The 72,089-nt window shown below is 47.4% G+C and overlaps 2 protein-coding genes across 3 annotated transcripts; one reads left to right on the top strand and one right to left on the bottom strand.

Annotated features, from left to right (window-relative positions):
- Positions 1 to 27,319: 27,319 nt before the first annotated feature.
- On the top strand, positions 27,320 to 30,164 carry LOC123062768 (5'-3' exonuclease). Of its 2 annotated transcripts, none has more exons than XR_006429863.1 (6): positions 27,320 to 27,720; positions 27,797 to 27,928; positions 28,037 to 28,271; positions 28,382 to 28,604; positions 29,008 to 29,246; positions 29,837 to 30,164. XR_006429863.1 is itself a non-coding variant. In XM_044486419.1 (6 exons), exons 1-5 carry the CDS (start codon positions 27,370 to 27,372, stop codon positions 29,102 to 29,104), a joined length of 1,038 nt encoding a protein of 345 aa, XP_044342354.1. In that variant the 5' UTR covers positions 27,320 to 27,369; the 3' UTR covers positions 29,105 to 29,124; positions 29,837 to 30,164. The 2 variants fall into 2 exon arrangements, 1 of the variants encoding a protein (XP_044342354.1); XM_044486419.1 differs by having other exon boundaries at positions 29,008 to 29,124.
- A 3,981-nt stretch (positions 30,165 to 34,145) lies between these two features.
- LOC123062767 (patellin-3) lies at positions 34,146 to 37,129 on the bottom strand. Its single transcript, XM_044486418.1, has 4 exons — positions 35,702 to 37,129; positions 35,131 to 35,255; positions 34,890 to 35,031; positions 34,146 to 34,792 (listed from the first exon to the last, which is right to left on the bottom strand). The coding sequence occupies exons 1-4, from the start codon at positions 36,905 to 36,907 to the stop codon at positions 34,529 to 34,531; spliced, it is 1,737 nt and encodes a 578-aa protein (XP_044342353.1). The 5' UTR covers positions 36,908 to 37,129; the 3' UTR covers positions 34,146 to 34,528.
- Positions 37,130 to 72,089: the final 34,960 nt, after the last annotated feature.

Here is a 72,089-nt window from a genome sequence, read left to right as displayed (position 1 = left end):
AGCCAGTGTCACGACTGGGATTGGAACGGCGAGAGCCACCACCTGAGACACAGAACGCAAAAACACCCACAACAGCCAAGAGAGATTAATGCAAAGACCACAACAACGCAAGTGAAACAAGCAGAAAGCACGCATGATACATACCTAGAGAGAGATTTGATCCCTACGGTAGTACTGCCAAGTGCTGCGGAGCTAAGATAGTAGTACGGCTCTTAGACGCGGTAGTACCGTGCGAGATCACGGTAGTACCGGGTGTAGGAGCGGTACTACGACCTTAGCGCCGCGACTGGCGCGGTAGTACCGCGACTGCAGAGCGGTAGTACCGCACCTGACGGGCGGTAGTACCGCACATTAGGCACGGTAGTACCGCACCGCGTCAGATCTGAACAAGTTCAAATCTGAAAAAGCCCGCGAAACCACGGCGGTACTACGGTTGGACAAAGCTACCACAAGACAGCATATCAAGTATGTTTCCTACGCATCACGACTCTCCTACATCCTACTCTTGCACAGATTTGGCCTAAAATCTCAAGAACGACAAGTTTCTCCCCAAAAACCTAGAAGCAAGAGAACAGTCAAGAAAAAGAGGGATTTGGGGAAAAACCTTGGTCCATGGCAAGAGGAAGTGGTGGGGAACGATCCCACCAGTCGAAATCCGAGGAGAGTGGCCGGAGACGGAGATCCGGCGAGGGCCTCCGGCACCGTTCTTGAGAGAGAGAGAGACGTGGAGAGAGAGACAAACGAATGGGTATGGGGAGTTGGAACTCCCCTGCCCGAGTCATAACCCCCACGCGCCCTCGACGGCGCGGTAGTACCGTGCCAAGACACGATAGTACTGCCCGGCGCGGTACTTCCAAAGTATCGCACCAGAGCGGTAGTACCGTGCTGTGGCGCGGTAGTACCGTGCCTCCCAAAGCGGTAGTACCGCGGCCAGACGCGGTAGTACCGTGAGCTCAAGAATATGCACGTTTCGAGCACACAAAAAATTGGATCTTTGCACAAAACACTCTGAGACAACACGACACCACAAGACCATGCAACACACAAAACTAGAAAGGGACACGACAAACGAACCAACCACGAGACACCACCTCTCCAAAAGAGAGGGCGGTGGCCGTAGCCACCTATGTTTGAGTCAATTGGTATGGCACCGTGAAGAATTATCCTTGGGTCCATGACCAAAACTCGTCTTTGAAGCATAAGTAGCATCAAACATGGCTAATGTGAAAGACTTGATTGATTTATGCATAATGGGGGAGGGAGAGTTCATTGAGAGAACATCACTCCCCCTATGTCCATGCCTACATCTAAATAGGACAACACGTTGAGTATGGTGGGGTGTGCAAGGGTTCAAGCAACATTGCTCGAATCGATGACATTTAGCTCATGCCTTAACTCATGAAATCTTGCTTCATCCAAGGGCTTCGTGAAGATATCTGCAAGGTTATCATGAGTGTTCACGTAGTTGAGCTTGATCTCTCCTCGCCTAATGTGATCCCGGATGAAGTGATACCGGATCTCAATATGCTTCGTCTTGAAGTGTTGCACCGGGTTGAGAGAGATCTTGATGGCACTTTCATTGTCACACCAAAGAGGCACTTTGTCACAAGTGACACCGTAATCCTTTAAAGTTTGCCTCATCCATAAGAGTTGTGCACAGCAACTACCGGCCGCCACATACTCCGCTTCGGTGGACGAGAGAGACACACAACTTTGCTTTTTGGAAGACCAACTTACCAAAGAGCAACCAAGGAATTGGCACCCTCCGAAAGTGGACTTCCTATCCACTTTGTCTCCCGCCCAATCGGAATCCGAGTACCCTACAAGCTTGAAGTTTGATCCTCTTGGGTACCATAAGCCAAAGTTTGGGGTATGAGCCAAATATCGAAAGATTTGTTTGACCACCACAAAGTGACTTTCCTTAGGTGCGGCTTGAAACCGTGCACAAATTCCCACACTCAACATGATGTCCAGTCTAGATGCACAAAGGTAAAGCAAGGATCCAATCATGGAACGATATACCTTTTGATCCACCACTTTACCATTGGGATCTAAGTCAAGTTGGCACTTGGTGGGCATTGGAGTGGAAGCTGGCTTGACGTCACTTAGCTTGAATCTCTTGAGCATGTCTTGAGTGTATTTTGATTGATTGATGAAGGTTCCTTCTCTTCTTTGCTTCACTTCGAACCCTAGAAAGAACTTCAACTCTCCCATGGAGGACATCTCGAACTTTGAGGTCATGAGAATGGCAAATTCCTCATTGAAAGCTTTGTTAGGAGAACCAAAGATAATATCATCAACATATAATTGGCACACAAACAACTCCCCTTTGACCTTCTTAGTAAAAAGAGTGGGGTCGATTAGCCCAACTTCAAAACCACGGTCTTGTAACAACTCGGTAAGGTGGTCATACCACGCACGTGGGGCTTGTTTAAGGCCATAGAGTGCCTTATCGAGTTGATACACATGATCGGGAAAGTAGGGATCCTCGAACCCAAGGGGTTGCTTGACATAAACCAATTCATTAATAGGACCATTAAGAAAAGAACTCTTCACATCCATTTGTTGTAACTTAAAGTTGTGATGAGAAGCATATGCAATCAACATGAGAACGGATTCAAGACGAGCAACGAGAGCAAAGGTTTCATCGTAGTCGATACCCTCGACTTGGGAGTAGCCTTGTGCTACCAGACGAGCCTTGTTGCGAATGATAATCCCATGGGCATCTTGCTTGTTCTTAAATATCCACTTGGTTCCTATGACATTGTGATTCCCGGTTGGTCTTGGCACCAATCTCCACACTTTGTTGCGCTCGAAGTTGTTGAGTTCTTCATGCATGGCATTGAGCCAATCCGGATCTTCTAGCGCCTCATAGACCTTGTGGGGTTCCACACAAGAGACAAACGCGTGATGCTCACAATAATTTGCCATTTGGTCTATGAGTGCTTACCCCCTTTCTTAAGCTTCCAAGCACATTCGTCATGAGATGATCCTTGGTGGAGAGCTTGGAAACAACCTTGGTGGCACGACGCTCTAATTCCTCCTCGGTGGTGAGTTGAGGAGCGGTTACTTGATAATCTTGAGCACCGTCATGAACTTGTTCTTGATCTTGAACTTGCTCGGGGGAGAGAACTTGACCTTGGGCATCACTTGGTGTGTCCACACCATCTTGAGTATGATCTTGCCCTTGGTCTTGTTCATGAGGTTGAGGGCCTTCACTTTGTTCTTCGGAAGCGTGTGGGCCTTGGGTTGGTGATGGCTCCACTTGAGTGGAGCATTGTCCTTCTCCTTCGGCCACAAGGGGTTCCTCAATGGGTAGGATAAAACCAACACCCATTCTTCTTATGGCTTGCGGAGGAATTTCATCACCTACATCACAAGTGCCACTTTGCTCCACTTGGGAGCCGTTATTCTCATCAGACTCCACGTTACACGTCTCCTCAATAAGTCCCGTGGATTTATTAAGGACACGGTAAGCATGAGAGTTTGTAGCATAACCAACAAGTATGCCCTCATAAGCTCTAGCCTCAAATTTAGACAACCGAACACCTTTCTTGAGAATGAAACACTTACACCCGAATACCCAGAAGTACTTGAGGTTGGGCTTGTTACCGGTGAGTATCTCATATGGAGTCTTGTTCAAGCCCTTGCGGAGGTAGAGCCGATTGGATGCATGACATGCGGTGTTGATGGCTTCGGCCCAAAAGTTGTACGGAGACTTGAACTCCGCCATCATGGTCCTTACCGCATCCATCAATGTCCGGTTCTTCCTCTCCGCAACACCGTTTTGTTGAGGGGTGTAGGGTGCAGAATATTGATGTTTGATTCCCTCATCACTAAGAAACTCATCCAAGGTGTAGTTCTTGAACTCGGTGTCGTTGTCACTTCTTATTGTCAAGATCTTTGCATTGTGTTAACGTTGAGCTTCATTTGCAAAGTCAATGACGGTTTGTTGGGTCTCGCTCTTCCTCTTGAAGAAATACACCCACGTGTACCTTGAGTAGTCATCCACAATCACCAAGCAATACTTCCTACCTCCAAGACTATCGAAGGATGGAGGCCCAAAGAGATCCATGTGAAGGAGCTCCAAAGGCCTCTTTGAATAAATGATAGTCGTGGGAGGGTGAGCCTTCTCATGTAGCTTTCCTTCGATACAGGCACTGCAAGCACGATCTTTAGCAAAACTAACATTCGTTAGTCCACGGACATGGTCCCCCTTGAGGAGACTTTGCAAAGATCTCATATTGACATGGGCTAAACGGCGATGCCAAAGCCATCCCACATCAACTTTAGCCATTAGGCATGTCGCGGTCTTAGTGGGTCGCTCCGAAAAGTTAATCACATAGAGACCATTCTCGACATGCCCAACAAAAGCTACTTTAAGAGTCTTGCTCCACAAGAGGGCCACGGTATCGATATCAAAGAAAGTGGCAAAGCCCATGATAGCAAGTTGACGAACGGAAAGTAAATTGTATGCAAGGGACTCAACAAGCATGACCTTCTCGATCGTGAGATCATGAGAGATGACCACCTTGCCAAGTCCCAATACCTTAGAAGATGAGGCGTCACCCCACTCGACATTGGTGGGCATAGATGGAACTTTGTGCACGTCCACCACCAAGTCCTTGCTTCCGGTCATATGATTTGTAGCTCCGCTATCGAGCAACCATGATCCACCACCGGAAGCAAACACCTACAAGAGATCAATGCTTGGTTTTAGGTACCCATTTTGTAATGGGTCCTTTTATGTTAGTAACAAGGGTCTTAGGAACCCAAATAGACCATTCAATGTACTCATGAAGAGAACCAACAAATTTGGCATAAACATGCCCATCACTAGCACGACATAACACATAAGAAGGGTTAAAATCGCCGGCTTTGTTGAGAGGGGTGGCATTGCCCTTCTTGACATTGTTCTTCTTCTTCTCCTCGGGGGCACTCTCTCCCTCCCTCACAAAGTTTTGCATGAGGGGAGGAGGTCATTTGGTCTTGTCATTCTTCTTCTTGTTCTTGGAGTCGGGCACGTACCCAACCCCTTCCTTGGCCACACCTCCCTTTTGGTTGATCAAGAGATCGTTGAGGTTCTTCTTGCCTTGTATGCAAGTCGCAAGACCTCTCTCAAGTTGCTCCTTCAACTTAGCATTTTCCTCAACAAGATGCATATGCTCACAACACGGGTTAGTAGCATTTGCATTATCAATTAAAACCATATGAGGAAAAGTTGCTTTCTCCTTAGTTAGCTTCACTTGGAGTTGATCACGAGACTCCTTGAGACTAGCGTGAATACCCTTCAAGGCCTTGTGGGCCTTGTCAAGTATATCAAACTCCTCTTTGAGTCTAGCAAGATCAACCCCGAGTTTGGCCTTCTCGGAATTTAGCACACGAGAAACAATGAGGACATGATCATAATCTTTCTTTAACTTAGCATGATCAACGTTGTGTGACTCCTCAAGAGCCAAACGAAGACCACGCTCTTCCTCAAGAGCATTGGAAAGATCTGAAATCTCATCGGCATAGTCACGACTATGCCCTTCCATCTTAGAGATGGTGTCTTCATGAGCCTCGATCATGTCATTGGCTTCACCAAGTTGTTCCAAGAGAGCAACAAAGTGCTTCTTGGATTTTCCCTTGAGTTTGCCCATAAAGGCCTCAAACTCGTTAGCCTCCACATTAGCTCCCTCAAGTTCATTAATGCTATCCGTCGGGGAAGGATGATTAATGATGGTAGTTTTGATATTGGAGGTTACCTTGTTGGTGGCTTTAGCCATGAGGCACTTGGCGGTAATGCTCTCATTGGGTGAGTCGAAGAGAGACACCCGTGACGTTGTTGCAATGGCAACGGAGGCCATGGCAACCGACTCACCATCTTCATCATCGTCATCATCCTCATTGTACTCTTCTTGCACAACCAAAGCCTTGGGAGGAGTCTTCTTGGTGAAGTTGTTCTTGTTGGGGAACGACTTGGCCTTGTCCTTTCGGATGAGCTTGCCACCATTGTATTCCCTCTTCTCATACGGGCATTCCACAACGAAATGACTCACGTTGCCGCAATTGTAGCAAGTCCTTACACGTTGCTTGCCCCTTGTGCCACTCGAGTTGCTTTTGCTAAAGTTTGGCCTCGAGTTTTTCTTGCTCCAAAATTGCCTTGAAGCAAGTGCCATGTGTTCATGATATGCATACTTTGTATCTTCGGGGTTGCTCTCCTCTTCTTCCTCTTCTTCTTCTTCCATGGTGAGCTTGGCCTTCAATGCAAGGTTAGGCTTCTTTGCTCGTTGAGAACGGAGCACCGCATTGTCGGCGGTCTTGTCCAAAATGTTCATGGCCACAAACTCATCCAACACTTCGCTTGAGGTCAAAGTGTGGAAGTCTGGTCTTTTACGAATGACGGAGGACATGGCCTTGTGATAGGGCATCATTACCTTGAGGAATTTGCGCTTGATCCAATTGTCATCCGTGTCCTTGCTCCCGTGATCTCGTAGTGAGACCGCGAGTTTGGTTACTCTCCGATAAAGCTCACGAGGTTCTTCATCTTCTTTCATTGCAAACTCATCGGCCTCATCTTGTACCACTTCATAGTTGGAGCGTTGAATGCTTGCACTTCCCCGGTAGAGAGAGACAACACAATGCCATGCGTCCTTGGCCAAGGCGAAGGGACGAAGATGAGGTAGGTCTTCGGGTGGAATTGCATCTTGAATGATGAAGAGAGCATTATCATTGAATTGATTATCCGCGACTTCTCGAGGAGTGAAGTTGCTTGGATCATGCAGATAAAAACCTTCTTCAATGATTCTCCAAAGGTTAGTGTTCACATGATTTAAATGACGTTTAAAGCGGTAAACCCAAGAATCAAAGTCCTCATTTTTCACAATCTTAGGAGGAGGACCGGCATGATTCAAATGAGTGGAAGGAATCGGTCCACCATAAACAAGTGGTGGTTCCACATGGGCAAAGATGCCGGTGCCATTCTTACCACTAGAAGAAGGAGCCTTTTCACTACTAGCTTCCCCCTTGTCGGGGATAGCATCCGTCACCTTGTTGGCGGGATCACCCACTTTCAACGGTGCGGTAGATAGTTTAAGCCCCTCAAGAAATTTAGTAAACATGCTCTCAACTTCGGTCGTCATGGAGGTTTTCAATGTCTCCAAGGCCACATTGAACTCCTCACGAGAGACCGAGGTTCCCCCATCACCCGTAGACGAGATAGGATTCACACCGGAGTGTTCCTTCACACCGTCTACAGTATCAACCATACTCTTTGGGCGGTAAAGTCCTTAATAAAGAGTCGAGGCTCTGATACCAATTGAAAGGATCGATATGGTTGACTAGAGGGGGGTGAATAGGCAACTAACAATTTTTAGCTTTTCTTTAGCAATTTAAACTTTGCATCAAAGTAGGTTGTCTAGATATGCAACTAGGTGAGCAACCTATATGATGCAATACGGATAGGAATGCAAGCAAGCAAGATATATGAAACAAATAAGCTTCCACAAGTAAAGGCATGAGATAACCAAGAGTGGAGACGGTGGAGACGAGGATGTGTTGCCGAAGTTCCTTCCCTTTGAGAGGAAGTACGTCTCCGTTGGAGTGGTGTGGAGGCACAATGCTCCCCAAGAAGCCACTGGGGCCACCGTAATCTCCTCACGCCCTCACACAATGCGAGATGTCGTGATTCCACTATTGGTGCCCTTGGAGGCAGCGACCGAACCTTTACAAACGAGGTTGGGGCAATCTCCACAACTCAATTGGAGGCTCCCAACGACACCACGAAGCTTCACCACAATGGACTATGGCTTCGCGGTGACCTCAACCATCTAGGATGCTCAAACACCCAAGAGTAACAAGATCCGCAAGGGATTAGTGGGGGAATCAAATATCTCTTGGTGGAAGTGTAGATCGGGGCCTTCTCAACCACTCCCGAGCAAATCAACAAGTTTGGTTGGCTAGGGAGTGAGATCGGAGGAAAATGGAGCTTGGAGCAATAATGGAGCTTAGTGGTGGAAGAGGTGAGTCAACGGGGAACAAGGGGACCCCTTATATAGTGTGTGGAAAAGATCCAACTGTTGCCCACCAACCAGCCCGCGGCCAACGGTACTACCGCGCCAGGCCAGCGGTACTACCGCAAGGCCGCGCGGTACTACTGCTTGCAACCAAGCGGTACTACCGCACGGCTGTGCGGTACTACCGCGCCCCCCATGCGGTACTACCGCGAGGCAAAAGTCCCAGCCAAGGGAGAAGGGGAACTTCCGTGCCTACTTCCGCAAAGAAACGGAAGTAGCAAAAACCCGACACAGTAGTACTGCCGAGGGGCGGTACTACTGCCTGACCGCATAGCGCGGTACTACCGCACGGCGAAAGCGGTACTACCGCGGTAGGTGCGGATGTAAAAAATTACATCCGCTCCTACTACCGCAAAGGGGCGGCACTAGCCTGGTGGACAGCGGTAGTGCGCTCCAGGGGAGCGGTACTACCGTGGGCACCTGCGGTACTACCGCGCCACCGCGCGGTACTACCGCAGATGCCTACGGTACTACCGTTGACCCAGGAGCAGTACTACTGCAACCAACAACGGCAGCCAAACAAGGGAGCCAAGAAAACGGAGGAAGCTCCAAGGAAGAAGGAGGGGATAAGAAGGAGATGTGTACATGATAATTCCATCCAAACCTTTCCAACGCGGACCCCCTCTTAATAGTATGGCTTTCCTATGACTCAAATCCACCAAAAAGAAACGTAGAAAAGACGCCGTCTTCGTCAGTCTTCGAGGGGCACCCAATCATCTTGTGCCTAGCAAAGAAGTGTCTGGAATACTCATGGCACACGATTAGTCCGCAAATGCGTTGTCATCAATCACCAAAACACTTAGGGATAAATATGTCCTTACAGCTAGTTTTTCTTGCCTTGATAATTTGTTTTCCTATAAGATGCCTATGCATAGGAAGTATGTTAGACTTAGATGTGTTTGTCACGTGTTTCATGATGCTCTCTTTGTGCTTCAATTCTTGTCTTTCATGTGAGCATCATTGAAATTATCAATGCCTAGGTAGGGGCCTTAAACGATAGCGCTTGTTGGGACGCAACCCAATTTTATTTTTGTTCTTTACTTTTGTTCATGCTTAGTAATAAATAATTTATCTAGCCTCTGTTATGACTGTTATTTTTATACTTTAATTAGTGTTGGTGCCAAATAAAGCCTTTAGGATCTTCTTCGATGATTGTTGTTTGATCTTGCTGAAAAAAACAGAAAGTATGCGCTCACGAGAATAATTTTCATTTTTTACCGGGGAGCGATCAAATACTGACTCCAATTGCAGTAGATTAATATACAAATTACCCTGGTCGTCCTAATTTGGTAGAATTTTTCAAGTTACAAAAGTATTCGAAACCTACAGATTACTACAGACTGTTCTGTTTTTGACAGATTCTGTTTTTCGTGTGTTGTTTGCTTATTTTGATGAATCTATGGCTAGTATCGGGTGGTATGAACCATAGAGAAGTTGGAATACAGTAGGTTTAACACCAATATAAATAAAGAATGAGTTCATAATAGTACCTTAAAGTGGTGATTTGTTTTCTTATACTAATGGAGCTCATGAGATTTTCTGTTGAGTTTTGTGTTGTGAAGTTTTCAAGTTTTGGGGTAAAGATTTGATGGATTTTGGAACAAGGAGTGGCAAGAGCCTAAGCTTGGGGATGCCCAAGGCACCCCAAGGTAAAATTCAAGGACAACCAAAATCCTAAGCTTGGGGATGCCCAAGGAACCCCAAGGTAAAATTCAAGGACAACCAAAAGCCTAAGCTTGGGGATGTCCCGGAAGGCATCCCCTCTTTCGTCTTCATCTATCGGTAACTTTACTTGAGGCTATATTTTTATTCACCACATGATATGTGTTTTGCATGGAGCGTCTTGTATGATTTGAGTCTTTGCTTTTTAGTTTACCACAATCATCCTTGTTGTACACACCTTTTGGGAGAGACACACATGAATCGGAATTTATTAGAATACTCTGTGTGCTTCACTTATATCTTTTGAGCTAGATAATTTTACTCTAGTGCTTCACTTATATTTTTTAGAGCATGGTGGTGGTTTTATTTTGTAGAAATTATTGATCTCTCATGCTTCACTTATATTATTTTGAGAGGCTTTTAGAATAGCATGGTAATTTGCTTTGGCTATAAAATTAGTTCTAATATGATAGACATTCAAGATGGGTACAATAAAAACTTTCATATAGAGTGCATTGAATACTATGTTTCTTAGATGTTTTGAGATATAAAGGTGGTAATGTTAGAGTTGTGCTAGTTGAGCAATTGGGAAATTGAGAAATACTTGTGTTAAAGTTGGCAAGTCCCATAGCATGCACGTATGGTAAACGTTGCATGACAAATTTGAAGCATGTGGTGTTCTTTGAGTGCTTTCCTTATGAGTGGCGGTCGGAGATGAGCGATGGTCTTTTCCTACCAATCTATCCCTCTAGGGGCATGCGTAGTACTACTTTGCTTCGAGGGCTAATAAACCTTTGCAATAAGTATATGAGTTCTTTATGACTAATGTGATTCCATGGATCATACGCACTCTCACCTTTCCGCAATTTGCTAGCCTTTACGGTACCCTGCATTGACCTTTCTCACCTTGAGAGTTGGTGCAAACTTCGCCGGTGCATCCAAACCCCGTGATACGACACGCTCTATCACACATAAGCCTCCTTATATCTTCCTCAAAACAGCCACCATACCTACCTATTATGGACATAGCCATTCCAAGATATATTGTCATGCAATTTTCCACCGTTCCATTTATTATGACACACTCCATCATTGTCATATTGCTTTGCATGATCATGTGGTTGACATCGTATTTGTGGCAAAGCCACTTTCATAACTATTTCATACATGTCACTCTTGATTCATCGCATATCCCAGTACACCGCCAGAGGCATTCACATAGAGTCATATTTTTGTTCTAGTATCGAGTTGTAACATTGAGTTATGAGTAAATAAAAGTGTGATGATCACCATTACTAGAGCATTGTCCCATGTGAGGAAAGTCAAATAAAAAAAGAGTCCAAAGAAGCCCAAATAAAAAAGAGGACAAAGAAGCCCAAATAAAAAAATGAGAGAAAAAGAGAGAAGGGACAATGTTACTATCCTTTTTCCACACTTGTGCTTCAAAATAGCACCATGGTCTTCATGATAGAGAGTTTCTTACTTTGTCACTTTCATATACTAGTGGGAATTTTTCATTATAGAACTTGGTTTGTATATTCCAACGATGGGCTTCCTCAAAATGCCCTAGGTCTTCGTGAGCAAGCAAGTTGGATGCACACCCACTTAGTTTCTTTTGATGAGCTTTCATATACTTGTAGCTCTAGTGCATCTGTTGCATGGCAATCCCCACTCCTCGCATTGACATCAATTGATGGGCATCTCCATAACCCGTTGATTAGCCGTGTCAATGTGAGACTTTCTCCTTTTTTGTCTTCTCACATAACCCCCATCATTATATACTATTCCACCTATAGTGCTATATCCATGGCTTGCGCTCATGTATTGCGTAAGGGTTGAAAAGGCTGAAGTGCATTAAAAAGTATGAACCTATTGCTCGGCTTGTCATCGGGGTTATGCATGAGGGGAGCATTTTGTGTGACGAAAATGAAGCATGGCCAAACTATATGATTTTGTAGGGATAAGCTTTTTTGGCTATGTTATTTTGATAAGACATAATTGCTTGGTTAGCATGCTTGAAGTATTACTATTTTTATGTCAATATTAAACTTTTATCTTGAATTTTTTGGATCTGAACATTCATGCCACAATAAAGAGAATTACATTGAAAATATTGTTAGAGAGCATTCCACATCAAAAATTCTGTTTTTATCATTTACCTACTCAAGGACGAGCATGAATTAAGCTTGTGGATGCTTGATACGTCTCCAACGTATCTATAATTTTTTATTGTTCCATGTTATTATATTATCTGTTTTGGATGTTTAATGGGCTTTACTATACCATTTTATATTATTTTTGGGACTAACCTATTAACCGAAAGCCCAGTGCAAATTGTTGTTTTTTTGCCTATTTTAGTGTTTCGCAGAAAAGGAATATCAAACGGAATGAAACCTTCGCGAGGATCCTTTTTGGAACAAACGTGATCCAGGAGACTTGGAGTGGACGTCAAGGAAGTAGCGAGGCGGTCACGAGGTAGGAGGGCGCGCCCAGGGGGCCAGGCGTGCCCCCACCCTCATGGGCCCCTCGTTGCTCCACCGACCTACTTCTTTCGCCTATATATACTCTTATACCCTGAAACCTTCGGGGAGAGCCACGAAACACCTTTTCCACCTCACAGCCTTCTGTACCCGTGAGATCCCATCTTGGGGCCTTTCTGGTGATCTACCGGAGGGGGATTCGATCACAGAGGGCTTCTACATCAACATCGTAGCCTCTCCGATGATGTGTGAGTAGTTTACCACAGACCTTCGGGTCCATACTTATTAGCTAGATGGCTTCTTCTCTCTCTTTGGATCTCATTACAAAGTTCTCCTCGATCTTCTTGGAGATCTATTCGACGTAACTCTTTTTGCGATGTGTTTGTCGAGATCCGATGAATTGTGGGTTTATAAACTTGATTATCTATGAATATTATTTGATTCTTCTCGGAATTCTTATATGCATGATTTGATATCTTTGCAAGTCTCTTCGAATTATCGGTTTATTTTGGCCTACTAGATTGATCTTTCTTGCAATGGGAGAAGTTCTTGGCTTTGGGTTCAATCTTGCGGTGTCCTTTCCCAGTGATAGCAGGGGCAGCAAGGCACGTATTGTATTGTTGCCATCGAGGATAAAAAGATGGGGTTTATATCATATTGCTTTTAGTTTATCCCTCTACATCATGTCATCTTGCCTAATGCGTTACTCCGTTCTTATGAACTTAATACTCTAGATGCATGCTGGATAGCGCTCGATGTGTGGAGTAATAGTAGTAGATGCAGAATCATTTCGGTCTACTTGTCACGAACATGATGCCTATATTCATGATCATTGCCTTAGATATCAACATAACTATGCGCTTTTCTATCAATTGCTCGGCAGTAATTTGTTCACCCACCGTAATACATACTATCTTGAGAGAAGCCACTAGTTAAACCTATGCCCCCAGGTCTACTTTACATCATATAAGTTTCCAATCTACAATTCTAGTTTACTATCTATTTTGCAATCTTTATTTTCCAATCTATACCACAAAAATACCAAAAATATTTATCTTATTATCTCTATCAGATCTCACTTTCGTAAGTGACCGTGAAGGGATTGACTACCCCTTTATCGTGTTGGTTGCAAGGTTCTTGTTTGTTTGTGCAGGTACTAGGGCACTTGCATGTAGTCTCTGTTGGGGAACGTTGCAGAAAATTAAAATTTTTCCTACGGTTTCACCAAGATCCATCTATGAGTTCATCTAAGCAACGAGTCAAGGGAGAGAGTTTGCATCTACATACCACTTGTAGATCGCGTGCGGAAGCTTGCAAGGTGATGATGTAGTCGTACTCGACGTGATTCGAATCACCGATGACCAAGTGCTGAACGGACAGCACCTCCGCGTTCAACACACATACGGGACGGGAGACGTCTCCTCCTTCTTGATCCAGCAAGGGGGAAGGAGAGGTTGAGGAAGACAGCTCCACCGGCAGCACGACGGCGTGGTGATGGTGGAGAGGCAGTACTCCGACAGGGCTTCGCCAAGCACACAACGGAGGAGGAGAGGTGTTGGGGAGGGGAGGGCTGCGCCTTGGAGGGTGGTGCGGCTGCCCTCCCCTCACCCCTCTATTTATAGGGGGAAGGGAGAAGGGGGCCGGCCCCCTAGAACCCATCTAGGGGGGGTGCGGCGGCCTAGGGGAGAGGGGAGAGGGTGGCTTGCCCCCCAAGCCAAGGGGGGCGCCCCCTCTAGGGTTCCCCCTCAACCCTAGGCGCATGGGCCCAAGGGAGGGGGTGCGGCCAGCCCACCAGGGGCTGGCTCCCTGCCCCACGCAGCCCATGTGGCCCCCCGGGAGGGGTGGCCCCTCCCGGTGGACCCCCGGAACCCTTCCGGTGGCCCCGGTACAATACCGGTATGACCCCGAAACTTCCCGGTGTCCGTTTGACAACTTCCCATATATAAATCTTTACCTCCGGACCCTTCCGGATCTCCTCGTGACGTCCAGGATCCCATCCGGGACTCCGAACAACATTCGGTAGTCACATACTAGTCTTCCTAATAACCCTAGCGTCACCGAACCTTAAGTGTGTAGACCCTACGGGTTCGGGAGACATGCAGACATGACCGAGACGCTCTCAGTCAATAACCAACAGCGGGATCTGGATACCCATGATGGCTCCCACATGCTCCTCGATGTTGTCATCGGATGAACCACGATGTCGAGGATTCGATCAAACCCTGTATGCAATTCCCTTTGTCAATCGGTACGTTACTTGCCCGAGACTCGATCGTCGGTATCCCAATACCTTGTTCAGTCTCGTTACCGGCAAGTCACTTTACTCGTACCGTAATGCATGATCCCGTGTCCAACACCTTGGTCACATTGAGCTCATTATGATGATGCATTACCGAGTGGGCCCAGAGATACCTCTCCGTCATACGGAGTGACAAATCCCAGTCTCGATCCGTGTCAACCCAACAGCTACTTTCGGAGATACCTGTAATGCACCTTTATAGTCACCCAGTTACGTTGTGACGTTTGATACACCCAAGGCACTCTTACGGTATCCGGGAGTTACACGATCTCATGGTCGAAGGAAGAGATACTTGACACTGGCAAAGCTCTAGCAAAACGAACTACACGATCTTTTATGCTATGCTTAGGATTGGGTCTTGTCCATCACATCATTCTCCTAATGATGTGATCCCGTTATCAACGACATCCAATGTCCATAGTCAGGAAACCATGACTATCTGTTGATCACAACGAGCTGGTCAACTAGAGGCTCACCAGGGACATATTGTGGTCTAAGTATTCACACGTGTATTACGATTTCCGGATAATACAGTTATAGCATGAATAAAAGACATTTATCATGAACATTGAAATATAATAATACTTTTATTATTGCCTCTAGGGCATATTTCCAACAGTCTCCCACTTGCACTAGAGTCACCAATCTAGTTACATTGTGATGAATCGAACACCCATAGAGTTCTGGTGTTGATCATGTTTTGCACGCGAGAGAGGTTTAGTCAGCGGATCTGCGACATTCAGATCCGTGTGCACTTTGCAAATCTCTATGTCTCCATCTTGAACATTTTCACGGATGGAGTTGAAACGACGCTTGATGTGCCTGGTCTTCTTGTGAAACCTGGGCTCCTTGGCGAGGGCAATAGCTCCAGTGTTGTCACAGAAGAGTTTGATCGGCCCCGACGCATTGGGTATGACTCCTAGGTCGGTGATGAACTCCTTCACCCAAATCGCTTCATGCGCTGCCTCCGAGGCTGCCATGTACTCCGCTTCACACGTAGATCCCGCCACGACGCTCTGCTTGCAGCTGCACCAGCTTACTGCTCCACCATTCAACATATACACGTATCCGGTTTGTGACTTAGAGTCATCCAGATCTGAGTCGAAGCTAGCGTCGACGTAACCCTTTACGACGAGCTCTTCGTCTCTTCCATAAACGAGAAACATGTCCTTCGTCCTTTTCAGGTACTTCAGGATATTCTTGACCGCTGTCCAGTGTTCCTTGCCGGGATTACTTTGGTATCTTGCTACCAAACTTACGGCAAGGTTTACATCGGGTCTGGTACACAGCATGGCATACATAATAGATCCTATGGCTGAAGCATAGGGGATGACACTCATCTCTTCTTTATCTTTTGCCGTGGTCGGTGACTGAGCCGAGCTCAATCTCACACCTTGTAACATAGGCAAGAACCCCTTCTTGGACTGATCCATTTTGAACCTCTTCAAAATCTTATCAAGGTATGTGCTTTGTGAAAGACCTATGAGGCGTCTCGATCTATCTCTATAGATCTTGATGCCTAATATATAAGCAGCTTCTCCAAGGTCCTTCATTGAAAAACACTTATTCAAGTAGGCCTTAATGCTGTCCAGAAATTCTATATTATTTCCCATCAAGAGTATGTCATCTACATATAATATGAGAAATGCTACAGAGCTCCCACTCACTTTCTTGTAAACGCAGGCTTCTCCATAAGTCTGCATAAACCCAAACGCTTTGATCATCTCATCAAAGCGAATGTTCCAACTCCGAGATGCTTGCACCAGTCCATAAATGGATCGCTGGAGCTTGCATACTTTGTTAGCGTTCCGAGGATCGACAAAACCTTCCGGCTGCATCATATACAGTTCTTCCTTAAGATGCCCGTTAAGGAATGCCGTTTTGACGTCCATTTGCCATATCTCATAATCATAGTATGCGGCAATTGCTAACATGATTCGGACGGACTTCAGCTTCGCTACGGGAGAGAAAGTCTCGTCGTAGTCAATCCCTTGAACTTGTCGATAACCCTTAGCGACAAGTCGAGCCTTATAGATGGTAACATTACCATCCGCGTCCGTCTTCTTCTTAAAGATCCATTTGTTTTCTATCGCTCGCCGATCATCGGGCAAGTCTGTCAAAGTCCATACTTTGTTTTCATACATGGATTCTATCTCGGATTTCATGGCTTCAAGCCATTTGTTGGAATCCGGGCCCGCCATCGCTTCTTCATAGTTCGAAGGTTCATTGTTGTCTAACAACATGATTTCCAGGACAGGGTTGCCGTACCACTCTGGTGCGGAACGTGTCCTTGTGGACCTACGAAGTTCAGCAGTAACTTGATCCGAAGTACCTTGATCATCATCATTGTTTTCCTCTTCAGTTGGTGTGGGCATCACAGGAACGGTTTCCTGCGCTGCGCCACTTTCCCGCTCAAGAGGTAGTACTTCATCGAGTTCTACTTTCCTCCCACTTACTTCTTTCGAGAGAAACTCTTTTTCCAGAAAGCATCCGTTCTTGGCAACAAAGATCTTGCCTTCGGATCTTAAGTAGAAGGTATACCCGACAGTTTCCTTAGGGTATCCTATGAATACGCATTTTTCCGACTTGGGTTCGAGCTTTTCAGGTTGAAGTTTCTTGACATAAGCATCGCATCCCCAAACTTTTAGAAACGACAGCTTAGGTTTCTTTCCAAACCATAATTCATACGGTGTCGTCTCAACGGATTTAGACGGTGCCCTATTTAAAGTGAATGTAGCTGTCTCTAGAGCGTATCCCCAAAATGATAGCGGTAAATCGGTAAGAGACATCATAGACCGCACCATATCCAATAGGGTGCGATTACGACGTTCGGACACACCGTTTCGCTGAGGTGTTCCAGGCGGCGTGAGCTGTGAAACGATTCCACATTTCCTTAAGTGTGTACCAAATTCGTGACTTAAGTATTCTCCTCCACGATCTGATCGTAAGAATTTTATCTTTCGGTCACGTTGATTCTCTACCTCATTCTGAAATTCCTTGAACTTTTCAAAGGTCTCAGACTTGTGTTTCATTAAGTAGACATACCCATATCTACTCAAGTCATCAGTGAGAGTGAGAACATAACGATATCCTCCGCGAGCCTCAACGCTCATTGGACCGCACACATCGGTATGTATGATTTCCAACAAGTTGGTTGCTCGCTCCATTGTTCCGGAGAACGGAGTCTTGGTCATTTTGCCCAAGAGGCATGGTTCGCACGTGTCAAACGATTCATAATCAAGAGACTCTAAAAGTCCATCGGCATGGAGCTTCTTCATGCGCTTGACACCAATGTGACCAAGGCGGCAGTGCCACAAGTATGTGGGACTATCGTTATCAACTTTAAATCTTTTGGCATCTACACTATGAACATGTGTAATATTACGCTCGAGATTCATTAAGAATAAACCATTGACCATCGGAGCATGACCATAAAACATATCTCTCATATAAATCGAACAACCATTATTCTCAGACTTAAATGAGTAGCCATCTCGTATTAAACGAGATCCAGATACAATGTTCATGCTCAAACTTGGCACTAAATAACAATTATTAAGGTTCAAAACTAATCCCGTAGGTAAATGTAGAGGCAGCGTGCCGACGGCGATCACATCGACTCTGGAACCATTCCCGACGCGCATCGTCACCTCGTCCTTCGCCAGTCTCCGTTTATTCCGCAGCTCCTGCTGTGAGTTACAAATATGAGCAACGGCACCGGTATCAAATACCCAGGAGTTACTACGAGTACTGGTAAGGTACACATCAATCACATGTATATCAAATATACCTTTGGTGTTGCCGGCCTTCTTATCCGCTAAGTATTTGGGGCAGTTCCGCTTCCAGTGACCCTTCCCCTTGCAATAAAAGCACTCAGTCTCAGGCTTGGGTCCATTCTTTGACTTCTTCCCGGTAACTGGCTTACCAGGCGCGGCAACATCTTTGCCGTCCTTCTTGAAGTTCTTCTTACCCTTGCCCTTCTTGAACTTAGTGGTCTTATTGACCATCAACACTTGATGTTCTTTCTTGATTTCAGCCTCTGCTGACTTCAGCATCGAGAACACTTCAGGAATGGTCTTTTCCATCCCCTGCATGTTGTAGTTCATCACAAAGCTCTTGTAGCTTGGTGGGAGCGACTGGAGGATTCTGTCAATGACCGCCTCATCTGGGAGGTTAATGTTCAGCTGGGTCATACGGTTGTGCAACCCAGACATCTTCAGGATGTGCTCACTGACAGAACTGTTTTCCTCCATCTTACAACTGTAGAACTTGTCGGAGACATCATATCTCTCGACCCGGGCATGAGCTTGAAAAACTAGTTTCAGCTCTTCGAACATCTCATATGCTCCGTGGTGCTCAAAACGCTTTTGGAGCCCCGGTTCTAAGCTGTAAAGCATGCCGCACTGAACGAGGGAGTAATCATCAGCACGAGACTGCCAAGCATTCATAATGTCTTGGTTCTCTGGGACGGGAGCGTCACCTAGCGGTCCTTCTAGGACATATTGTTTCCTGGCAGCTATGAGGATGATCCTCAGGTTCCGGACCCAGTCCGTATAGTTGCTGCCATCATCTTTCAGCTTGGTTTTCTCTAGGAACGCGTTGAAGTTCATGTTGACATTAGCGTTGGCCATTGATCTACAAGACATATTTGCAAAGGTTTTAGACTAAGTTCATGATAATAAAGTTCTAATCAAATTATGAACTCCCACTTAGATTAGACATCCCTCTAGTCATCTAAGTGTTACACGATCCGAGTCGACTAGCCCGTGTCCGATCATCACGTGAGACGGACTAGTCATCGTCGGTGAACATTCTCATGTTGATCGTATCTTCCATACGATTCGTGTTCGACCTTTCGGTCTCCGTGTTCCGAGGCCATGTCTGCACATGCTAGGCTCGTCAAGTTAACCCTAAGTGTTTTCGCTGTGTAAAACTGTCTTACACCCGTTGTATGTGAACGTAAGAATCCATCACACCCGATCATCACGTGGTGCTTAGAAGCGACGAACTGTAGCAACGGTGCACAGTTAGGGGAGAACACTTCTTGAAATTTTATAAGGGATCATCTTATTTACTACCGTCGTCCTAAGTAAACAAGATGCATAATACATAATAAACATCACATGCAATTATATAGTTGTGACATGATATGGCCAATATCATATAGCTCCATTGATCTTCATCTTCGGGGCTCCATGATCATCTTGTCACCGGCTTGACACCATGATCTCCATCATCATGATCTCCATCATCGTGTCTTCATGAAGTTGTCACGCCAACGACTACTTCTACTTCTATGACTAACGTTTAGCAATAAAGTAAAGTAGTTTACATGGCGTTATTCAATGACACGCAGGTCATACAAAAAATAAAGACAACTCCTATGGCTCCTGCCGGTTGTCATACTCATCGACATGCAAGTCGTGAATCCTATTACAAAGAACATGATCTCATACATCACAATTCATCATTCATCACAACTTCTGGCCATATCACATCACATGATCAATCGCTGCAAAAACAAGTTAGACGTCCTCTAATTGTTGTTGCATCTTTTACGTGGCTGCAATTGGGTTCTAGCAAGAACGTTTTCTTACCTACGAATCACCACAACGTGATTTTGTCAACTTCTATTTACCCTTCATAAGGGCCCTGTTCATCGATTCCGCTCCAACTAAAGTGGGAGAGACAGACACCCGCCAGCCACCTTATGCAACTAGTGCATGTCAGTCGGTGGAACCGGTCTCACGTAAGCGTACGTGTAAGGTTGGTCCGGGCCGCTTCATCCCACAATACCGTTGAGCAAGAAAAGACTAGTAGAGGCAAGTAAGATGACAAAATCCACGCCCACAACAAAATTGTGTTCTACTCGTGCAAAGAGAACTACGCATAGACCTAGCTCATGATGCCACTGTTGGGGAACGTTGCAGAAAATTAAAATTTTCCTACGGTTTCACCAAGATCCATCTATGAGTTCATCTAAGCAACGAGTCAAGGGAGAGAGTTTGCATCTACATACCACTTGTAGATCGCGTGCGGAAGCTTGCAAGGTGATGATGTAGTCGTACTCGACGTGATTCGAATCACCGATGACCAAGTGCTGAACGGACAGCACCTCCGCGTTCAACACACGTACGGGACGGGAGACGTCTCCTCCTTCTTGATCCAGCAAGGGGGAAGGAGAGGTTGAGGAAGACAGCTCCACCGGCAGCACGACGGCGTGGTGATGGTGGAGAGGCAGTACTCCGACAGGGCTTCGCCAAGCACACAACGGAGGAGGAGAGGTGTTGGGGAGGGGAGGGCTGCGCCTTGGAGGGTGGTGCGGCTGCCCTCCCCTCACCCCTCTATTTATAGGGGGAAGGGAGAAGGGGGCCGGCCCCCTAGAACCCATCTAGGGGGGGGTGCGGCGGCCTAGGGGAGAGGGGAGAGGGTGGCTTGCCCCCCAAGCCAAGGGGGGCGCCCCCTCTAGGGTTCCCCCTCAACCCTAGGCGCATGGGCCCAAGGGAGGGGGTGCGGCCAGCCCACCAGGGGCTGGCTCCCTGCCCCACGCAGCCCATGTGGCCCCCCGGGAGGGGTGGCCCCTCCCGGTGGACCCCCGGAACCCTTCCGGTGGCCCCGGTACAATACCGGTATGACCCCGAAACTTCCCGGTGTCCGTTTGACAACTTCCCATATATAAATCTTTACCTCCGGACCCTTCCGGATCTCCTCGTGACGTCCAGGATCCCATCCGGGACTCCGAACAACATTCGGTAGTCACATACTAGTCTTCCTAATAACCCTAGCGTCACCGAACCTTAAGTGTGTAGACCCTACGGGTTCGGGAGACATGCAGACATGACCGAGACGCTCTCAGTCAATAACCAACAGCGGGATCTGGATACCCATGATGGCTCCCACATGCTCCTCGATGTTGTCATCGGATGAACCACGATGTCGAGGATTCGATCAAACCCTGTATGCAATTCCCTTTGTCAATCGGTACGTTACTTGCCCGAGACTCGATCGTCGGTATCCCAATACCTTGTTCAGTCTCGTTACCGGCAAGTCACTTTACTCGTACCGTAATGCATAATCCCGTGTCCAACACCTTGGTCACATTGAGCTCATTATGATGATGCATTACCGAGTGGGCCCAGAGATACCTCTCCGTCATACGGAGTGACAAATCCCAGTCTCGATCCGTGTCAACCCAAGAGCTACTTTCGGAGATACCTGTAATGCACCTTTATAGTCACCCAGTTACGTTGTGACGTTTGATACACCCAAGGCACTCTTACGGTATCCGGGAGTTACATGATCTCATGGTCGAAGGAAGAGATACTTGACACTGGCAAAGCTCTAGCAAAACGAACTACACGATCTTTTATGCTAAGCTTAGGATTGGGTCTTGTCCATCACATCATTCTCCTAATGATGTGATCCCGTTATCAACGACATCCAATGTCCATAGTCAGGAAACCATGACTATCTGTTGATCACAACGAGCTGGTCAACTAGAGGCTCACCAGGGACATATTGTGGTCTAAGTATTCACACGTGTATTACGATTTCCGGATAATACAGTTATAGCATGAATAAAAGACATTTATCATGAACATTGAAATATAATAATACTTTTATTATTGCCTCTAGGGCATATTTCCAACAGTCTCCTACTGGATTGATACCTTGGTTCTCAAAAACTGAGGGAAATACTTATGCTACTTTGCTGCATCACCCTTTCCTCTTCAAGGGAAACCAATGCATGCTCAAGAGGTAGCAGACATCAATACGCAGTCATCCCAACAAACAATCATGCCTTTTGGAATAAAAATGCTAAAGAAAACTATCCCTACAAAATCATATAGCCTTGTCATGCTCCAGCGTCTTAACACAAAATATAAATCATGTACTACCCCGGTGTTAGCCAAGTCATGGATATAGCACTATGGGTTCATACTTTTAACGCACTTCAGCTTTTTCAACCCACACGCAATACATGAGCGCAATCCATGGATATAGCACTATGGGTGGAATAGAGTATGGTGGTAGAGATAATTTGGAGAAGACAAAAAAGGACAAAGTCTCACAACGACGTGGCTAATCAATGGGCTATGGAGATGCCAATTAATTGATGTCAATGCGAGGAGTATGGATTGCCATGCACAGCTATAAGTGTATGAAAGCTCAAACTAAAAACTAAGTGGGTGTGCATTTAACTTGCCCACTCATGAAGACCTCGGGCATTTGAGCAAGCCCATCATCGGAATATACAAGTCAAGTTCTATAATGAAAAATTCCCACAAGTATATGAAAGTGACAATATAGGAGACTCTCTATATGAAAAACATGGTGCTACTCCGAAGCACAAGTGTGGTAAAGGATAGTAACATTGCCCCTTTTCTCTTTTTCTCTTATTTTTTTGTTTTCTCTTCCCCACCCCCCCTCCCTTTTTTCTTTTTTTGTTGGGCTCCTTTTAGCCTATTTTTTATTTTTTTTATTTTCGTCCGGAGTCTCATCCTGACGTGTGAGGAAATCACGGTCTCCATCATCCTTTTCTCACTGGGACAATGATCCAATAATGATGATCATCACACTTCTATTTACTTACAACTCAATATTACAACTTGATATCTAAAACAATATGACTCTATATGAATGCTCCTAGCAGTGTACCAGGATGTGCAATGATGCTAGCATAACATGTATCATAATGATGAACGGTGACTGAGCCACAAATACTGTGTCAGCTATATGATCATGCAAAGCAATATGATAAGGAATGTTCAAGTCATGTATATGATGATGATGGAAGTTGTATGGCAATATATCTCGGAATGTCTATGGAAATATTATAATAGGTAGGTATGGCGACTGTTTTGAGGAGGATATAAGGAGGCATATGTGTGATAGAGTGTACCATATCACGAGGTTTGCAGCAACTCTCGAGGTGAGAAAGGGCAATGCACGGTACCTCTTAGGCTAGCAAATTGCGGAAAGGTGAGAGTGCGTATAATCCATGGACTCACATTAGTCATAAAGAACTCACATACTTACTGTGAAAGTTTATTAGACCTCAAAGTAAAGTACTACTACACATGCCCCTAGGGGGGCGAGGTTGGTAGGAGTTAACCATCGCGCGCCCCCGACCTCCACGCAAAGGAAGACAATCAATAATAAATTATGCTCCAACTTCTCAGCATAATGAGAGACTATACGTGCATGCTACGGGAATCACAAACCTTAACACTAATATTCTTACTAAACCACAATCATTCACTAGTACCTCCCACATATTACCATCTCTATATCGCAAAACTATTACAATGAATCAAACATATCATATTCAGTGATCTACAAGTTTTATATAGGATTGTATGACTAACCATGTGAATGACCAATTCCTATTGACTCTCTAAATATGTATAAGTGAAGCAAGAAAGTTTAATTATTTCTACAAAAGACCATGCTCTAATAAATATAACTGGAGCAAAAGAGCATTCTACAAATAACAGTTTTCTATATGTAAAGAAACAAGCATGTAAACTTCAAATGATATAAGTGAAGCACGTAAAGCATTTTATAAAGCCATACTCAAAAGATATAAATGAAGTGCATGAAGCATTATATAAATCAACCAAGGACTATCTCATATCAGCATGGTGCATCACTAAAAGAAAATTAAAAAAACACACGACGCTTCAAGAATTTACGCATATCATGTGAACAAAAACAAAAAACCGAAACATATCGATAATTGTTGAAGAAAGATGGGATGCCTTCCGGGGCATCCCAAGCTTAAACGCTTGAGTCTCCTTAAATATTTATTTGCCATCCCCAAGCTTGAACTCCTGCCTCTCCTTGTTCTTCTTATATCGATATCACCCCGATTTTCGAACACTTCATTCACACAAAACTTAACCAAACTTTTTATTAGCGGTGTTAGTACATATAACATCAAATCTCATCATGTCCTGCTATAACATTGATGTCCCACAAGTAGTCCTTTCGTTAAGTAAGAGTGTCGAAACCAACGAGGAGTAAAAGGAAAGGACAAGTGTCAGCAAGGTATTTTCTGCAAACACTGGAATTATCGGTAACGAGTAGTTTGTAACAAGTAGCACTAGTAACTAAGGTGCGGCAAGGTAGAGGCACCGAAAAATGGACGGCGGCGGCGACACAGCGGAGGCGGGCGAGTGTTTGCTGACGATATTGGGGTGGGAGAGAATGGCCAGTGTGCCACTGACTAGCGGACCAGGGGAGGAGTAGGCAGGCGCTACGCGCGTCCGTTTCTTATCCGCGCCGACGCAAATGAGGTTTAAAATTGGGCCTGGAATGGGTCGGCAGACGGACAAAAAGCGGACGCGTGTCCATTTGGATCGACGCGTTGGGCCGACTTTTCTATCCGCGCCGATCTAAACGGACGCGCGTGGACAAAATAAGTCAACGCGTTGGAGTTGCTCTAGTTATGTTAGTTTAGACTTGTTTTTGTTTGTGCGGTTTTTTCTAAGTCCACACGCAAAAAAATACCTCGGGCCAGCGTTGGGTGCTTGCGCTGATACAAACGAAAAAGTATACACTTTTGCTCGATCGACCCAACCATGCAAAACGAAGGACAAAGCGTTCGTCCGTGTAGGTTTGATCGTTCCGACGCACACTATCCAGACAGTAAATTAGAGCACGGCTGCACGGCGCAGCTTCTCTACCTAGACGGGACACGCTGCATGGACGCGGGAGCGGCGCGAATGAAACGACGGTGGCCGAGCCCCGGAAAAAGGGAGGGCGCCGGGCGCCGGGCTGGTCGCGACGCGGGCAGTGCCAGCGCCACATCCACACGCTCAGTGCAGAATCGCTGGCCGCGGCGGCCGCCCAGCACGACGATCGACAGGCTGCAGAATCTACATTCGTCCTTCTCTCCTCCCAGCTAGACTCACGACGCCACAGCTCAACGGGCGTGTCATCGCATACTGGCGTGACACCAAAATAACCGGCTGCCATGTGACGTGAGATCTAGTAGAAGCATAATTATATGATGATGTCTGTCTGCGTGGGGATCTGTCTTGCGCACACTCATTTGGAATCCTAGTACTGCACAGCTAGTAGAAAATGTTCGCCAGCGACATCGCGATGGTCGGGCGATTTGCGGCGCTCGACAGCGAGAACGAACACGATCGATGTCTGTCGATATTACTATTCGTCAGTTTAGGAGTTGGCACCTTTTTCTTTCCCGCCCCTCGTACGAGAGCGTCGACGAGTTGACCCTGCCGGTCCTTTTTTTGTCTTTTGAAAAAGGCAATGCCGGGAGATCGGCGATTTGGTGGCCCGGCTCACATGAGTCCGAGCATAAACAGTACCGCGATTTGAAATAGGAAGAAGGCTTTTAAAATCTATTTTTTTTGTGGTGCAAGACGCTTCTGACGTGAACTCCGTGCAAAATTTTGTGAAGTTTGGTCATCGAGGAGCTCATGGGAAAAAAAACAAATTTCGGATGTCTAAGAAATTTTTGAAAATCGCACTATTAACACTTGATTTTGTATTTTTTGCCATGAGCTTCTCGAATGTCCAAACTTCATAAAATTTTGCACGGACTTCACGCACAAAAGCATCTTGCATCATAAAAGAAATTGTTTTTTTTTCTATTTCAAATTAAGGTAATACTGTTCACCGGGCTCATCTGAGCCCGGGCTCATCTGAGCCCGGGCTCTAGGTTGAATTATCGCATTGCCGGTCCAAATTAAGACAGACGTGAAGCGATCAAGAAACTCACATGCGAAAAGAGGATCCCAAAGGCAAGCAGTGGTTAAGCGCGGCAAATTTTTTGGAATTTTTTCGAAATGGACATGAACTCGTATGTACTTCTAGCCAAAAGAACATTTTTTTTTTGCGAAACGGCCAAAAGAACAATATTACGTGCCATGTGTGGAGACGTACGTTCAGGGTCGATCTTCTACGACTGAGTTGTAGGCTCGTCGCGTCTCATAGTCTGATGGCAACTTTATTATGGTTAATTCGCAGTAATGAACTCGTCCAATACTTCAAGCTGTACAGCTTTTTTGTTTGTTTAATACTCCCTCCGTCCTAAAATTCTTATCGTAGATTTCTCTAGATACGGATGTATCTAACACTAAAACTTAACTACATACATCCGTATTTAGACAAATTTAAGATAAGAATTTTGGAATGGAGGGAGTGCTCCAGATGCGAAAGAGAAGTCAATTCGGGCGAGGGGATGAAGCAAAGTAACGTGCCATCATTCGCCGGCGAACGGAGATATTCCTTGGATTTCCTAAAAATAAAGGGAGATATTCGTTGATGTGCAAGCTCACGCGTCGTTGCCGAACTTCCGGTCGTTCTCACCACGGGACGACAATTGGCGAATGCTTTATAAATATAGTACATTGCTGTGACCCTTGCGAATCGTCGGGTTGAAGGAACGAATTTATACAGCACGGCGGTGAATCGGCCCCCAGGTGTTTGTAGTGGAGCTTCACTTTCTGAAACAACGGATTCATTACACACCGTGTCAAGAGTGAGCATTGTGCGATTCGGATTGTCTCGAAACACATTATGAAAGTTTCTAGAGTTGTGCTTCATCAGCAAGAGAATGTTATTTTTTCAGACCACTAGAAAAATATTACTCGCTCCAGTTTTTTTTTTTTTTGAGACAAATTACTCGCTCCAGATGTCCACTTTGTTTTTAAAAAAACGCCCACTTTGTTAAGATGGGACGGCCTAAGCCCACCACATCTCAAACTATAGCGGTACCATTTTAGCCCATTATGTCAGATGGGCTTTCGAAAAATCTGAGCACCTGTTTCTGTTTCTTTCGGCCCCTTATCCACATCCGCAACTCCCCCACACCCCCTCCCTTCCCACCAAACCCAGCGCCATGCCAATGCCGCTGCCCGCCGTGGGCACGGGCCCCGCGTCGGCGATAGCTCCGGTCACCGCCGCGGCGCCCCTTAGATATCGTCCCATACGACTCCGCGCATCTCCGTCGACGGTTTCCTCCCCTTCAACCTCTGCGATCTCCAGCCCGCCGCCCCCGCCGTCTGCGAGGCATTCCCGCAAACACCTGGCGGGCAGAGGCCACGCCCCGGCGAGGCCCTCCAAGGACCGTGTCTTCTTCCTCGACGTCAACCCGATATGCTTCCGCGGCTCCCAGCGTAGCCTCGGCGCCTTCGCGCGCTGGCTCGCGCTCTTCTTCACGCACGTCAGCCTCCGGGACCCCGTTGTGGCCGTGAGTGTACACCCTCCCAGACTCTACAAAGGATTCATCTTCGCAGTGAATTACTAATTCTGTCTCTTTGTTCTAGGTCTTCGACGGGGCAGGTGGGAACGAGTACCGGAGGCGGCTGCTGCCGTCCTACAAAGCGCACCGGACTCGCGGCGTAGGCACCGGTGCCGATTCCCGCGTGGTTGACGTGCTCTGCGAGTGCAATGTTCCGGTGGGTGGACCAAAGATGGCAGACACAGTGTGTTAATTGCGCAATCCGCAATGCTCTCTTTGTCACAATTCTTTCTGATCCTAATGTTTTTGTTAACAACAAACTCAGATTGTGCAAGTCGATGGATACGAGGCAGATGATGTAGTGGCTACCTTGACAAAGCAAGTATTACAGAAAGGTTATAGAGTTGTCATTGCCTCGCCTGACAAGGACTTCAAGCAGTTGATATCTGAAGATGTTCAGTTAGTTATGCCCATTCCTGAGATTGGCCGATGGTCCTTTTATACGCTGAGGCATTATGTTGCACAATACAAGTGTGATCCAACTGTAGATTTGAGCCTCAGTGAGTATATATCTTGTAGGATAATCTGCAACTGTTCAGTTCTTTTTTGTTCATCAATTGCTGTCTGGTTCTATCTTTTCAACTGATGCATTAGAAGTTATGCTGTGTAGGATGCTTTATGGGTGATGAAGCAGATGGTGTTCCGGGAATCCAGCATCTGGCTCCTGGTTTTGGTCGCAAGACTGCGGTGAAACTACTGAACAAACATGGTTCATTAGAAAACCTACTTAATACAGCTGCAGTTAGAACTGTAGGCAAGGAGTATGCCCAGGATGTTTTAGTCAAGCATGCAGATTACTTGCGAAAAAACTATGAAATTCTCAGTTTGAGGAGGTATGAACTTTTTTGATATAATGAACATACATAACTTTCCCTTCGATCATATCCATATATTGGCATCTATATACATAAACTTTGCATTGTGGAGTCAATGTAAATAGCTTATTGTACTATTAAGGTACAAAACTTGCCATGTACTCCCTCCGGCCCAAATTACTTGTCTTAGATTTGTCTAGATCTGTATCTAGACACATTTTAGTGTTAGATATATCCGTATCTAGACAAATTTAAGACTAATAATTTGGGACGGAGGTAATACTATTTTTTTTTCTACCAAGCAAGTGTGCAAATGTAGTAGCATACTGGACGTATGGTTACAGATATGTCTTTGTAGTAAGGCTGAACTGAATTCTTGGTGGCGTATGAAAAAATGACTTATTTCTTTCTCCTGGAACAGGGATGTAAATGTTCAGCTTGATGACAGATGGTTATCCACAAGGGACACTTGTAATGACACCAGTGTGTTATCTGACTTCATCACTAAATTCAACTAAGGACAGAAGCTAAATAGCGGGTAAAAAGCAAATATGACCAATTTTGTTTCTTCCTCTTAAGCTCTACTTACCATCAGACCATCATCAGTGAAAAAAAGGCTTTCAATAGTTAGATGAGGCAGTCTCTTGGCAAGGTTACTTGGTAAGAGAATTTCTGTCACAGATCCTTTGTTTGTAATAATACTGAAACCGAAGTATTGTTAGACTGGTCATGTGTGGCTGAGGTGCTGGAATAAACTGAAAGTAGTACATTGTTCCTATCAGTTGAGTAGGAAGTTCTTGTTCTGGGAATTTTGCCAGCTGCCGGTTGCTGTCTACTCCCTCCGTTCACAAATATAAGATGTTCTAGAGTAACTTTTTTGCGAATCGGATGTATATAAACGTGGTTTAGTGTGTTGGTTCACTCATTTCAGTCCGTATATAGTCCATATTGAAACATCCGAAACATCCTATATTTGTGAACGGAGGGAGTATCATTTAACAGAAGGGCCTTCAATTTTTAGCAGAGTTTGTAGCATAGGTATGCAAACTACTCCTATTACTGTTAGTTTCCCGAGTCATTCATGGTCTGAACACGTCAGAAACAGTGTCCTTCTGGGACGAACTGTTGTGTGGTTTCGGTTACAGTAGCATCACTCAGTGCGTGTTTATGGCAATTCTAGGTTCAGAACTGGAACGAACAGCAGCTGTGTCTAACCAGCCCACGCTGTTTTCATCTCGTTGAGCGTGCAGGTGATGCCGGCTACAAGACGCAGAGGCGTGGTCCAGGAGCAGTGTAGTACTACTACGTGCAGCGTCACAGTGACGGAGCGACCCATGGTCTCGCCCGAAGACAGGCACCGGACATGCTATCTCAGCTATTTTGTCACGCTAGTATAGCATATCTTAAGGGAGCCAACACAGATTGCAGATCTGATCTCATGTAATGCGATCCTCGGATGCTATCACTCGCTGCTGCTAATTGGATACTGTGCTGGTCTCGGTTCGTGGGGCGCTGGCCAAATCTAGCGCGGCTTTGTTGTGGCATTGGATGATAAATCTGTGCTCTGGTTTGTTTTTAGCTTTTTTCTTTCGTTGATTGATTGATTGGGTTTGGTGATGGAGAGTTTCACGACGGGACCCCGGGCCGGGAATGGGAAGGTATGGAATGATTCGGGAAGAGCATCTTGCTGCCTCGAAAAGCATGGCCTGGGGCTGTGGATCTCCGGGACTTGATCGCTCCTGAGAGCATGCTTGGATACGTTTTAGTCCCATGACTAAAAGTAGTGGGACTAAAACTTGCTAGTCTCACCCATGCTTGGATCCAAGTACTAAAGAGACTAAAATCTAGTTATTGAGCATTTATTATCCTCCAAACCCTTCAATCCAGAACTAAGGAGAGGAATTAAATAAGGAGAGAGAGAGCTAATACATATTTTACTAGGTTTCCCATGACTAAAAGATTTTAGCCTCAAGACTAGTCCTAGCATCTTTTTAGTCAGGGGTGCTTGGAACTTTAGCCTCTAAAAAAGACTATTTTTAGTCAGACTAAAAATAGTTCCTTGTATCCAAGCACCCTCTGAGTCCTGACTTGTGCAAAGGCTCCAAAAAACGGCAGCGCGGACAGTGGCGCATCGGTCTTGCGACCGTTGCCGTCGAAATCCAAGGCCCGGACTAGGAACGGATTCAAATGCTAGTAGTTGTCCGTTCTGAAGAATCTAGCTGGGACTGAACGGGAGGCAGTAGGGTAAGACAGGATCTGTTTCAGAATGCTGTCTGTTTTTCCTCCTCATGTTTACTCATGGCGCTCCGGCACAAAATGGCCTACCAACACTAATGCTAGTACTGTTAGCCGAATAGGCAGTTTGTTAGGATTTGCAGCTTTTTTTCCGATAAAAGGTGGATTTTATTTACTTAAAATAAAGCATCAAGGGGACACAAGAATAATAAATATACACTCGGTCTCTGCATAGGATGCACATAGCTAATACGAACACACACAAATAAACACGCTGACGAATAGCAAAGTCATATGAGACCAAGAGTGCCTTTTCCGGTTCCGCGGATACCGGAGGAGTGGTGCACTTTGGATTTCATTCATACTCCGATCTTCACTGCATAGCTTTTTACACTTCCATTCATTTATCTTATCTGCGAGTGTCCTAGCTCTTTGGATCCTGACGGCACGGCAGAGATATGGCTAACCCCAAAACGTGCTCGAGCCAGTACTTAATAATTGGAAAGCTCGTACGCTCACCTTCATCTCAGCATGTTTCCATGTGCCGTGTTCTATTCTCTCTGCCCTACTACTACCTTGTTTTTTCACGTCGATATATATAAAGATCCAAAGATTGGACGGAGCGCTAAGCCCGAGTCACCCGAGCTACCCCCTCTCCCGCTTGATCAGTTCTTTCTCGCAGCAGTACCACGGGCGGGGCCGCTGTTGGGCTGGTCCCGATGGAAGGAATCCGATGGCGATGGGGTTCGCCGCGCTGAACCGAGCTGCGTCCGCACTCCCTCAAAAAAAAAAAAAAAAAGCTGCGTCCGCACATGCATGCGTGCCCGCCATGTTGCGCTCCTGTCCTGCCCGGCCGCGCGCCGCGCGTGATCTGCGGTGCCACGTCGGGGCATCGGCATTCGGCGCGCCGTGCGGGCGCAGGCTTTGGCCGGACATGCGGCGTCCGTCGTGGCCTACTCGGATTCCAAGGTTTGCCGCTGCCGATCCATCCAAGCGCGCGCAAGGCGTAGCCGGCGCCGAAACGCGCGTGGCTACCCCCACGCCTGGCCCTGCGTGTTGCATGCAGTGCGTCCCTGCCCTGCCCCGTCTCTCCGTCTCCGGTCACGCAGGCCTGCCGCCGGAGGGTGGGCAGAGCGCGGAGGGGTGCCGATCGCGCGACGGGAAGCCCTGCGGTGGGCTCGTTTGACGTTCCTCGCCACGATTCCCCTGCTGGCTGCTGCAGTGCAGTGCACGCTTGTGGAGCTACAGGCTACGGTCCCTCCCTCCCAACTCCCGCGCATCTACTACATCTACATCTACTCCCCGGCGGATACGGTGGAGGTGCGCCCATGCACGCGCGCACGGTGGCGTACGGGCGGCGTGCTCCATGGGCGTCGGCCCCGGGCACCCACCGGGAGGAGCCCAGTCCGGTCCGGACCGGTCCATTCCAACTACATGCACGAAATGCACGAATGATGCGCTCATGCACTTGCTCCGCAGCGCCTTGATCGGCCTCCTTCGCTCGCTCGTCCCAATTTAATAGCCCGCGCGTTCCGGCCGGCCGTCGGCGGGGACCCGAACGCGATGCACGGGGACAAATTAGTAGCGGTAGGGGCTAGCAAGGGAGTAGTAGTAATCAGTGTAACGCGTTCGTCCTCCCAACGTGATCGATCATCGCGGATCGCTTCCCTCGATCTCCCGCCCACTTGGAACCTGAAGATCGGGAGAAGCACAAATGCATCCACGGCCACGCCCCCACGCTCTCCGGAGAGACACGGCCGCCCAGACCCGGTGACAGGCATACCCCGCCGCCCTGGAGCTCGTCGTGCTCAGTCAGCCCTGCCGGCGGCTGCAGGGACCACCCACCTGACGCCATTCCATTTCTATATTTCTGGTTCGGCTGGTTCACGGCGGCCTCGCCCCGACAATGAAGCAAGGCCACGGTTCCGACAGGCGAGCACGCGTGCCCCTGTCCTCGTCGCCATGGGCAAGGCGGCAAGATGAAGGCCGGTGAATAGTTCCGGAGTTAAGGAGACCCCGCCCTGCGACCCAACCAGGCAGCACCGGACAACGCAGCACCGAGAGCACGAGGTCGAAATAAATTGCACGAGTAGCTCCCGAGCAGCGGCATTTAACCAGCCATCCCATCTCCGGCCATGGCCATGGCGAATCTGGCAGCGGCATATGGAGGGCGACACGTCCCGGTGCGGCGGCCCTGAATAAATGGGGCACGCGATCGTCAAACACGACAATGCTGCATGTCCGTCCGCCCGCCCGTCCGTCCGTCCATGACACCACCCACACTACACCTAGAGCTATTTAGTAGTACTAGAGAGAAGAGGATCATCGCCATTAAAAGCCGCAACCAAAACGGGCCCTCTGCCTTGCTCGCCTTTGCTTCCCAAAGCCCTTTGCTGGGCATGCAAAGAGCAGTAATCAGTGCCGAAAACGCACAAAGCCCTCCCGCCCCGTCCTTCGATGAAAGTTGCTACAGTCGGGAGAAAGAAAGAAAGAAAGAAAGAAATTCGTTTATACAAAGCGGCACATGCATGGCCTGCCCATGGTGAGGACGGAGGACGGACGGACATGACCTGACTACCTGAGGAGGAGGAGCTGGCTGCCCTTTTGGTCCTTGGCCTAGTATTTTGAGAGTTTTCCGGGGCGATGCCGCCGCGGTCAAAGGGAAAGGCGACTGCACGCACAGTGATCGCCGCGCCGCGCCATTGTTTATTCGGCGACACGGCTGGGGTTGGGCCTTCGGCGTCGCTTTTCCCTTCGGTTCCCGCGGGTTGTTTCGGGGCGCGACACCACACGACACGGTGACAGCCTTGGAACGGGGACGGCCGGGCCAGCGCCTCCTCCACCCCCCGCTGGATGGATGTTCTTCCCTTCCCACCCACGATTAGTTTACGCCCCCGTCATTTCGTGACAGTACAGTGGCAGGGGAGCACCCAAACACTTTCTTCTCCTTCTTAATTCCGCCTGCAGCCTCGTCCGGCCCTCTTGCCGCCGCTTGTTCTCTCCTCACCCCAGCCTGCCCAGGTACTACAAATGGAGTCCTTTTCATACCCGGAAATGCCGAGCAGTGAAAGAAAGCATAATTTTGGGTGCAAGCATGATCGCCACGGCGCCAGATTGTCTGGAGTTGTTGAGCCACACCAATAACTTCGCTACCGATCCTCGGCAGATCCTGCCTTGCTGGAAATGGGCCAAGCGGATCCGGGCATAGTACAAGGAGGGGGCGCAACTGCCTCCTCTAACGAACAAGAGGCAGCGGAAATGGGGGACGAGACGAACGTGATGAGAGTAACATGGGATTGATGAATGAATGATGACAACAGGTACTTCTAAATATAACATGTCCATGAGGATCCATCCAGCGATCGCAACAATGTACAGACAAATTTACAGAGCAGCAGCAGCAGCAGATTGTATCATCCATTTTTCTCCTCTGCCCTACCCTCAACACAACCATCAAACGATGCCATTATATCATCCATACCATACCCAACCTTCCTCTCCCAGCTACTGTACCGTCGCAAAATCAAGCTCACTTTGGGTTTTTAATTTTAATTTTAATTAAACAAATGCGGGAATGCGAACCAAAAACCACAAAACCAATGGAATTAAAGAACGAAAACCAAAAAGGCGGTTTATCTTCTTCTTCTTCTTCTTCTTCTATCATCATCGGGGACTGACTCCAATGGCGGTGTCATGGACTGTAGGCCTCAGAGGGACTCGCCGGCGCTGCTCTTCACCTTGGATCTGTAGAGGAGCTTCTTCTTCTTCGACGCCGCGTTGCTGACCGTCAGCACGATCTTGCCGGCCTCGCCGGCCTTGAAGCTGCCCTTCATGATGGGCTCCTCGTTCGCGGGGACCTTCCTCGTCTTCTGCACGATCACGGTGTACGCGCCCTCGGCGTCCGGGGTGAACTCCGCGCCGTGGCTCACCTCCCAGCCCAGCACCCGCAGCTCCCATACAATCGTTGAGTTCTACAACGGCAGATGGACAATTATGTAAGTTTTGAACGATCAATGCATTAGAGGAATTCATAAGCGATCACCAATTTATAATGCAAATGAGGCTAACCTCGGTGACAGGGATCTCGATGGCTTCTTTGGATGAAGCTTTGATAGTGAGCTCGGTGACAGAGTCGGAGGTGGTGAAATCAGGGTCATCTTCCTTGAAGAGGCCTCCGAATTGGACGGGGACTTGCTCGGGCGCGATGTATCTGAATTTTTGTTACAGAAGATGAACACTAGCTGAGAACATGATCCCTCGGCAATCCAACAATGAAAACTGAAACTTATAAGCATATCGTGCACAATACCTGAAGAGGGTCTCGGGTGACTTGGCCTGGCTGGCGAACACGAACTTGCTCTTGGTGCGCTGGGTGAGGAAAGGGCTCATCATTTTGTTGGCAGCCAGATACCACCATGGCACGTTGATGAACACCTGCATAGACACCATGATCCAGCCAAACTTATGATCCAATTCCACTTAAACTACTGCAATTAACTACGAATTGGTATAGTAAAAGAATGTTACAACTCAGAATTGGGAAAAGTACGAGCAAAAGGAAAAGATCCCCAATTCGCGCTATGATGATGACCAAAGCCCGCCCACGCCAAAAGACATGAGTCAACTCAATACAGGACTCAAATTTGAAAGCATAAAGGTCTGCCCTTTAGCGCAGTGCCCAAAGAACACGCTTTGGGCTCAATCATTCACTCCCAACGTTAAACTGTGAACGGATAGAAACTGAATCTTCGGCACAAACAGCTAGCCACAGCTAAATTTCGATGCACAATGTCACAATGTTGGATCACAGTTACTGCTGCAGCTGTGAAATTGGAAATACTACCAAGTAATTCGATGGCGGAGAGAAGAAGCGTTAGTACCTTCTTGGCGATGAACTCGGGGTAGTTGTCCTGGAGCAGGGCGACGGCCTGGCGGGTGACGGCGCGGTGCTTGCCGAGCATGGGCGGCGAGTTCTTGAGGTCGGTGACCTGCACCATGGAGCAGATGCCGCTGGGCGCGAAGTCCAGCTGCGACAGGATGCCGCGCTCCAGCAGCTGGATGCGCCACTTGAGGAACCGCTCCCGCTTCTCCTCGTCGCCGAACGCCTTCTCGTACACCTCCTTGTCCTGGAACTCGCCGTACACGTTGTAGCACACCGGGTGGCCCTCCCGGTCCGCGCCGCGGTAGAACACCACCTTCTCCAGCTCCGGGAACGCCAGGTCCGCCTCCAGGAGCGACTCGATGCCGAAGCGCTTCCGCCACAGCACGGCGGACCGGAGCATCGCCATCGCCTCCTTCACCTTGAACTCCCGCGCGCGCAGGAACTTGAGCAGCACCGCGTCCGTGCGCTCGTCGTCGCCCACCAGCGGCACGCCCCAGATGAACACCGGCTCGGGCGCGGCTGCCTCCGCCTCCGGTGCCTGCTCTGTGGTGGCGGCGGCGGCGGCGGCGGCTTCCTCGACCGCTTCCGCCGTCTTGGTGCCCTCCTCGGCGGCTACGACGGCTTCGTCCTCCGTCTTTGGCTCGGCCGGCTTGGCCTCCTCGGCCTTGGGTGCCTCCTTGGCCGGCTCCTCGGCTGCTGCCTCGGCAGCGACCTCAGCCTTGGCCTCCTCGGCTGCCGGCTCCGCCGCCGCCTCGGCCTTGGGCTCCTCCTTGGCCGGCTCCTCAGCCTTGGGCTCCTCCTTGGCTGGTTCTTCCGCCTTGGCCGGCTCCTCGGCCTTGGCCTCCTCCTTGGCCGGCGCCTCCGTCTTGGTCTCCTCTGCGGCGGCCTCAGTCTTGGCCTTGGGCGGCGGCGGGGGCGGGGGCAGATTGAACTCACCGGCGGCGAGCGCGGCGACGATCAGCTCCTTGAACTCATCAAGCGCCTTCTTCTCCGGGTCAGGCAGGTCGGCGACGAGGTTGCTCTCCTCCTTGAAGGAGCCGGTGGCCTCGACGGCGCCCCCGTCGTCGGCGACGGCGGCCGCCTCCTCGGCCTCCGCCTCCGCCGCGGGCTCCTCGGCCTTCTTCTCCACCTCCGCCGGCGCCTTCTCGGCGACGACCACCTCCGTGGCCGCGGCGGCGGCCTGTGGCTGCGGCTCCTCTGCCATCTCCGCGAGCTGTTTCAAGCTTTTGCGATGAAGAAAGACAGAGCAGGGGAGAGAGACGGAGGGGGAGAGAGACGGAGGGGGAGAGAGAAAGCTTGGGGTGTTGTGCTGGGACTAGGGTTTGGGGAGGGGAGATATAGGGCGGGGGCGGGGGCGGAGGCGGAGGCGGAGCAAGGCTGTCAGAGTGGGGAGGCCAGCTTTGCTTGCGGCTGCGCTCTTGCGCTGGCCGGACGGAAGAGGAGAACCGGACCGGACCAGAGCAAGGAAGGTGGCGCGCCCCGCGTGGGGCCCCGCGTCATGCAACGGATTTGTTCCAATTGATGACGCGTTAATTGCGGCGATTTCTTTCTTGCTGGATGATTTGTTTTCTTGTGTCGGGGTGGAAATGAGATGGACGGTGGCGGAGGTATCATCAGTGGGTGCGTATTACTGCCTCCGTTTAAAAATGCATTGATTACATAGCAATACAACATGTCTAATTTGGGGCTTTAAATTCATAGCTTCGTGCGAAGTGAGCGTAGTTCGGATGGCTAGTTCCTTGTGACGGAACCAACCCGTCACGGTTTAAGTCTTAGACTTCGCATTGGTGATCGTACTTTTCTTAATTTATTTCAGGCTTTTCGACGATGTGTGTTTAGTGAGAGAAGATGTTTCCATCGACTATGAAGGTGTTTGCGACGACTTCGTCAATCTCAAGATGATGTGCCGTCTAAGTCTCTCGAAAGTGCTCATAAGAGTAATGTGTATGTGTGTGTTCATAGGGATGAGTGTATTGTGCGTATGTATGAGTGTCTGCGTATCTACTATGTTTGAAAAAAAATCATAGCTTTGTGATACTCCGGTATTTTGCCATCTCCTCGACAAATTGAGGGGAGAAACCCTACCGAGCACCTTGACGGTAATGCCGGATTGGGGGTCACTCATCACGTCATGTTCCGGTCAGGTGGGCCGGCCGAGCACCCCATGTCGGTTAGTCACTGGGCCAAATTAGGAGGCCCATGGTGTATAAAAGAAAGCCTCCCGAAGACTTGGTGCATGCTCCATTTTCCCTAACCTAATCTCACTCAAAAAGTTTCTTCATGGATGTGCCAAACTAGGGGGGCTCCCTAGATACAGTAAGCTTCATAGTGCGGATGCGGTAGTGGACTCTTCAGCGTGTGTGTGGGTCGTCGTGGTCAACTTATGTGGTGATGGAGTTGGAGGTGTGTGGTGGCGAGTGAAGGAAATATGCTCTAGAGGCAATAATAAAGTTATTATTTATTTCCTTATATCATGATAAATGTTTATTATTAATCCTAGAATTGTATTAACAGGAAACGTAATACATGTGTGAATATATAGACAAACAGAGTGTCACTAGTATGTCTCTACTTGACTAGCTCGTTGATCAAAGATGGTTATGTTTCCTAGCCATAGACATGAATTGTCATTTGATTAACGGGGTCACATCATTAGGAGAATGATGTGATTGACTTGACCCATTCCATTAGCTTAGCACTTGATCGTTTAGTATGTTGCTATTGCTTTCTTCATGACTTATACATGTTCCTATGACTATGAGATTATGCAACTCCTGTTTACCGAAGGAACACTTTGTGTGCTACCAAACGTCACAACGTAATTGGGTGATTATAAAGGTGCTCTACAGGTGTCTCTAAAGGTCCTTGTTGGGTTGGCGTATTTCAAGATTAGGATTTGTCACTCCGGTTGTCGGAGAGGTATCTCTGGGCCCTCTCGGTAATGCACATCACTATAAGCCTTGCAAGCAATGTGACTAATGAGTTAGTTGCGGGATGATGCACTACGGAACTAGTAAAGAGACTTGTCGGTAACGGGATTGAACTAGGTATTGAGATACCGACGATCGAATCTCGGGCAAGTAACATACCGATGACGAAGGGAACAAAGTATGTTGTTATGTGGTTTGACTGATAAAGATCTTCATAGAATATGTAGGAGCCAATATGAGCATCCAGGTTCCGCTATTGGTTATTGACCGGAGACATGTCTCGGTCATGTCTACATAGTTCTCGAATCCGTAGGGTCCGCACGCTTAAAGTTTGGTGACGATCGATATTATGAGTTTTTGTGTTTTGATGTACCGAAAGTAGTTCGGAGTCACGGATATGATCACGGACATGACGAGGAGTCTCGAAATAGTCGAGACGTAAAGATCGATATATTGGACGACTATATTCGGACACCGGAAGTGTTCCGAGTGGTTTCGGGTAAAAATCGGAGTACCGGGGGGTTATCGGAACCCCTAGGGGAGTTAATTGGGCCTCATGGGCCTTAGTGGGAGAAGAGGAGGGGTGGCCAGGGCAGCCGCGCGCCCCCTCCCCCTCTAGTCCGAATTGGACAAGGAGGGGGCGGCGCCCCCCTTTTTCCTTCTCCTCCTCTCTCCCTTCCTTCCCTCTCCTACTCCAACAAGGAAAAGGAGGAGTCCTACTCCTGGTGGGAGTAGGACTCCCCCCTGGCACGCCCTCCTCCTGGCCGGCCACCTCCCCCCTTGCTCTTTATATACGGGGCAGGGGGCACCCTAGAACACACAAGATGATCTGCTGATCTATTCCAGCCATGTGCGGTGCCCCTCCACCATATTCCACCTCGGTTATATCGTAGCGGTGCTTAGGCGAAGCCCTGTGTCGGTAGCAACATCATCACCATCATCACGCCGTCATATTGACGGAACTCTCCCGTGAAGCTCTGCTAGATCGGAGTTCGCGGGACGTCATCGAGCTGAACGTGTGCTGAACTCGGAGGTGTTGTACATTCGGTACTTGGATCGGTCGGATCGTGAAGACGCACGACTACATCAACCACGTTGTGCTAACGCTTCCGCTTTCGGTCTATGAGGGTACGTGGACAAACTCTCCCCTCTCGTTGCTATGCATCACCAAGATCCTGAGTGTGCGTATGAATTTGTTTGAAATTACTACATTCCCCAACAGTGGCGTCCGAGCCAGGTTTTATGCGTAGATGTTATATGCATGAGTAGAACACATGTGAGTTGTGCGCGATACAAGTCATACTGCTTACCAGCATGTCACACTTTGGTTCGGCGGTATTGTTGGATGAAGCAGCCCGGACCGACATTACGCGTACGCTTACGCGAGACTTGTTCTACCGACGTGCTTTGCACATAGGTGGCTGACGGGTGTCAGTTTCTCCAACTCTAGTTGAACCGAGTGTGGCTATGCCCGGTCCTTGAGAAGGTTAAAACAACACTAACTTGATGAACTATCGTTGTGGTTTTGATGCGTAGGTAAGAACAGTTCTTGCTAAGCCCATAGCAGCCACGTAAAACTTGCAACAACAAAGTAGAGGACGTCTAACTTGTTTTTGCAGGGCATGTTGTGATGTGATATGGTCAAGGCATGATGTTATATTGTATGAGATGATCATGTTTTGTAACCGAGTTATCGGCAACTGGCAGGAGCCATATGGTTGTCGCTTTATTGTATGCAATGCAATCGCCCTGTAATTGCTTTACTTTATCACTAAGCGGTACTGATAGTCGTAGAAGCAATAGTTGGCGAGATGAAAACGATGCTACGATGGAGATCAAGGTGTCGCGCCGGTGACAATGGTGATCATGACGGTGCTTCAGAGATGGAGATCACAAGCACAAGATGATGATGGCCATATCATATCACTTATAGTGATTACATGTGATGTTTATCTTTTATGCATCTTATTTTGCTTTGATTGGCGGTAGCATTATAAGATGATCTCTCACTAAATTTCAAGATAAAAGTGATCTCCCTGAGTATGCACCGTTGCCAAAGTTCGTCGTGCCAAGACACCATGTGATGATCGGGTGTGATAAGATCTACGTTCATCTACAACGGGTGCAAGCCAGTTTTGCACACGCAGAATACCCGGGTTAAACTTGACGAGCCTAGCATATGCATATATGGCCTCGGAACACTGAGACCGAAAGGTCGAGCGTGAATCATATAGTAGATATGATCAACATAGTGATGTTCACCGTTGAAAACTACTCCATCTCACGTGATGATCGGACATGGTTTAGTTGATTTGGATCACGTGATCACTTAGATGATTAGAGGGATGTCTATCTAAGTGGGAGTTCTTAAGTAATATGATTAATTAAACTTAAATTTATCATGAACTTAGTACCTGATAGTATTTTGCTTGTCTATGTTGATTGTAGATAAATGGCCCGTGTTGTTGTTCCGTTGAATTTTAATGCGTTCCTTGAGAAAGCAAAGTTGAAAGATGATGGTAGCAATTACATGGACTGGGTTTGTAACTTGAGGATTATCCTCATTGCTGCACAGAAGAATTACGTCCTTGAAGCACCGCTGGGTGCCAGGCCTGCTGCAGATGCTGTTGATGACGTTAAGAACGTCTGGCAGAGTAAAGCTAATGCTTTACGGCTTAGAACCGGGACTTCAACGACGTTTTGAACGTCATGGAGAATATGAGATGTTCCAGGAGTTGAAGTTAATATTTCAAGCAAATGCCCGGATTGAGAGATATGAAGTCTCCAATAAGTTCTATAGCAGAGGGTGTTGTCATGGCTCAATGTGCACATGATTCTGCATGTGGCTCCTATAGCACAGCAACACCTGCAGTCAGAGGGTGTTGTGATGCCAGTTCCCACTCCAGGAACCTCCTCTGTCAGAGATCTTGAAGCTCCTGGTTCCTCTTTGCCCACTATTCAACAAGACAAACATACTGAGATTTTGATGGAAGTACCTGCTACTGGAAACTGTACTGTGCCCCTGGAAGTTGTTGCTAATGCAACTGTGGCAGACTCTTTTCCTTCGCATCAACCAGATATTAAGGGCAAGGCAGATGTTCCAGTACCCCACTGTGGTTCCCCATCTGCAGCAAACCCTAAAGAAGGACTGGATTTATGGATTCAGCACTTTGCACCAACAACACAAGGAGCTACTCCAACTTTCAAAATTAAAATACCAGTAAGTTGGTTTAACTTCATAATTCACTTACTGTTGACACCTGACAAGTTTGGATGGACCATGCTTTTGCTAAAGTCTGATGTCTGGAAATTTTTGACTGCTAATTGTGCTAATGAGGACACTTTGCTTTTTCACATTCCTGATGAATGTGCAACTTCTCAGGCACCTGCATGTAAGGATTTCATCCTAGGGCTAGGCAAAGAAAATGAGGGTATTAGCCCTGCTGCACATTCTTCCACTGGGGCTAGCAGCCCTCTTCAGCAGGTGTTACCAAGTAAAGCCCTGCCCCTTGGAGAGGCCATATCAAGGAAAAGGAGGGAGAAGGAACCTATGGTAGAAACTGAGGTAAGAAGAAGTGATAGGATTAAAAAGGACAACAGTGGATATAGGAGGAAGTCTTGTGTCACTCAGTCTTGTTTACCATGTAATGCTATACCTCCAATTATTCACAATTCAGTGGTTAAAAACCTATCTAAATCTCTCTGCAAGGTTGCTAAGGAAGAGATTCAGGAGAAGTTGACCAAGAAGCCCAAGAAGAAGGGGCAGGATGATGTGGCTAAGGTGTCCAAGGCCACAGCAGAAGCAGCAAATTTCAGGCATGTGTGATGATGTGCCTGCAACATCAATTTATGATAGGTAGCAGAAGGAACTGCTACTCTCTTTTGGGAACTACTTGTCCTATGTATGCAATCAAATGTAATGCTTACAACTGCTGCACTATGCTTGTTTGCCCTGGTAGGCACCTTTTGTATGCTCCATGTACTCTGCTGCTGTGTCAGCTCTGGTATTTCCTTGTGGTTAAGACTAATATTTCCTCTGATGCTATGGAAGCCTCTGGCCATCATATGTGGTTGCACTGGTTCACCTGCTCTTCTGCTTATGTCTCCTGCTGGAATGTGTTATCTTGCTTTCAGTGTTCTGTCCTTTTGGTGGATCCCAATACTTTTGTGGCCTGGAATAGTCGTCAGGGGATGGACCTTGCTGATTAAAATAACACCAATTTGATTGTTAATGAATAACAATAAAACATGGAATATCTTAAACTGGAATGTGAGGGGCATTAATTCCTCAGATAAGTGGTTGGCTATTAGGCAAAAAGTGGAAGAAAGTGCTGCTGGAATTGTTTGTCTTCAGGAAACTAAGAGAGAAATCTTTGACCTATCCTACATTCATAAAGTTTGTCCTCCTAGGTTCAATAAATTTGAGTACTTACCTTCCATTGGGGCATCAGGTGGAATTCTCACTATTTGGAATGGGGCTCTATTCTCTGGGGAGCTAATGTTTCAAAACAAATTCTCATTATCTATTCAGTTCACATGCAGGACATCCACCAAAAGTTGGGTCCTCACAAACATCTATGGTCCCTGCAATCATGAAGATAAAATTGAGTTCATTGATTGGTTTGGCAACATTCAAATGCCTAGTGATATAGATTGGATTATTATGGGGGATTTTAATTTCATCAGAACCCCTAAAGACAGAAACAAACCTAGAGGGGATGTAAATGAAATGCTCATGTTTAATGAGGCAATAAGTGAACTTGGACTGATTGAATTACCCCTTAGAGGCAGACAGTTTAGCTAGAGTAATATGCAGGACAACCCACTGCTGGAGAAATTAGATTGGTTTTTTACCTCTGCAGCTTGGATGACCAGCTATCCTGATACCTTGGCTCTTCCCATGGCCAAACCAATTTCTGATCACCTACCTTGCATGATTAAAATTGGCACAAATATCCCAAAGTCTAGAGTGTTCAGGTTTGAGAACTACTGGCTCAATCACAGTTCTTTTAAACAAGTGGTTCAGAATGCTTGGGCTATTACAGTAGGTCATTCAGACTGTGCTAAGAAGATTACTGCAAAATTCAAGAATGTCAGAAGAGCTCTAAAGCTGTGGGCCAAAAATCTTGCTTGCCATAAGAAGCAAATTGCAGATCTAAATGACTGTATATTTCTCTGGGATATGATTGAGGAATTCAGAGACCTTACTCTATTTGAAAATAATTGCAGGACCTTGCTCAAGGAGTATCTATTAACTGTGCTCAATGATCAGAAGATTTATTGGAAACAGAGAGGGAAAATTAAAGGAGTCAAATTTGGAGATGAAAACACAAAATTCTTCCACACTAAAGCCTCCATTAATCATAGGCACAATAAGATTGCTATGCTACTGAACAAGGATCAAGTTGAAGTAACAGATCATGATGGAAAGGCTGCAATCCTCTGGGAGGCTTTTAAAAATAGATTGGGACAATCTAATGGACACTCAATGCACTTTAACCTTAATAATATTTATGAAAACACAGTGGACCCACAAATCTTCATTGATCTAGAACAACGTTTCTCCCAAGAGGAAGTTGAGGAAGTGGTGAACAACCTACCTACTGATAAGTCCCCAGGGCCAGATGGATTCAATAATGAGTTTATTAAGAGTTGTTGGGATATTATTAAAGCTGATGTCTTTGAACTTATATTAGCATTCCATGCTGGGAATGTTAATCTTGAAAGCATTAACTCATGTTTCATCACCCTAGTGCCCAAAATAGAAGTGCCACTTTCTCCTAATGACTTCAGACCAATCTCTTTACTAAATGGAGTGCTCAAAATCATTACAAAACTGTTGGCAAATAGACTACAAAGAGTTATTCTACAGTTGGTGCATATTAATCAATATGGCTTTCTCAAGGATAGAGTGATCCAGGACTGTCTTGGTTGGGCATATGAATACATTCACCAGTGTCATAAATCTAAGGAAGAAATCTTAGTTATAAAATTGGATTTTGAGAAGGAATTTGATACAATTGAGCATGATGCAATCATTGATATTTTTAGAGCTAAAGGATTTGGAGATAAGTGGATTTCCTGGATGGAAGCTCTGTTCACAACTGCATCCTCCTCTGTATTACTAAATGGAGTTCCTGGGAAAAGAATTTATATAAAGAGGGGAGTAAGACAAGGAGACCCTTATTCTCCTTTAATATTTGTGCTGGCTGCTGATTTGCTACAATCCATTCTTAATAAAGCCATGAGATTAAACCTGATCACTGCTCCACTTCAAGTAAACTCATGCCCCCATTTCCCAATTGTGCAATATGCAGATGACACCTTACTGGTTATGCAAGCTGATTCTAGGCAGTTATTCTGCTTAAAAGCACTCCTGAATACTTTTGCCACAGCAACTGGACTAAAAGTTAATTATGGGAAGTCCATCATGGTACCCTTGAATATTGCTGAAGACAGGGTAGAAATTTTTACAAACAACTAGATGACAATTCCCATTTACCTACCTTGGCATGCCCATGGGAATATACAAACCAAGTGTGGAACAATGTCTCCCCCTAGTTAACAGGATTGCAAAAAGAGTGGCTGGTATCTCTATCTTCATGACCCAAGCTGGAAAATTAATGTTGGTCAAGTCAGTCATGACATCTTTATCAGTCTTCTTCATGTGCTGTTTGGACATTCCTGTTACTATAAAAAAATAGATCATTAAGTACTTGAGGCACTGTCTTTGGAAAGGGCCTGATATGGAGGACAAAAGGCCTGCCTTGGTGGCATGGACTACAGTATGCAGACCAAAAGACCAGGGAGGCTTAGGGGTTCTAGACATCTTTACTCATAATAAAACCCTGCTCATGAAAAATCTTCACAAATTTTTCAACAGACATGATATTCCCTGGGTGAACTTGATTTGGGAAACATACTATAGTGATGGAAAGCTACCAGGGGACAACATGATTGGATCATTCTGGTGGAAGTCCAACTTAGCTCTCATTGATCAGTACAAGGCTATTGCAAGATGTAATGTGGGTGATGGTGTCAGTGCTTTCTTTTGGGATGATCTATGGAGCCAAGCTATACTGAAACATCAATTTCCTCACTTGTTCTCTTTTGTTAGAAACACACAGCTGAATATCCAACAAGTATTGCAGACTGAATACCTGCAGGATTTATTCTTCCTCCCCTTAACAACTGAGGCCTATGAGGAATTCTTACAAATGGAAGACATTTGTATAGCCATGAGACAATCTGAGCATTTAGACTCTTTGGACACATGGAGCTACATTTGGGGGACTGAACACTATTCCTCCATCAAAGCATATAAAGTCTTAATTGGTCACAAACAGACTCCCCCACACTTCAACTGGATCTGGCAGAGTTCATGCCAACCAAAGCATAAAGTCTTCTTCTGGCAACTTCTTCATGATCGAGTCAACACCAGAAACTTAATTAGAAGGAAGAATTTTGTGTTGGAGGAGTACAACTGTGTTGTGGGAGGCTGTCAACAAGAAGAAACACTGCACCACCTCTTTTGGGGCTGTCCAGTTGTTCAACAATGTTGGGACTTCATTTGCCCAACAAGAGCTCCAAGCCTATCTGTGTTAGAAGCATTCCAAGACCTCAAAGAAAAGCTAAGGTACCCATTCCACATGGAGATAATCAATCTAGGAGCATGGGCCATTTGGATAACCAGGAACAATAAGATCTTTGAAAATATTGCACCATCATTCCAAGGGTGGAAGTTCATATTTCTGGATGAACTGAAGCTTCTCAAATATAGAATGAGGAAGAAGCATGAGAGGCAATTTACAGATTGCCTTGACAACTTGTTGTAATCCTTTGTTCTTAGGATAGTTGGTGGTCTAGGTTTTTTTTCTATTTCCTTTCTTTTCTTTCTTTTTGTTTTCCTAGGTTTTAGTTTTTCTAGTCCTCTTATTTCTTAGGCTTACCTCAAGCCTTTTAGACTGCTTTGTTCCTCTGTGTTTTTATTTAATTAAAATTGCAGTGGGGTTTTACCCTACTGTTTATACTCAAAAAAAATAAGTTCTATAGCTGCAAGATGGAGGAGAATAGTTCTGTCAATGAACATATACTCAAAATGTCCAGGTATCATAATCACTTGACCCAACTGGGAGTTAATCTTCCTGTTGATAGTGTCATTGACAGAGTTCTTCAATCACTGCCACCAAGCTACAAGAGCTTCGTGATGAACTATAATATGCAAGGGATGAATAAGACAATTCCCGAGCTCTTCGCAATGCTAAAGCCAGCGGAGGTAGAAATCAAAAAGGAGCATCAAGTGTTGATGGTTAACAAAACCACCAGTTTCAAGAAAAAGGGTAAAGGGAAGAAGAAGGGGAACTTCAAGAAGAACGGCAAGCAAGTTGCTGCTCAAGAGAAGAAACCCAAATCTGGACCTAAACCTGAGACTGAGTGCTTCTACTGCAAAGGGACTGGTCACTGGAAACGGAACTGCCCCAAGTATTTGGCGCATAAGAAGGATGGCAAGGTGAACAAAGGTATATGTGATATACATGTTATTGATGTGTACCTTACCAGAGCTCGCAGTAGCACCTGGGTATTTGATACTGGTTTTGTTGCTAATATTTGCAACTCGAAACAGGAACTACGGATTAAGCGAAGACTGGCTAAGGACGAGGTGACGATGTGCGTGGGAAATGGTTCCAAAGTCGATGTGATCGCCGTCGGCACGCTGCCTCTACATCTACCTTCGGGATTAGTTTTAGACCGAAATAATTGTTATTTTGGTGCCAGTGTTAAGCATGAACATTATATCTGGATCTTGTTTGATGCGAGATGGTTATTCATTTATGAGAATAATGGTTGTTCTATTTATATGAGTAATATCTTCTATGGTCATGCACCCTTGAAGAGTGGTCTATTTTTGTTGAATCTCAATAGTAGTGATACACATATTCATAATGTTGAAGCCAAAAGATGCAGAGTTGATAATGATAGTGCAACTTATCCGTGGCACTGCCGTTTGGGTCGTATTGGTGTAAAGCGCATGAAGAAACTCCATACTGATGGACTTTTGGAATCACTTGATTATGAATCACTTGGTACTTGCGAACCATGCCTTATGGGCAAGATGACTAAGACGTTGTTCTCCGAAACAATGGAGCGAGAAACAAATTTGTTGGAGATCATACATACTGATGTATGTGGTCCAATGAATATTGAGGCTCGCGGCAGGTATCGTTATTTTCTCACCTTCACAGATGATTTGAGCAGATATGGGTATATCTACTTAATGAAACATAAGTCTGAAACATTTGAAAAGTTCAAAGAATTTCAGAGTGAAGTGGAAAATCATCGTAACAAGAAAATAAAGTTTCTACTATCTGATCGTGGAGGAGAGTATTTGAGTTACGAGTTTGGTCTACATTTGAAACAATTCGGAATAGTTTCGCAACTCACGCCACCTGGAACACCACAGCGTAATGGTGTGTCCGAACGTCGTAATCGTACTTTACTAGATATGGTGCGATCTATGATGTATATTACTTATTTATCGCCATCGTTTTGGGGTTATGCTTTAGAGACGGTTGCATTCACGTTAAATAGGGCACCATCAAAATCCGTTGAGACGACGCCTTATGAACTATGGTTTGGCAAGAAACCAAAGTTGTCGTTTCTTAAAGTTTGGGGCTGCGATGCTTATGTGAAAAAGCTTCAACCTGATATGCTCGAACCCAAATAAGAGAAATGTGTCTTCATAGGATACCCAAAGGAAACTATTGGGTACACCTTCTATCACAGATCCGAAGGCAAGACATTCGTTGCTAAGAATGGATCCTTTCTAGAGAAGGAGTTCCTCTCGAAAGAAGTGAGTGGGAGGAAAGTAGAACTTGATGAGGTAATTGTACCTGCTCCCTTATTGGAAAGTAGTTCATCACAGAAACCGGTTCCTGTGACACCTACACCAATTAGTGAGGAAGCTAATGATGATGATCATGAAACTTCAGATCAAGTTACTACCGAACCTCGTAGGTCAACCAGAGTAAGATCCGCACCAGAGTGGTACGGTAATCCTGTTCTGGAGGTCATGTTGCTAGACCATGACGAACCTACGAACTATGAGGAAGCAATGATGAGCCCAGATTCTACAAAATGGCTTGAGGCCATGAAATCTGAGATGGGATCCATGTATGAGAACAAAGTGTGGGCTTTGGTTGACTTGCCCGATGATCGGAAAGTCATTAAGAATAAATGGATCTTCAAGAAGAAGACAGACGCAGATGGTAATGTTACTATCTACAAAGCTCGACTTGTTGCGAAAGGTTTTCGACAAGTTCAAGGAGTTGACTACGATGAGACCTTCTCACCCGTAGCGATGCTTAAGTCCGTCCGAATCATGTTAGCTATTGCCGCATTTTATGATTATGAAATTTGGCAAATGGATGTAATGAATGCATTCCTAAATGGATTTTTGGAAGAAGAGTTGTATATGATGCAACCTGAAGGTTTTGTCGATCCAAAAGGTACTAACAAAGTGTGCAAGCTCCAGCGATCCATTTATGGACTGGTGCAAGCTTCTCGGAGTTGGAATAAATGCTTTGATAGTGTGATCAAAGCATATGGTTTTATACAGACTTTTGGAGAAGCCTGTATCTACAAGAAAGTGAGTGGGAGCTCTGTAGCATTTCTAATATTATATGTGGATGACATATTGTTGATTGGAAATGATATAGAATTTTTGGATAGCATAAAAGGATACTTGAATAAGAGTTTTTCAATGAAGGACCTCGGTGAACCTGCTTACATATTGGGCATCAAGATCTATAGAGATAGATCAAGACGCTTAATTGGACTTTCACAAAGCACATACCTTGACAAAGTTTTGAAGAAGTTCAAAATGGACCAGGCAAAGAAAGGGTTCTTGCATGTATTACAAGGTGTGAAGTTGAGTAAGACTCAATGCCCGACCACTACAGAAGATAGAGAGAAAATGAAAGATGTTCCCGATGCTTCAACCATAGGCTCTATCATGTATGCAATGCTGTGTACCAGACCTGATGTGTACCTTGCTATTAGTTTAGCAGGGAGGTACCAAAGTAATCCAGGATTGGATCACTGGACAACGGTCAAGAACATCCTGAAGTACCTGAAAAGGACTAAGGATATGTTTCTCGTTTGTGGAGGTGACAAAGAGCTCATCGTAAATGGTTACGTTGATGCAAGCTTTGACACTGATCCGGACGATTCTAAATCGCAAACCGGATACGTGTTTATATTAAACGGTGGAGCTGTCAGTTGGAGCAGTTCTAAACAGAGCGTCGTGGCGGGATCTACATGTGAAGCGGAGTACATTGCTGCTTGGGAAGCAACAAATGAAGGAGTCTGGATGAAGGAGTTCATATCCGATCTAGGTGTCATACCTAGTGCATCGGGTCCAATGAAAATCCTTTGTGACAATACTGGTGCAATTGCCTTGGCAAAGGAATCCAGATTTCACAAGAGAACCAAGCAAATCAAGAGACGCTTCAACTCCATCCGGGATCAAGTCCAGGTGGGAGACATAGAGATTTGCTAGATACATATGGATCTAAATGTTACAGACCCATTGACTAAGCCTCTTCCATGAGCAAAACATGATCAGCACCAAGGCTCCATGGGTGTTAGAACCATTACCGTGTAATATAGATTATTGACTCTAGTGCAAGTGGGAGACTGAAGGAAATATGCCCTAGAGGCAATAATAAAATTATTATTTATTTCCTTATATCATGATAAATGTTTATTATTCATGGTAGAATTGTATTAACCGGAAACATAATACATGTGTGAATACATAGACAAACAGAGTGTCACTAATATGCCTCTACTTGACTAGCTTGTTATCAAAGATGGTTATGTTTCCTAGCCATAGACATGAGTTGTCATTTGATTAACGGGATCACATAATTAGGAGAATGATGTGATTGACTTGACCCATTCTGTTAGCTTAGCACTTGATGTTGCTATTGCTTTCTTCATGACTTATACATGTTCCTATGACTATGAGATTATGCAACTCCCGTTTACCAGAGGAACACTTTGTGTGCTACCAAACGTCACAACGTAACTGGGTGATTATAAAGGTGCTCTACAGGTGTCTCCAAAGGTACTTGTTGGGTTGGCGTATTTTGAGATTAGGATTTGTCACTCTGATTGTCGGAGGGGTATCTCTGGGCCCTCTCGGTAATGCACATCACTATAAGCCTTGCAAGCAATGTGATTAATGAGTTAGTTGTGGGATGATGCATTACGGAACAAGTAAAGAGACTTGCCAATAACGAGATTGAACTAGGTATTGAGATACCCACGATCGAATCTCGGGCAAGTAACATACCGATGACAAAGGGAACAAAGTATGTTGTTATGCGGTTTGACCGATAAAGATCTTCGTAGAATATGTAGGAGCCAATATGAGCATCCAGGTTCCGCTATTGGTTATTGGCCAGAGACGTGTCTCAGTCATGTCTACATAGTTCTCAAAGCCGTAGGGTCCGCACGCTTAAAGTTTGGTGACGATCGGTATTATGAGTTTTTGTGTTTTGATGTACCGAAGGTAGTTCGGAGTCACGGATATGATCACGGACATGACGAGGATTCTCGAAATGGTCGAGACGTAAATATCGATATATTGGACGACTATATTCGGACACCGGAAGTGTTCCGAGTGGTTTCAGATAAAAACCGGAGTACCAGGGGTTACCGAAACCCCCCGGGGAGTTAATTGGGCCTCATGGGCCTTAGTGGGAGAAGTGGAGGGGCGGCCAGGGCAGCTGCGTGCCCCCTCCCCCTCTAGTCTGAATTGGACAAGGAGGGGGGGCCTTTTTCCTTCTCCTCCTCTCTTCCTTCCTTCCCTCTCCTACTCCAACAGGGAAAAGGAGGAGTCCTACTCCCGGTGGGAGTAGGACTCCCCCCTGGCACGCCCTCCTCCTGGCCGGCCGCCTCCCCCTTGCTCCTTTATATACGGGGGCAGGGGGCATCCTAGAACACACAAGTTGATCTGTTGATCTATTCCAGCCGTGTGCGGTGCCCCCCTCCACCATATTCCACCTCGGTTATATCATAGCGGTGCTTAGGCGAAGCCCTGCGTCAGTAGCAACATCATCACCGTCATCACACTGTCGTATTGACAGAACTCTCCCGTGAAGCTCTGCTGGATCGGAGTTCACGGGACGTCATCAAGCTGAACGTGTGCTGAACTCGAAGGTGCCGTACGTTCGGTACTTGGATCGGTCGGATCGTGAAGACGTACGACTACATTAACCGTGTTGTGCTAACGCTTCCGCTTTCGGTCTACGAGGGTACATGGACACACTCTCCCCTCTCGTTGCTATGCATCACCATCATCCTGAGTGTGTGTAGGATTTTTTTTTGAAATTACTATGTTCCCCAACAACGAGGTTCGTGTGCTAACGATGATAGACTAGGGTCGACCATCTCGGTGATTATCCATAATTCTCCGCCGTGCCTCGCCCATGGACCCAGTTCCACCATGTTTATGGTGTATGACTAAACCCTGGTCTCAAATCTTCATGTGGCGTCTCATGGTCCTTGTGGTGTGGGCTTTATTGAGTGTTTGACAAAAAATTAGAGGTATGCGTCTCACAGAACTAGCACTTTTAAAAAGTGACATGAAACTACCATTTTTTTAATTTTGTGACTAAAAACTACCAAGTCGAGTTGATGACCGTTTCAACCATTTTAAGTGAGTTTCTAACAGCATCGCCCACATGTCAGGTGGAGGGCCGCCCTAACAGCTAACGGCGCTCACCTGGTGCCCGTTAGTGCCAGCGCTTGGTCCCACCTGGTTAGACCAGGTCAAAGCCAGTCGACCTACTCGCCCCTTCCCCACCATCTCTCACTCTCCCTCGAGCTCACTCTATGCTCGCCTCTCCTCTCCTTCTCCTTGCACAACGGTAACGCCACTAGCATGCCGTCGTGGCCCAACACCGACAAGAACTCCGACAAAGACATGATCAAGTTCAACATCATGCATATGGAGTACTTTATAAGTATGTCATGTCATTTCCTCTGCTAGGATTAGGTTTAGGGTTTGAAGATAATTTGGTTTTGTCATTTAAATTCATATCTTTGAGCTAATGTGATATATATGTTTGTGTTGCTGCTGCAGCAAACTTCTGACACTATGGTGGACCCAAGTTTCTGTGGGCTTCTTAGTTGAATCTGAGCCTAAGTGCATCCTGCATAGGCAGAGGCCAGACAAGCTTGTGGCTTTTGAAGGGAGTGACACATGTGGGGTATTCATAGGATGTGCTACTGAGGTAAGAAGATTTATAGTTTATGATTTGTTTGATTGATTTGGTGCTGCATAGTGGAAACATAACACTGAATTTGCTGTTTGGTTTAGTCACTATACTTTTGGTAGTGTTGTTCTGAATGTTTGGTAATGTAATTGTAGTATAGAGATGGTATGGTGCTGCTGTGTATGGATTTAGCACCTGAATTTGTTTGTAACTAAATTTAGCTTGCGGTAAATTTGACTAAATTTAGCTAACAATAATATGTCACTGAATTTTCAGGATGCTGTGAACTGTGGTGTTATGCAGTGGGTAGATGCATGTTGGCCTGTAATTTTGCAAAGGTGCCTAACCAAGCTCAAGGATATGCACACTAATGCAGGATGCTGCTAACGCGACACTACGATCAGAGACCCTTCGACGAAACTATGTGCGATGCAATAATCGCAAACAGTGGTGTAAAAATCGTCAAAATGGTGCAAATCGTTGCGATGGAGGATGCATCAAACACGGTTCAGATTTTAGTTGCGTGTGCGATGGAGGGCATACGACTCAGTTCAATTAACTGTTTGCGATGAGGAGGAACAAAAGAAACGGGCAGCCAGATGAAGGTGTGTGCGATGTACAGCATAAAGTTCACTCGGATGAACTGTTTGTGATTAGGCAACACAAAAAACGGTTAGCCAGATCAAGGTGTGTGCGATATACGACATGCGGTTCACTCGGATGAACTGTTTGCGTTGAGACAGGAGAACAAAAATGGTTCAACTTAACAAGATGTGTGTGATACGCGGCAAACAGGTATGTAATCGGAAACATGTGCGCAGACCGATAACAACATAGACGATTGCTGCTAACAAGCCATGTGTGTTGTGAGCAAACGATTGCTGATATACAATTGTGAGTGATTGATGAAAACATCACCGACGGGTTCCATTGTTTAGTCCATGTGCGATGTGATTTTCTTTGTCCGCACAACATCTACGCTCTGTCTACAGAGCATCAACATATATACTTAAAAAGACAGCATTGCATAACCAAATTAAGCATACAATTACACAAGTGACTACACACATAACATTTCCACACATCAAAGTAAGCAATTACATGCATACTAAACTAGGAGAAATGAGGATCTAATCATCTACTTATTGTTGTGACGACGCTTGCCATTGCTCTGCTTCCAGCTGGATCCCTGGCCGTTTTGGGGAAGGAGGCACTTCCTCATGTCAACGATCCGCCTGTACATGTCGTAGCTCGGGTACGCCTCCTTGGCCGCGTACACGACGTGAGCTTTGTCGAGTTTCTCCATCCAGGTCGAGTGCCAGGCATGCTTGTCCTTGTTGCACAAATCCTTCATGTCTCTGTAGTAGGGGTCAATGATGGCCTCGGTGAGGTGAACCAGTGAGTCCTCATGCTCCTTGCTGCCCCAGATCTTGTATTGGCCCTAGATGTCGACAAGATTCTGGCAGGCGATGCCCGAATTCTCGAGCGCCTTTACATCGTTGGTGATGTCCACCATAGCGAAATGTAGTGGGGGCTGTTGACAAACCTTGCGAAACACTCGCAAGGCCTTGTGGCCAGGCAGTAGTTGTAGACGAGGACGTGGTGGCGTACACACATCTGGGCAACGACGACCTTGGGACGAGACCTGTCACGAGCGCGGGTGTACTTGAGGTCGAACCCGACCACCTTGTACTTCTCCTCGGCAAGCAACAACTCCAAGATGTGGATGGAGTGCTCCACGTAGACCGGGTCGTTGGTGTACACCACCGATAGGTCCATGAACCAATTCTGTGGCTGTCCACCACGGCACGCATGGTGAACTGCTGCTCGTCGTCGGCAGCCACTCGGAGCGCCATTGGAGCCGCGCAGGATACCCTCTAAGAATTTCTCGTGGTGGGTGTGCTTCTTGCAATGGTGGGGCACGATCGAAAGGTTAAAGAGACACAAGGGTTCAATGGCCGCTGTAATAAATGGGGGTCAGCCAGCCTGTAATCGTCACGTCTTGTCACGGCGTTCATAGCGGAGGATTCCAGTGCACGCTTGACAACACCGCACCGCACACGTGGGCTCAAAGAGGCACAAAATGTATCGTCGGTGAGACTGTTCTCGCGCTACTGCACAGTTTACCGTGCAAGCTTCCCGCCTGGCTAGTTTGCCCACACGTCGGCTAGAAAAGAGACAAATCGTGGGCGTTTATTGACAAAAAGCTTTGTAAAAACGAAGTGTGTGGAAGGACTTTGGTCATAAGTTTACCCGTGGGTGATGAGGTCAAAGTTACACATAAGGGTGATGATGGACAATCGAGTGCGATAATTAATTCTGCGCTCTACAGGGCAAACGGTGGAAGAAACCAACCGTGTGCAATAATGTCGAAGATCGCAGTCGAGTTAGCTATACAGATCGTGTGCTATGAGATCGGCAAGGTAAATAGATTCGAAAATGGTTAATAAAATCTAAGACCATCGCATATTAAGGTCAAAATAGTGCTACCAATATACGAGTCTCATACGATGCCATTTCAACGGTTGTACCACAAAAGCTCGAAATATTACAAGGTTCAAATTTCAGAGTTATATGGCTCAAATTCGAAGATTACAAGGTTCAAACTGATATTAGAATTGAATTTCAGCTCATCAGCTGCAAACGCTCGCGCTGATCCGCTGAACATGCACTACTGCAGGATGCTGCTAACGCAACATTACGATCAGAGACCCTTCGAGGAAACTGTGTGCGATGCAATAATCACAAACGGTGGTGTAAAAGAACCGTAAAAAAGGTGCAAAACGTTTGCGATGGCGGAGCCATCAAACACGGTTTAGATTTTAGTTGCGTGTGCGATGCAGGGCATACGGTTCAGTCAAATGAACCTGTGTGCGATGAGGCGGAACAAAAAAACGGGCAGCCTGATGAAGGCGTGTGCGATATACAACATATAGTTTACTCGGATGAACTGTTTGTGATTAGGCAACACAAAAGAAACGATTAGTCAGATCAAGGTGTTTGTGATTGAGGGCATACATTTCAGAAGGATTAACTATTTGCGATTAGGCAACAAAACAGAAACGGGTCAGCCAGATCAAAGTGTCTGCGATTGATGGCATACACTTCACATGGATGAACTGTTTGCGATTAGTCGCAACAAACTGAAACAGTTAGATAGATCAACGTGTGTGCACTAGACGGGCACACACATTCTAATTAAAAGAAGCGTGCGCGACGGTAATAACGAGCGCGCACGGTTGTTGGAACAAGACGTGTGCTGACATTGCCTATTGCGGTGCACCCTATGGTGCAAATGCCACGTACGCGGCCGAGAAGGCATACGTGCCCACGTTTCGCCTTCCGGGAATAGTGCCACAGTTATAACCGCCAGTAAATTTTGAGCATGCGTCCTGTCACATTCCAAATTACAAACCTGTTCACACCGATCAAAACCTAAACGGTTTCCCACTTAGGAGCGTATTACTACTCGGTTATAAATACTACTACTCCAAGATGACTGCACATTCCTCCTCAACTCCTCATCCACAAAAATAAAGTCATTGATCATCGTTCCCTTTGCGTCTGCCATGGCCAGCGTGAGTTTTTGGGTCGAGAGATTGCCACTAGGGAGATGTGAGCATGGAAGCGGAAGCACGAGAGATGTCCCACCTCGCCGCAAACGCATCCGACATGTCCCGCCGCGCGGCCGTAGTAGCACAGAGGTCCCGCCGCGCCACCGAAGCAGCAAGCAGGTCCCGTCGCGTCGTCGATGCGGCAGACTGGTCCGGCCGCGCTGCGGAAGTAGAAGTGATGTCCCGCCGCGCCCCGAATGGAGCAGAGATGTCCTCCCGCGTCATGGCAGCCTAGGAAAATGTCTCGCGGGCAGGCGAGGACTCTTACAGGCGCATGTCGTGGTTCTAAGCCTGACAGTAGAGTGGGGGGTAGGTATGGAGAGGCAAGGTCCTAGCTATGGAGAGGTTGTAAACACAAGGGATGTACGAGTTCAGGCCCTTCTCGGAAGAAGTAATAGCCCTACGTCTCGGAGCCCGGAGGCGGTCGAGTGGATTATGAGTATATGAGTTACAAGGTGCCGAACCCCTTGACCTGTGGAGGGGGGTGGCTTATATAGAGTGTGCCAGGACCCCAGCCAGCCCACGTAGGAGAGGATTTAAGGTGAGTTAAGTCCTGGGCGTTACTGGTAACGCCCCACATAAAGTGTCTTTACTATCATAAAGTCTACTTAATTACAGGCCGTTGCAATGCAGAGTGCCTCTTGACCTTCTGGTAGTCGAGTGAGTCTTTGTGGTCGAGTCCTTCAAGTCAGTCGAGTGAGTTCCTCGTTGGTCGACTGGAAGGTGACCTCTTCCAAGGGTGTCCTTGAGCAAGGTACTTAGATCAGGTCTGTGACCCTACCCTAGGTACATGACCCCATCATTAGCCCCCGAATGGATTGAGGCTTCGAGTGAGGAAGGAGTTGATGTTGTTTCCGATTAACCTTTGCACACTGGTCGTGCGTTGTTCTGGACCAAAGAATCTCTTCGTCGATAGTGAGCAACTTGTCTTCGGTCGACTCGATCCATTCTCTTCTTTCGTCGAGTGATCTTTCGGGCTTCGACGATCTCCGAGCGACGGATCGCAGGAAACCCCGCGTCTGACAGACCGATCTGCCGTTCGCGGATTCCGCGGGATGCGAAATTTGGGGAAGCACGCGAAGCGGAGCGGACCGCGGCGTTCGGATGGAACGGGACAGAGACGCCTCGATCTCCGCGCCACTTTCTTCGCCACGTAACCCGCCTGCATAACTGTTCCTGGATATGATTAGATCGACCGGGCCCACCTGTCATCCACTCGGAAGGGACCTTATAAATGCGCCCGGCGAGGGTTTTTGTACTGTGCCTCAGTATTCTCCCTCCCTGCTTCCTTCGTCTCCGCCCAGCGCGCTCGCTCTCGCCTCCGCACAACTTCCCCTCGCGCGTCTCACCGACAACCATGGCCAAGGAGAAGACGGCGGCGCTGGAACGCGCGAAGAAGGCGTCGGCGACGGAGAAGGCGAAGGGGAGATCCACCAGCCGCGGCGGGTCTTCGTCCAGATCCCGCCTGCCGAAGGGCTGGGTCCAAGGAGATTGGATCCAGTCGACCATCACAGAGAAAGATCTCCTCGACATGGCCAACGAGGGCTTGATCCCCCATGGAGCTGTGAGGCTTTCGGGGAAGGAGTGGCAGCCCCAGCCAGAAGAGGGTGAGTGCGTGCTCTTGGCCACCCATGTTGATCGTGGATTTTCTTTGCCGCCAAGTATTTTCTTCCGTGGCTTCTTGAACTTCTTTGGAGCGCAGCTCCACCACTTTACCCCAAATTCTATCGCCTATCTTGCTGCGTTCGTGTCCATGTGTGAGGGTTTTCTGGGCTGTCGACCGCACTGGGGCTTGTTCAAGCATATATTCACGTGTCGCTCTCAGACCATGAAGAAGGCGAGCCCAGGCGACGAAAGAACCCGAGTCGTCCAAATGTATGGGGGCCTGGGGATCCAGGTGAGGAATAAGAGCACCTTCCCGCCCATGACCTTTCCCGAGTCAGTCAGACGCTGGCAGTCGACCTGGTTCTACTGTCAGGACCAGTCGACGCCGGGGCAGTCGAGTGGACTCCCTCAGTTTACCATGGACCGAGTGAACAAGCCCTCCTCTCTGAAGTTGATCCCGGAGGAGAAAGCTGACGTGAAGATGTTGATGGAGCGCGTGGTGCAGTTGGTTCGGGAGGGAGTGACGGGCATGGATCTCCTGGAGGTCTTCCTTAGGCGTCGAATCCAGCCCCTTCAGTTCCGGAGCCACTGCATGTGGTTGTACTGTGGGACTGAAGACGAGACTCGAGTCCATCCAGAAGCAGTCGACGATGTCACTCTGGAAAGATGGATGGCCGCCGTTACCGGAAACAAGGATAACCCACGCGGAGCCAGAAGGATTCCTCCACTCGACCACAACAGCGATCCAAACAAGGTATGTCTGCTCTGCTCTCCACTGTGTTCTTGTCATATTCGTTTCTGTTTATCCTGCCGACTGGTCGATTGATCCTTGTCTTGATATCTACCAGGCCCTCACCGAGCTGTACTCGATGCCCAATGGGGCACAAGCTCCGACTGAGGAGGGTGAGGCGAGTGGGGGCGAGAGCCAGGAGGAGGAGGAATGGGACTCGGACGTTGCTGAGGATGATGACGACGATGATGATGATGACAGTGATGAAGATGGCGTTGAAGACGAGGAAGAAGAGGAGGAGGAGGTCGTACCACCGCGCTCAGAAAGGCGGTCGAAGCTTGTCCATGACCCTTCGACTGAACGTGGCAAGGGGGTTGCGACTGTTGCTCAGTCGACCAAGCACCCTCGGACCACCTCTCCAGTGCCGACTGAAAAGGCGCCGAAGCAGCCCAGGGCGGCCCCGTCGAAGCCGACCAAGCTCCTGCCGAAGATGAAGGTGTCCATCCCCACCATATCAGGGTAATCGTGCTGCTTAAGTCTTCTTATTTTGTGTGAACTTTGTCTCTGGTTGACGCTGAAGTTAGTCGACTGATTCTTTGGAGTTGCAGTGCTGCTACTTCTGAGACCTCAGCCCGGGCTGATGACCATGAGATGGAGGACGCAGCAACTTCAAAACCAGGTACTATATTCTTAACGCCGTTTTTAGTCGACTGACTCACAATCTCTGATCCTGATTCTTCTCTGTAGCTCCACCCAATGTTGTTATCAATCTCCCTGATGATGATGAGGATGAGGAACCGCTGAAGCGCAGAAGGAGTAGGAAAGCGTCCGCCAGCAGGGTGCCCCAGGATGTGACGGCGCCTGAGATTCTGATTGCGGAGGAGGAGAACACCACTCGACACACGGTGTCCTTCGCAAATCCACTGACGAGTGCTCAGCAGCCCTCCCTCTTCACGATGCACCACGTCCCAGAGGACCAAGCTGGCGCGGCGAAGGAGGCGATATGTCAGGCAGGAATCATGATGGAGTAGTTGAAGACCATCCGGGATGCGAGCCAAGCGGCTTATGACGCCAGTTCTGCCCTCCAAAGCAATGTTCAGGTCAGTCGACCACCGTTTGTTCTGTTAGGATATGCTACCAAAAACTTTTCCTTTCCAGAATTTACAATAGTCACCCGCTGGGTGTGTCGATTAAACTCCGTGTTAGCGGGGGCACGCTGAGTGCACCCGCTGGGTGTAGTCCCCAAGGCTAAGGTCGACTGCTGGCAGTCGGCCTTAGGCTTTATAATTTCAGCCTTTCTGTCATTCGACCAAGTCGACTGGATTTCGCAATCTGGTCGACTGGTCTACTCTGTCTTTAACAGGATTAGTGGGGGCACGCTGAGTGCACCCACTGGGTGTAGTCCCAGAGACTACGGTCGAATGCTTGTATTCGGTTGTAGTCTTAGAAACGTGTGATTTTTCCTTTTTCACTCGGAAGTGAATTATATTTGACATTTAGTCGATTGGTTCTTCGCAGAACTCCTGTGATCTTGTGGCTCGCTACTCTGAGCTGGAAAACAAGCACACTCAACTCGAGCTGAGCTTGAAGCTGGTTCAGGAGAAGCTGACGAAGGCAAAGGAGGAGACCGAAGGTATGTTTGGTGAGACCCTGACGACTGCTTTTCCCCTTGCTTGTTTCAAAAACTGATCTTGCTGTAACTTGCAGGTAAGGTAAGGGAGGCCCAACAGAAGAAAGACCTCGAACTAGCTGAGAAGATCAAGCTTGCTGACGAGAAGTTAGCTTCAGTCACCAAGCTTGAACAAGACAATACCAATCTGAAAGCTGCTCTTGGGATCGCCAACAAGGAGGTCAGTCGACTGAAAACTGATAAAGCTGCCCTGACTGACCAAGTCAGTAAGTTGACTAGGAAGAGAAATGATCTGGAGGCCTTCCTGAGTGGTCTTGCCAAGAAGCTGTTTCTTATGCTTGAAGGTAAACCTCTATGCTCGGCAAACATTTCCAATCGTGGTTTTTCCATTCGACCATCCCCTTGACTCAGTGATCATCCTTGTAGAATTTTGCCAAAACTTTGAAGAAGAAACTAGCCGGCTGGAGCCAAACCTCGACCCCGTCAATTCTCCGGTGAACGACGAAGTTGCCATGGATGTTTTCCGACTGGAGTCTCGTGTTGCAGCTATCGTGGACTATCTCACAAGGCTGAAGGCCGCCACATCTCGCATCGACTCGACGCTCTGGCCTGGGGAGACACTTCAGAATGACCTTGAGTCGCTGATGGCTCGCTTGAACACGACCCCTGGTCGAGTGCAGGAATGGAAGAAGTCCTCGGCTCGGTGTGGTGCAGATGTTGCTCTGTGTCTGGCCCGAGTCCACTGCAAAGATGCGCGAGAAGAGAAGCTGGCGGCCCTCCGGGTGGCCAACACCAAGAAACACGACTTCAGGTCCTTTATGGAAACTTTCCTTGCGGCTGCCACTCGGATCGCCGACGGAATTGACCTTGATGAGTTTGTTGCACCTTCCAGCCCTCCACAGGAGGGGTAAAAAACTTCTTCTAGCTCGACGCTTTAAATTTGCCTCGGTATGCCGAGTGGAATTGTAACCGATAAACCTTAACGGGCTTAACGCCTGAGCACTTTCGGTTCCTTTAGATATCGATTCAAACTTGAATTTGGTGCTTGAATACGATTGCTTTTGGCTCGAAATGTCTTTTGCAGGTTCAAAGCAAGGCGCCTTTACTGCAATCGACTTATTCTTTAGTCCACTTAGGCGAGCACTGGGCTGCGGCTAAGCGTCCGAGTGGAAGTCCGGCTTACCACTCGGTAGGATTTTTATAACTTAGCGAGCACTGGGCTGCAGCTAAGCCTCCGAGTGAGAGGTTTACTCTTCACTCGGTAGGATTTTCATATCTTAGACTAGCACTGGGCTGCAGTTAAGCCCCCGAGTGAGAGGTTTGCTCTTCACTCGGTAGGATTTTGATAACTTAGGCTAGCACTGGGCTGCAGCTAAGCCTCCGAGTGAGAGGTTTGCTCTTCACTCGGTAGGATTTTGATAACTTAGGCTAGCACTGGGCTGCAGCTAAGCCTCCGAGTGAGAGGTTTGCTCTTCACTCGGTAGGATTTTTATAACTTAGGCGAGCGCTTGGACTGCAGCTAAGCCCCCGAGTGAGAGGTTTGCTCTTCACTTGGTAGGATTTTGATAACTTAGGCGAGTACTTGGACTGCAGCTAAGCCTCCGAGTGGAAGTCCGGCTTACCACTCGGTAGGATTTTTATATCTTAGGCGAGTACTTGGACTGCAGCTAAGCCTCCGAGTGGAAGTCCGGCTTACCACTCGGTAGGATTTTTATATCTTAGGCGAGTGCTTGGACTGCAGCTAAGCCCCCGAGTGAGAGGTTTGCTCTTCACTCGGTAGGATTTTTACAAACTTAGGCGAGTGCTTTGGACTGCAGCTAAGCCTCCGAGTGAGAGGTTTGCTCTTCACTCGGTAGGATTTTGATAACTTAGGCTAGCACTGGGCTGCAGCTAAGCCTCCGAGTGAGAGGTTTGCTCTTCACTCGGTAGGATTTTGATAACTTAGGCTAGCACTGGGCTGCAGCTAAGCCTCCGAGTGAGAGGTTTGCTCTTCTCTCGGTAGGATTTTTATAACTTAGGCGAGTGCTTGGACTGCAGCTAAGCCCCCGAGTGAGAGGTTTGCTCTTCACTCGGTAGGATTTTTATAACTTAGGCGAGTGCTTGGACTGCAGCTAAGCCCCCGAGTGAGAGGTTTGCTCTTCACTCGGTAGGATTTTGATAACTTAGGCGAGTACTTGGACTGCAGCTAAGCCTCCGAGTGGAAGTCCGGCTTACCACTCGGTAGGATTTTTATATCTTAGGCGAGTGCTTGGACTGCAGCTAAGCCCCCGAATGAGAGGTTTGCTCTTCACTCGGTAGGATTTTTACAAACTTAGGCGAGCACAGGGCTGCAGCTAAGCCCCCGAGTGGAAGTCTGGCTTACCACTCGGTAGGATTTTTACAAACTTAGGCGAGCACAGGGCTGCAGCTAAGCCCCCGAGTGGAAGTCTGGCTTACCACTCGGTAGGATTTCGATAACTTAGGCGAAACGGATTCGCAGCTAAGCCTCCGAGTGGGAGTCTGGCTCACCACTCGGTAGGATTTTTACAAACTTAGGCGAAACGGATTCGCGGCTAAGTCACCCACTAAGGGGGAATTTTATTGGACAAAAATAAAAAGTGACAAAAATTATGGAGGAACTATGACACTATTATTTTGAGGTCCATGAACTACAGAAGTACTTTATTGCAACTCATCCGAGTGATAAAACTTAAGTGTAAAATGGGCGGAGTAGTTCCGCGTTCCAAGCTCGGGGCTCGTCGATATTATGCTCGACGTTGTAAAGACGGTATGCCCCGTTGTGGAGAACCTTGGTGACGATGAAGGGACCTTCCCAAGAAGGAGCAAGCTTGTGTGGTTTGTGCTGATCCACTCGGAGAACTAAATCTCCTTCCTGGAAGGCTCGACCTCTCACATTTCTGGCGTGGAAACGACGCAAATCTTGTTGGTAGATGGTCGACCGGATCAGAGCCATCTCCCTTTCTTCCTCTAAAAGATCGACTGTGTCCTGCCGCGCTTGTTCAGCTTCTGCTTCATTGTAGATTTCAACTCGAGGAGCATTGTGGAGAAGATCACTCGGCAAGACTGCTTCAGCTCCGTAGACCAAGAAGAATGGAGTTCTTCCGGTCGACCGATTAGGTGTGGTCCGCAGCCCCCAAAGCACTGAGGGAAGTTCGTCGACCCAAGCTCCAGCTGCATGCTTGAGATCACGCATCAGTCGGGGTTTCAATCCCTTGAGAATCAGGCCATTAGCTCGCTCTGCTTGTCCATTCGACTGCGGATGAGCGACTGAAGCGTAGTCGACCCGTGTGCCTTGGGAGTTACAGAAATCTCTGAATTCCTCCGAGTCAAAGTTCGACCCATTATCCGTAATGATGCTGTGCGGGACTCCATATCTGAATATTAGTTCCCTGATGAAGCTAACAGCAGTACCGGTGTCAAGGTTCTTGATTGGTTTAGCCTCGATCCACTTGGTGAACTTGTCGACTGCCACCAGTACATGCGTGAAGCCGCTTCGTCCTGTTCTCAAAGGACCGACCATGTCCAACCCCCATACTGCGAAAGGCCAGACGAGTGGGATGGTCTTCAGAGCCGATGCAGGCTTGTGCGACATATTCGAGTAGAACTGACATCCCTCGCACTTATCCACTATCTCCTTTGCCATCTCATTCGCCTTTGGCCAGTAAAATCCGGCTCGGTATGCTTTGGCCACGATGGTCCAAGAGGACGCATGATGACCACAGGTCCCCGAGTGGATATCATTGAGGATGAGTCGACCTTCTTCTGGTGTTATGCACTTCTGACCAACTCCAGTCGCGCTTTCTCTGAATAATTGTCCTTTGATTACGGTAAAGGCCTTAGATCGACGGACGATCTGTCGAGCCTCTTCCTCATCCTCCGGAAGCTCTTTTCTCAGGATATACGCGATATATGGAACTATCCAGTCGGGAATGACCACCAAGACCTCCATGATCAAGTCGACCACCGCTGGGACTTCAACCTCAGTCGGATCTGTGGCACTCTTGGGTTGTGGAGCTTCTTCGGTGAAAGGATCTTCTTTGACTAACGGAGTGTGTATATGCTCCAAGAACACACCACTCGGAATGGCTTCTCTCTTGGAACCTATCTTTGATAGATCATCAGCTGCTTGATTTTTCAGTCGGGGTATATGATGGAGCTCCAACCCCTCGAACTTCTTTTCCAGCTTCCTCACTGCACTGCAGTATCCAGTCATGGCTGGGCTTCTCACGTCCCACTCCTTCATCACTTGGTTGACCACTAAATCCGAGTCGCCATAGACCATCAGGCGACGGACGCCGAGTGAAATGGCCATGCGCAATCCATATAAGAGGGCCTCATATTCTGCCTCATTGTTGGAGGAATCAAAGTGAATCTGGAGCACATATCTGAGCTTATCTCCTCTGGGGGAAACCAGGACAACCCCAGCACCGGAACCATTCAACATCTTAGAGCCATCAAAGAACATGGTCCAATGCTCCGAGTGAATTTCAGTTGGCTGTTGCTGTTCAATCCACTCGGCGAGGAAATCTGCTATTGCCTGGGACTTGATGGCTTTCTTTGCCTCAAACTTGATATCAAGGGGAAGAAGTTCAATCGCCCATTTGGCCACTCGACCAGTTGCATCTCTGTTGTGCAAAATCTCTGATAGTGGAGCATCGCTGACGACTGTGATGGAATGATCAGAGAAGTAATGAGCAACCTTCTTTGTGGTCATGTATATTCCATACACAAGCTTCTGATAATGAGGATATCTCTGCTTGGATGGAGTCAAGACTTCAGACAAATAATACACTGGGCGCTGAACTTTGAGAGCTTTTCCTTCTTCTTCCCGCTCGACCGTAAGCACAGTACTGACGACTTGTCCTGTTGATGTGCTTGAAATCAATGCACATTCGGAGCGACTTGTCCTTCTTAGGAACCATGACGACATTAGCGAGCCACTCGGAGTGGTATATCTCTCGGATAAATCCTGCCGCCAACAGTCGAGCCACTTCCTCACCAATGGCTTTTCTCTTCTGGACGGCGGACCGCCGAAGATGCTCTTTGACTGGTTTTGCAGATGAGTCGACTCTTAGGCGATGCTCAGCCAGTCCCCTGGGAACACCTGGCATGTCAGCGGGCTTCCATGCAAAAATATCCCAGTTCTCACGGAGGAACTGGATGAGCGCTTCTTCCTATTTTGGGTCGAGTGTTGTGGAGATGCGGGTCGGAGCGGCATCGGGGTCGGTCGGGTGAATGTGAACAGGCTTCGTCTCACCGGACGACTGAAATGCAGACTCTGTGGCGGGTTTCTTGGATCGCAGCAAGTCACTCGGATCTGCGTTTTGCTTGTATTCCTCGAACTCGACCGCTGTCACCTGGGAATCGGCAATCTTTGAGCCTTTCTGAAAGCACTCTTCTGCCTTTTTCCGATCACCGGTGACAGTGATCACTCCTTTGGGGCCGGGCATCTTCAATTTGAGGTACACGTAACATGGTCGAGCCATGAACCGTGCGTAAGCTGGTCTCCCCAAAATGGCATGATATGCACTCTGAAAATCCACGACCTCAAACGTCAACTTTTCTTTGCAAAAATGTTTCGAATCACCAAACACCACGTCCAAAGCTATTTGGCCGAGTGACTCGGCTTTCTTCCTTGGTATAACTCCATGAAAGCTCATGTTACTAGTGCTCAGTCGGGACATCGGAATGCCCATTCCTTTCAGTGTGTCTGCATACAACAAATTCAGCCCGCTTCCACCGTCCATCAGCACTTTTGTCAATCGAGTGCCTTCGACAACTGGATCGACCACCAAGGCTTGCCTCCCAGGGGTGGCAATATGAGTCGGGTGATCAGATTGGTCGAATGTGATGGGTATTTGGGACCATTTCAGATAATTTGCTTTTGCTGGGGCAACCATGTTCACCTCTCGGTTAATGACTTTCAATCGACTCTTGCTTTACACATCTGCAAAGATCATCAGAGTGGAGTTGATATGCGGATATCCTTCCTCACTGTCCTCCTTGTCTTCGGCCTTGTCCGACTCCTTCTCCTTGTCCTTAGACTGTTTTCCCTGAAACTGCTGGATCAGGAGTCGACATTGGCGAGTGGTGTGCTTTGGGTAGATGATATTCCCCTCTTCGTCTTTCTTCGTGTGGATGTGACATGGCATATCCATTACGTCGTTCCCTTCTTTATCCTTTACCTTCTTAGGGTTCCAGGATCCTTTTGGTTTCCCCTTAAACTTTCCCTGAGTCACGGCCAGAGCCTCTCCAGGAGCTGCTGGTTCAGCCTTCCGCTTTTGTTTCCGACTGGTGTTTCCCTTTTCCGACTGGGTCGGCTTGTGCTTGCCGCTTTGGAGTCGGTCTTCTTCTTCGCCGTTGGCGTACTTGGTAGCAATCTCCATCATCCGACTCAAGGTCATGTCACCGGTTCGACCAAATTTCAAGCTTAATTCTCTGTTCTTGACGCCATCCTTGAAGGCGCAGACTGCCTGGTGATCAGACACATTCTCCACAGTATGGTGCAAAGTGACCCATCTCTGAATATACTCTCTGAGAGTCTCATTGGTCTTCTGCACGCAGACTTGCAACTCTGTCAGCCCAGCTGGTCGCTTGCAAGTTCCTTCAAATGTTCTGACGAACACTCGGGACAGATCTTCCCAAGTGTAAATGCTGCTAGGAGGTAATTGAGTCAACCATGCCCTGGCAGAACCTTCCAGCATGAGGGGCAAATGCTTCATGGCCACCTCGTCGTTTCCACCACCAATCTGAACCGCCACTCGGTAGTCCTCGAGCCAAGTTTCAGGCTTAGACTCGCCAGTGAACTTGCTGACTCCTGTTGCCAACCTGAAATTGGGAGGGATAACTGCGGCTCTGATAGCTCTGCTGAAACATTCAGGACCAGAAACATGCACTCGACTGCTTGTGGGCGCATCTCTGTCGAGTCCACCTCGATGGGCTCTGTTCCGGTCGACCAAACCTTGCACGATAATGGACCGCGCGTCGAAGCCTGGTTCTCTGGGGTCGACTGGAACTCTTCGCCCCGCACTGAGCTGACGCCTGTCATCTTGCTGCGGAGGAGTGTAAGACCCACCCCTCGGAGGGGAATTGGGCACTCGACACCTATCATATCGGTCGAGTCGGTCACCATATTGGTCTCGCCGATTCTCGCGCCCTTCACGCCGCGGAGGCGATCTGGGGCTGTGAGCCGACTGAACCGTATTCGCAGCGACGGATCGACTGTGAATTCTGTTGCGCGACTGCGACACGGCCAAATTCTGATCTCCTGCTGCCCGGAGCAGATCCCTGATCTGCATCAAGCCTCTGCCAGCTTCCGACTGAGAAGGCTGGATAGACTCTGCTATACGGGTTGCAGTTGCTAAATTCTGGATTGGGGTTCGATATACCTGAGTCAGCGGGAAGAGTTGACGTCGACTGTTGTCGGGAACTCGTTGTCGCGCGCGCTCGTCGAGTGCTCGCTGAAGATTCTCCAGTCGACTGCGTTCAGCCAAGTTGACCAAACATGCCTCCTCCAAGGCGCGAGCCTCGGGGGTTTCTCCTGCGATGGGCGTACGCAGGGCATCCACGTTCCTGCGGCGAAGTTCCTCTCTTTGCAGAGAGTCGAGTGGCTCGGGCTGGTACTCTTCATGGTCTCGTGCGGGGTCGCCTCCGTCGCCTGCTCCACCATCACGGGCGAAGCCAGGGGGACTGCGGGGCCCGTCGACCATCAGGATTTCCGCCGCTGGATCACTGCTATCGCACTCGGATGCAGTCTCTACGGAGCCAGTCGACAGATCGAACAGGCCGTAGAGAGATTCGTCGGGCTCGATTGTCGCAACATGAGAGGTGGCCGTCTGGCGAGCCACCGCGTGCCTCACCCACCGCTGAAGCCTCGACCGGCCCGAGCGCTTGCGCTGGCGGGAGACCGGGAGGGTGGACGATGGAGGAGTCGACCGATACGGGGTCGACGGTTGCCGCAGCAGAACGCCGCAGACACATGCGCGAAAATGCGTCGCACCGCGGACGGGGAGCGCATCAACGTCGAGTGGAGCCTCCTGGAGCCAGGCGGAGTCGTCGGCGATGAAGGTGAGAGCACCGAGACGGATCTCTCGACCCTCGACCAAAACTCCAACAACCACCATCATGAAAGTACTCGGAAGAATCGCAACTTCTCCACAAAATTGCTAAAACACCGCCCCACGGTGGGCGCCAACTGTCGTGGTTCTAAGCCTGACAGTAGAGTGGGGGGTAGGTATGGAGAGGCAAGGTCCTAGCTATGGAGAGGTTGTAAACACAAGGGATGTACGAGTTCAGGCCCTTCTCGGAAGAAGTAATAGCCCTATGTCTCGGAGCCCGGAGGCGGTCGAGTGGATTATGAGTATATGAGTTACAAGGTGCCGAACCCCTTGACCTGTGGAGGGGGGTGGCTTATATAGAGTGCGCCAGGACCCCAGCCAGCCCACGTAGGAGTGGGTTTAAGGTGAGTTAAGTCCGGGGCGTTACTGGTAACGCCCCACATAAAGTGTCTTTACTATCATAAAGTCTACTTAATTACAGGCCGTTGCAATGCAGAGTGCCTCTTGACCTTCTGGTAGTCGAGTGAGTCTTTGTGGTCGAGTCCTTCAAGTCAGTCGAGTGAGTTCCTCGTTGGTCGACTGGAAGGTGACCTCTTCCAAGGGTGTCCTTGAGCAAGGTACTTAGATCAGGTCTGTGACCCTACCCTAGGTACATGACCCCATCAGCGCATGCATGCGATCGTCCATAGCCAGATGGATCAGATCTCCGGCTGGGCGAGGTTGCAGGATGACATGAAAGCCTCTTTTGTCGGCCTCATCCAACAACTAAATGAGAGCAATGTGAAGCTTCAGGCCGAGCGCGACCTGTCGAGGGCGAAGATCATCGAAAGTGCGGAGCAGCAGAAGGAGACCGCTGCCTTGTTGAAGAGGACCAACGTCATCGTCGAGAAACTTATGGACTAGAATGCCATGATGCACATCGAGCGCAGAAGGCTGGTGGAGGAATCCGTGAATGCTCTCAAGCAGCATCTTAGGGACAAGAAAGAGCTCATCACCGCTCACCACGAAGACTAGTTCCCGCGGCCTACAGCAACATAGAGATCAGCGAGCCAGATAGTTGTCTTCCTTCTTCTCTTGCCCTTGTGTATTTCGGGCGTTGCCACATGTGGCTTTTTTTATTTATGTTCTAAATATGTAAGACAATTAGTATCCACTGTCATCATCGTTATATTCATCATGCTTGCTATAAGTCCCAGTCGATGCTATATAGGTCCATTAGATCTTACATCAAGATCCGTGTGAAACTTTCTTTTTAGATTTTCATTTTTCTCTTTTAAATCTCAGTCCAGTGAGACATAGAGCCACGCCGTAGAACAGGGGCTCGGGCGCTATTAATGGAGACGTTGGGAGGGAGGTGCGTGGCGGGTAGCGGTCAAAGGGCTCTCCTCCAGATGAGCACACGCAGGAGTCTGATCGCACGCCTCCCATACTCAAATAGCTACCCCGCATGACACCTCCTAGCTAATAAAAAAAGGAGGACGCGTGGCGGCACGTAATTGGTAAGTAGAACGACCACGATTTCAATAGTACTTGTGTTTCCGATTTGTAACGTGACAACACTTGTTCCAAAATGACTTTGTTGATTGTTAATTTGTGCGCCTTCGCAAGTCGGACAGAAAAATTACCACAACATGTTGGTGCCATGTCATGACACCATGCCAAGTTTCATAATTTTCAGGCGTGTTTTTGATTTACAGAAATTAAAAAACCAAGTTTCTCAATCTTTCCGGCTGAGCCACAACGCCCAGATGTTTGAATTTCATTCTCATTTCTTGCATGGGACCTAGAAATTCATCCAAAGACACATGTGATTTTTCAACCAACTTTGATGAACTGGAGCATCTGCTTGTAGTTCAAAGATGAATTATGAACATTAAATGCGCAGAAACTCAATTAATGTATAAAAAAGGCCAAACGAACCCGGAATAATTCCAAAATTTAGCACGATACTTCTATTTGGTCTAATCTGCGTGTGTAAAAAAATTAAGGCGGGAGAAGATAGTGTACGTATCTCATTTCGCACACTGAGGTGACACGTTCCCTCTCAAAACCATGAGTCTTCTTGAGGGAAGCTCCGGTTTGCAAGAAGCTTACACCAAAGCTTGTCTAAATTCGGCCAAAAAAATTACCGCAGTATGTTGGTGCCATGTCATGACACCATGACAAGTTTCATAATTTTCAAACGTGTTTTGGATTTATAAAAAACCAAGTTTCTCAATATTTTCGGCCGAGCCACGACGCCCAGATGTTTGAATTTCATTCTCATTTCTTGCATTGGACCTATGAATTCACCCAAGGACACATATATGATTTTTCAACCAACTTTGGTGCACTAGAGCTTGTGCTTGTAGTTCAAATTTGAATTATGCACATTAAATGCGTAGAAACTCAATTAATGTATAAAAAAGCCAAACGAACCTGCAATAATACCAAAATTTAGCACGATACTTCTACTTGGTCTAATCTGCATGTGTAAAAAATTAAGGCAAGAGAAGGCAGTGTACGTATCTCGTTTCACACATGGAGGTGACACGTTCCCTCTTGGAACCACGAGCCTTCTTGAGGGAAGCTTCGGTTTGCAAAAAGCTTACACCAAAGCTTGTCCCAATTCGGCCAAAAAATTTACCGTAGCATGTTGGTGCCATGTCATGACACCATGCCAAGTTTCATGATTTTTAGGCGTATTTTCGATTTACATGAATTAAAAAAGCAAGTTTCTCAATCTTTCCGGCCGAGCCACGACGCCTAGATGTTTGAATTTCATTACCATTTCTTGCATGAGACCTAGAAATTCACTGAAGGACACACATGTGATTTTTCAACCAACTTTGGTGCACTGGAGCCTATGCTTGTAGTTCAAATTTGAATTATGCGCATTAAATGCGCAGAAACTCAATTAATGTATAAAAAGGCCAAACGAACCCGAATAATTCCAAAATTTAGCACGATACTTCTATTTGGTCTAATATGTCTGTGTAAAAAAATTAAGGCGGGAGAAGGCAGTGTACGTATCTCGTTTCGCACACGGAGGTGACACGTTCCCTCTCGAAACCACGAGCCTTCTTGAGGGAAGCTCCGGTTTGCAAGAAGCTTACACCAAAGCTTGTACCAATTCGACCAAAAAAATTAGCACAACATGTCGGTGCCATGTCATGACAGCATTGAAGGAAATATGCCCTAGAGGCAATAATAAAGTTATTATTTATATTTCCTTATATCATGATAAATATTTATTATTCATGCTAGAATTGTATTAACTGGAAACTTAGCACATGTGTGAATACATAGACAAACAGAGTGTCACTAGTTTGCCTCTACTTGATTAGTTCGTTGAATCAATGATGGTTATGCTTCCTAACCATAGAGAATGATGTGATTGACTTGACCCATCCGTTAGCTTAGCACGATGATCGTTTAGTTTGTTGCTATTGCTTTCTCCATAACTTATACATGTTCCTATGACTATGAGATCATGCAACTCCTGAATACCAAAGGAACACTTTGTGTGCTACCAAACATCACAACGTAACTGGGTGAT

This window comes from Triticum aestivum, chromosome 3A (genome assembly GCF_018294505.1).
Source record: "Triticum aestivum cultivar Chinese Spring chromosome 3A, IWGSC CS RefSeq v2.1, whole genome shotgun sequence".
Classification (NCBI taxonomy): Eukaryota; Viridiplantae; Streptophyta; class Magnoliopsida; order Poales; family Poaceae; genus Triticum; species Triticum aestivum.
This window is presented reverse-complemented; position numbering and strand designations above follow the sequence as displayed.

Bases quoted from the DNA above. Each gene is read 5' to 3' on its own strand.
- LOC123062768 (XM_044486419.1), top strand. From the start codon at position 27,370: ATGCCAATGCCGCTGCCCGCCGTGGGCACGGGCCCCGCGTCGGCGATA. The intron at 27,929-28,036 runs GTGGGTGGACCA...CAACAAACTCAG, and splicing joins TCTGCGAGTGCAATGTTCCG to ATTGTGCAAGTCGATGGATA. The intron at 28,272-28,381 runs GTGAGTATATAT...TATGCTGTGTAG, and splicing joins AACTGTAGATTTGAGCCTCA to GATGCTTTATGGGTGATGAA.
- LOC123062767 (XM_044486418.1), bottom strand. From the start codon at position 36,907: ATGGCAGAGGAGCCGCAGCCACAGGCCGCCGCCGCGGCCACGGAGGTG. The intron at 35,256-35,701 runs GTACTAACGCTT...GTGTCTATGCAG, and splicing joins CCGAGTTCATCGCCAAGAAG to GTGTTCATCAACGTGCCATG. The intron at 35,032-35,130 runs GTATTGTGCACG...ACAAAAATTCAG, and splicing joins TCACCCGAGACCCTCTTCAG to ATACATCGCGCCCGAGCAAG.